This window comes from Colletotrichum siamense (genome assembly GCF_013390195.1).
Source record: "Colletotrichum siamense strain Cg363 chromosome Unknown KSG_Cg363_contig02, whole genome shotgun sequence".
NCBI classification, from domain to species: Eukaryota; Fungi; Ascomycota; class Sordariomycetes; order Glomerellales; family Glomerellaceae; genus Colletotrichum; species Colletotrichum siamense.
Genome location: NW_023501015.1, coordinates 4,497,925 through 4,552,412, shown reverse-complemented (window position 1 = coordinate 4,552,412; position 54,488 = coordinate 4,497,925). Strand labels below are relative to the sequence as shown.

At 50.1% G+C, this 54,488-nt stretch overlaps 13 protein-coding genes across 13 annotated transcripts; 5 read left to right on the top strand and 8 right to left on the bottom strand.

The window, feature by feature from the left end:
• Positions 1-11,510: 11,510 nt before the first annotated feature.
• CGCS363_v003165 (Neutral protease 2-like protein) lies at positions 11,511-13,191 on the bottom strand (the record flags this gene model as incomplete). Its single annotated transcript, XM_036635014.1, has 9 exons — positions 11,511-11,530; positions 11,592-11,606; positions 11,662-11,733; positions 11,842-11,888; positions 11,941-12,033; positions 12,090-12,227; positions 12,287-12,387; positions 12,570-12,910; positions 12,966-13,191. The coding sequence occupies 9 exons, from the start codon at positions 13,189-13,191 to the stop codon at positions 11,511-11,513; spliced, it is 1,053 nt and encodes a 350-aa protein (XP_036500206.1).
• Positions 13,192-15,567: 2,376 nt separating this feature from the next.
• On the bottom strand, positions 15,568-17,356 carry MNS1-1 (Mannosyl-oligosaccharide 1,2-alpha-mannosidase MNS1; the record flags this gene model as incomplete). The annotated part of the gene is made up of 2 exons (XM_036635013.1): positions 15,568-15,687; positions 15,758-17,356. The coding sequence occupies 2 exons, from the start codon at positions 17,354-17,356 to the stop codon at positions 15,568-15,570; spliced, it is 1,719 nt and encodes a 572-aa protein (XP_036500205.1).
• A 1,281-nt stretch (positions 17,357-18,637) lies between these two features.
• yetA-1 (Uncharacterized protein) lies at positions 18,638-21,205 on the bottom strand (the record flags this gene model as incomplete). Its single annotated transcript, XM_036635012.1, has 1 exon — positions 18,638-21,205. One exon carries the CDS (start codon positions 21,203-21,205, stop codon positions 18,638-18,640), a length of 2,568 nt encoding a protein of 855 aa, XP_036500204.1.
• An 808-nt stretch (positions 21,206-22,013) lies between these two features.
• CGCS363_v003162 (putative transporter) lies at positions 22,014-23,883 on the top strand (the record flags this gene model as incomplete). The annotated part of the gene is made up of 4 exons (XM_036635011.1): positions 22,014-22,319; positions 22,371-23,258; positions 23,326-23,352; positions 23,401-23,883. The coding sequence occupies 4 exons, from the start codon at positions 22,014-22,016 to the stop codon at positions 23,881-23,883; spliced, it is 1,704 nt and encodes a 567-aa protein (XP_036500203.1).
• Positions 23,884-24,029: 146 nt separating this feature from the next.
• CGCS363_v003161 (uncharacterized protein) lies at positions 24,030-24,987 on the bottom strand (the record flags this gene model as incomplete). The annotated part of the gene is made up of 2 exons (XM_036635010.1): positions 24,030-24,850; positions 24,912-24,987. The coding sequence occupies 2 exons, from the start codon at positions 24,985-24,987 to the stop codon at positions 24,030-24,032; spliced, it is 897 nt and encodes a 298-aa protein (XP_036500202.1).
• Positions 24,988-25,815: 828 nt separating this feature from the next.
• alt5-2 (Highly reducing polyketide synthase alt5) lies at positions 25,816-33,759 on the bottom strand (the record flags this gene model as incomplete). The annotated part of the gene is made up of 7 exons (XM_036635009.1): positions 25,816-26,628; positions 26,681-32,324; positions 32,376-32,917; positions 32,971-33,125; positions 33,176-33,289; positions 33,343-33,476; positions 33,536-33,759. The coding sequence occupies 7 exons, from the start codon at positions 33,757-33,759 to the stop codon at positions 25,816-25,818; spliced, it is 7,626 nt and encodes a 2,541-aa protein (XP_036500201.1).
• A 1,208-nt stretch (positions 33,760-34,967) lies between these two features.
• On the bottom strand, positions 34,968-36,657 carry alt4 (FAD-linked oxidoreductase alt4; the record flags this gene model as incomplete). Its single annotated transcript, XM_036635008.1, has 5 exons — positions 34,968-35,232; positions 35,299-35,696; positions 35,749-36,140; positions 36,198-36,465; positions 36,523-36,657. The coding sequence occupies 5 exons, from the start codon at positions 36,655-36,657 to the stop codon at positions 34,968-34,970; spliced, it is 1,458 nt and encodes a 485-aa protein (XP_036499299.1).
• A 935-nt stretch (positions 36,658-37,592) lies between these two features.
• Positions 37,593-39,291, top strand: alt3-0 (Cytochrome P450 monooxygenase alt3; the record flags this gene model as incomplete). The annotated part of the gene is made up of 4 exons (XM_036635007.1): positions 37,593-37,688; positions 37,742-38,252; positions 38,303-39,068; positions 39,117-39,291. 4 exons carry the CDS (start codon positions 37,593-37,595, stop codon positions 39,289-39,291), a joined length of 1,548 nt encoding a protein of 515 aa, XP_036499300.1.
• An 833-nt stretch (positions 39,292-40,124) lies between these two features.
• alt2 (Cytochrome P450 monooxygenase alt2) lies at positions 40,125-41,759 on the top strand (the record flags this gene model as incomplete). The annotated part of the gene is made up of 1 exon (XM_036635006.1): positions 40,125-41,759. One exon carries the CDS (start codon positions 40,125-40,127, stop codon positions 41,757-41,759), a length of 1,635 nt encoding a protein of 544 aa, XP_036499293.1.
• A 268-nt stretch (positions 41,760-42,027) lies between these two features.
• CGCS363_v003156 (uncharacterized protein) lies at positions 42,028-43,871 on the bottom strand (the record flags this gene model as incomplete). Its single annotated transcript, XM_036635005.1, has 2 exons — positions 42,028-43,291; positions 43,354-43,871. 2 exons carry the CDS (start codon positions 43,869-43,871, stop codon positions 42,028-42,030), a joined length of 1,782 nt encoding a protein of 593 aa, XP_036499294.1.
• A 2,666-nt stretch (positions 43,872-46,537) lies between these two features.
• On the bottom strand, positions 46,538-47,568 carry gaaC-2 (L-threo-3-deoxy-hexylosonate aldolase; the record flags this gene model as incomplete). Its single annotated transcript, XM_036635004.1, has 2 exons — positions 46,538-47,121; positions 47,217-47,568. The coding sequence occupies 2 exons, from the start codon at positions 47,566-47,568 to the stop codon at positions 46,538-46,540; spliced, it is 936 nt and encodes a 311-aa protein (XP_036499291.1).
• A 449-nt stretch (positions 47,569-48,017) lies between these two features.
• Positions 48,018-49,351, top strand: CGCS363_v003154 (Aspartate aminotransferase; the record flags this gene model as incomplete). Its single annotated transcript, XM_036635003.1, has 3 exons — positions 48,018-48,314; positions 48,373-49,180; positions 49,236-49,351. 3 exons carry the CDS (start codon positions 48,018-48,020, stop codon positions 49,349-49,351), a joined length of 1,221 nt encoding a protein of 406 aa, XP_036499292.1.
• Positions 49,352-50,067: 716 nt separating this feature from the next.
• CGCS363_v003153 (Uncharacterized protein) lies at positions 50,068-54,264 on the top strand (the record flags this gene model as incomplete). Its single annotated transcript, XM_036635002.1, has 7 exons — positions 50,068-50,136; positions 50,187-50,349; positions 50,403-50,494; positions 50,545-50,761; positions 50,817-51,288; positions 51,342-51,719; positions 51,771-54,264. The coding sequence occupies 7 exons, from the start codon at positions 50,068-50,070 to the stop codon at positions 54,262-54,264; spliced, it is 3,885 nt and encodes a 1,294-aa protein (XP_036499297.1).
• Between the last annotated feature and the right edge of the window lie 224 nt (positions 54,265-54,488).

Here is a 54,488-nt window from a genome sequence, read left to right as displayed (position 1 = left end):
TAGAATAATATATATTAGCTTTTAAAATTTTCCTTAATAAAATAAATATTAAAATATATTTAGTTCCCTAAGTATTAAGTAAAAGTAAAAGATATTAACTATATTAAAGATAAAGATAATAAATATAAAAAGATATTAGAAACTAAATAGAAGAAGTAGAGAAGAAATAAAAAATAAAAAAACAAAAAAAATAAAATAATAATAAAAAATATATTTAATTTATATTATTAAAGAGAATAGTTTTAAATAGAAAATCTTTTATTTAAATATTAAGGGGGGGAAATATTAAAGAGGAAAATATTAAAATATAAACTATTAAGAAGATAAATATTAAAGAGGATAACTTTAAGAATAAAAATATTAAGGAGGGAAATATTAAAGAGGGAAATATTAGGGAGGGAAATACTAGAGAGAGAAATACTAAAGAGGGAAATACTAAAGAGGGAAATATTAAAGAAGGAAATATTAAAAAGGGAAATATTAAGGAGGGAAATATTAGAGAGGGAAATATATATAAAGAAAATATTTATAATATAAATTTAATATAGGGAAATATTTATAAAGGTAATATAAAAGAGAGAGATATAAATTTATATTATATTAATAATAGGAATATTTAATAATAAAATATAAAAAACTAAAATATTAGCTATAATAGATTTTATATAAAAGATAACTATAGTATAAGATATTATATAATAAGGAGATATTAGAATTTTAATATCTTAAGTTATAAAGGAATAAGAATATTAATATAAGAACTTTTAGAAGGAAATATAAAATAAATAAGATAATCTAAAAAATATTAAATATATAAGTGTTTATTCTAGATAGGACTTTTATTTAAACTTATATTATAAGAATTTTAATAAAGGAGAAATAACTTTTATTAAAGATATATCTATTTAACTAGAGATAAGTTATAATCTAGCTATTATATTTTATAGTAATTAGGATATAATAACTAGATTATAATAGTTATATTATAATAATTAGATTATAATAATTAGATTATAATAGTTAAGTTATAATAACTTAATTAGTATATATATTAAGTCTAATAGGTGTTTATTTTTATTTACTTTTCTCTATATATAAGCTTCCTTATTAGGGCTAGTAATTTATTTTTAGCTATAAAATAGGTCTTAATAGGAATTATAATAAGTAGCTATACTCTTATTTATTTAATACTCTCTTTTAAGACTTTTAAGCTACTTCACTTCTCTTATTATATATTATTAGTTTTCTATATAATAAGATTAAATATAAGGGACTATTTTGCTCTCTATTACTAAGTAAGTTAATAGTCTATTTAACTATTTTATAAAAATATTATTATTTATACTTAGGAAAGATATAATATAACACTTAGTTAGTTTAATATCTTTTAATACTTAAGTACTTTATTAGTAGAGTTCTATTAGATTAGTAATCCTATATAATAGCTTATTATTAAAGTAATAAAGATTAATATATATATTTATAATCTTTACTAAGTAATTTAAAACTACTTTTTAGCTAATATATATAATATAGATAAGATTAGTTTTTTCTAGAAAAGGATTTTATTTTCTCTTCTTACTTCTTTTATTATATCTAAAGATTAAAAGGATAATACTTAAATCTTATTAAGGTTTACTATTAACGCTATAAATAATAACTCCTTTTAAATCTAAGTTATTAGTAAAAGTATAATACTTTATATTTTATATAGCTTTAATTTCTCTATATTTAACTTAGTATAGAGAAATAATAAAGAAGCTTAGTTTATAATTATAGTTATAATAAACTAGTTTAAAGCTTTTTATACTTATATTTAAGTTATAAAACTTAATAAGTTAATCTTTCTCTTTATAAATAACTTCTCTATATATATTACTATAATTAAACTTATATTACTACTATTTACTCTCTAAATTAAGTTTTTTTTACTTAATATAATATTAATCTTTTAATTTATAGATTAAAGTATTATTAATAACTTTAAGAGTTATTATAAGTATAATTACTTAGTTTAAATTACTACTATCTTTAAGAGGAATATTTATACTAATCCTATTAAAGAAATAGATCTCTAAATTACTTTTTATTAAGTAATAAACTATTTTTTTTATTTTTTTAAACTAAAGATAATTAGAATATCCTAAGTAAAATTAATATTTATAAATAGAGAACTATTATTTTAGAGCGTTTAATTAAGTAACTTTAGTAATCTAATATAGCTATTTATTTATATAATATTACTAATAAAACCTAATAAAATATTAAATAAGTTTCTATATCTAAAAAGTAAAAACTTCTTATTTAAAGAGCTTAAAATTATAAAAGAAAAACTTAAAGTTATAAAAATTAAATATTATAAATTTATTATACTTAATATACTTAATAAATATTTTAAAGAGTTAAATATATATATAGATAGTAAATAAGTTATTTTAGCTATTATATATTTTAAAGAAGTAGTTTATAATATTATTAACTTTTTAAACTTTATAGAGGAGAAAGATTATATTTTATAAGAAGATATAAATATTTTTAAAAAGCTTAAGTTAAGGTTACTTTAATATTAAAAAAAAAAAGTAACTTAAGTATAATTATTAAGTATAAAGGAACTATAATAAATATATAGATATAGAAAGAAGTAAGCTTTTTATAATAGTTATATTATAATAATTATATTATAATAATCTCTTATAATCTTAAAACTACTTAGTATTAAGAATATATTAATTATTATATCTTTTTTTCTATAATATATTAAAAATTCTACTTTATGCTTTTCTATAAATATTCCTTTTATTATTATTAAGTTTTATTTATTTACTCTATCTATTTAAGAGAAAAGAGAAATTAAATATTTAAAATATTACTTTATTATTAAATTAATTTTATACTTTAAAGTATTAATTTATAAATATTAGTATTTAGAGCTAGAGAGATATTAAAACTAGCTTATATTTATAGAAGTATTAAATTATATTTAGAACTTTTATATTAATAATATAGATCTAACTAATATTATACTAAATTTTAATAAGATTAAGAAGTTTAACTTAATTCTTTTTTATATTATTCTTAATCTTACTAAGGATATTTTAGATCTACTTCTATATTAGTATATAGAATAAAAATTACTAGCTATAAGTATAATTTATAATAAGATAACTTTTTAAAACTTATATATATTTAGTTTTAAGATTTTATTAATTTAAAAATCTCTTATTAGGTTTTATATTCTTATATATTATCTCTTAAATATCTTACTATTTTTATTTCTATACTTAGTATATTTTCTATAAAACCTTTTTTTTCTTTTTATTAATTATTATAATATTAAACTTCTAAAGGATTAAGAGAAAGAATATTTTTTTAAATATAAAGAAGTTTTATATTTATAGAAAAATTTTACTTAGCTTTATAATATTAGCTTTTTTAAAAATCTCTTATATTTTCTCTAGGAATTAATAGAAATATAATAGCTTTAGCTAAAATAAGTTAAGTATTATAAGCTATATTACTTAGAATTATTAGTAATTAATAATTAAAGTTTACTATAAAACTTTAATAAGAATATTTAGAAGAAAGAATTATAAAATATTTATATACTAAATAACTTTAAGGATAACTTTTATCTTATTCTAAAGATACTTATTTAGTATATCTTTTCTATCTTATTTATTAATCTTAAAATTAAAATTATTTATAAACTATATTAAAAAGTTTTATTTAGATTTTATTAGTTTATATAGAGGTATATCTTTTTAGCTTAGCTTATAATTATCTTTAATAATATATTTAAATTAATTATTATAAGAGTTAGTTTTAAACTTTAGATATTTATATAATATAAAGTAAAAGAAAATTAATAAGAGTTTATTTTAAACTAAATTAATATTTTATATAAGCTATTAAAAGATATTTATATTTTATACTTTAACTTTAGAATAGATCTTCTTAATATCTTAAGGTTAGCTTAGATTTTAGTATTAAGTAAAAATATTAACTATAGTAATATAATTAAAATAAGTAATATAAAGTAAGAGTTAAGTTAAGCTAAATAATAGCTACTTTTTATTCTATATTTCTATAAATATTTTTAAAATATCTTCTTCTAAGAGAACTTATATATTTTAATAAACTTAGACTTTTATTTATTAAATTATAGCTTCTTATTTTATTTTATTTAGGGAATCTTAATTTTAGTGTTCTTATATTATTATTTTCTTTATATATATTATTTTAGTATTTAGATATTATTTTAATTAATAAAACTTAGCTTTTATACTAATTATATTATAAATTTACTTTTATACTTTTATTATATAAGGATTAATAGAATAATCTTTAGTAGCTTTTTTTTTCTTACTAGCTTTAGATCTAATTAGGTAACTTATAAGAAAGATTATTATAATAATCTTATAGATTATTATAATAATATTATAGATTATTATAATAATATTATAGATTATTATAATAATATTATAGATTATTATAATAATATTATAGATATAAACTATAAATATATAGTAGTAATAATATTTCTTAAAATATATTATATAGTATAGATTAAAAATATTTTATAATAAGTATTTAGAGAGATATTTATCCTTACTTTAGATATATTTTGTTTTAATTATAGTGAGAAGAAAGATTAATTATAAATATAAAATTAATTTTATATAATATAGATATATAAACTATATTAATATATTATATAATTTTTAAGAAGTAAGTAGCTATTATTATAGTAATAAAAGTAAATTAGTTACTCTTATTACTTATTAGATATATATATATAACCTTTCTTTTTAATATCTACTACTTTATATATTCCTCTTTCTTCTTTTTTTATAATATATTATAATTATAATTTTATTTAGTTTATTTTATAAATAGTTATATAAGTTTTATTATTTCCCTTATTTTTACCTATTTAGAATCTAATTTCTTCTAGATATTTTAAATTTATAATACTCTTACTTACTATATTATTTAGCATAAGTGTTACTAAAAATACGCCTAAATAAACTACTTATAAGTATAACTATAAGACTACTACTATAGCTGCTAAAAAGACTAATAAGAAGCTTATTAGTATAGCTATTAAGAAGACTACTTATAAAATTCCTACTTATATTATAGGAAAGTATATACTTACTTACTACTATAAGCTTAGATATAAGTTAGATTATTATAATTTATTTTAGTTATTATAATACTAATATCCTTTAGATTATACTTTATAAGAAATTTATTAATATTAAGCTTCTTATAGTACTTTTATCCCTAAAACGCCCTTTTAGCACCTTATTAAAGAAATTATATATAATTAAGTTAACTAATTTAATCTATTTTATTAATAAGCTATAGCTATAGTAGCTCTTTAAGAAGCTACTAAAGTAACTTTAATAATTATATTTAAAAGTATATTTATTTATTTATTTTCTATTCTTTTACTAACTTATTTCTAATATCTCTATATATAGTAATTTATACTAAGAGAGTTATTATTAAACTTATAAATATTAACTTTATTAAAAAGATTTATATAATATCCTAAAGTATAAGATATTTATAGCTTAGTAATATTTAATAAAATACTAAATTTTATTCTTATTCTATTATTTTATTTTACTTATATTAATTTAGTTTATTCTAATAAAATTATATAAAAATAAAAAGATATTATATATACTTAATTCTATTTTATAATCTATAATACTTTAAAACTAAATCTTATTATTTTATCTAAATAAGTAAGTAAGATAATACTTTTTAAAAAGAGTAATAGAAAAGAATAAGATATTATAAAGAAAAGAAAAAGAACTATAGTAAAAGAGATTATACTAAAACTAAAAAAAAGAAAAGAACTAACTATAAAAACTTAATTTCTACTATTAGCTCTAATTATAAGAGTAATATAATTTCTAATAATACTCCTATATAGTTACTTTATTCTAATAATTAGCTTAAAGATATTAAACTTAGTAATATCTCTATTAGAAATCTTTATATTTCTAATACTACTAAAGAAAATACTTAATATAGTAATATTTTTATAAAAAATATTAAAGTTATTAATAACTTAAAGTAAAATATTATAGCTATTAATAATAATAATAGAAACTTTAAAACTTCTATTAATTATAAGAAAAAAATTTTTAGTAGTAATATAATAAATAATAATAATAGAAAAGAAGCTACTAAATATAGCTATAATTTTAAAAGTTTTAAATATTTTAAAATCTTTAATAAAAAAAGTTTTAATACTAAATTAGTAAATACTTTTAAAAAAGTAATAGAAGATACTATATATTAACTTAATACTAATAATTTAGTATTTTATAATATTTTTTAAGAGTAAATAGATAACTATTCTTAAATTAATAAGAATAAAATTAAGATTAAGATTTAATTAATAATAATAAGATAGGATAGTTATAAAACTATATAGTAAAGAATAGCTTAATTTAAATAGATTATTTTAAGAATTTAGTAATAAGAATATAATTATATTATATAAAAAGTACTTAAATATAGAAATAATTTTTATAAGATTATTATAATAATTATTATAATATAAACTTACTTATTTTAAAATAAATAACTTATATTACTAGTAAAATAAATTTTATATAATTAATAGAATAATTAATATAATACTTTATTATATCTATTAGAAAATATATACTTTTAACTTATAAGTATAAATAAAATCTCTACCTATACTTATATTAATATCTATTTATATATTTAGTAAACCTATCTACTTATATTCTAGGTATACTTATAACCTAACCTATTTAGATAGGTACCTGTGGGTATCTATAGTATAGGTAATTTGAAGCTTATTCTTAAGTCTTAGCAGAGAAAACTCTGCTCACGCCCTTGTCAATGAGATGTAGAATGATGTGTTCATCTGTTAGGAGGATCTGTCCAGCCCTGTCTCTGTAATTGTCACTGCTGCCACCGATCTGCATGCGGTCTCTTCTGGTAGGCTCGGCCACATTGCCGGTCATGGCAACATAGCCAGCCTGCAAAGCTTTGTTGATAGCGTGTTCGGCAATTGTATCGGCCGCACTCGCCAAATTGAGACCCTGTAGCCACTCTGGATGGTAGAAAATGTATTTGCGGCCACCAGGAAGGTAATAGACAGAGGGAGGCCCATCGTCCGCTTGTTGGCCGACCAGTACGAATGCCCACTTTCTGTTGCCCTGTGTGTCGTTATTCGTAGCAGCCCGACCGGCACTCGTGGTCGGCTGGGATGTGACATTGGTAATTTCCATGCCCACTCTGAATACCTTGCCGGCGACTAGCTTCTTGATGGGGACTTCCGCTGAGAATCCGTTGGCTTCCGGCTTTTGGGCCCTTGGGATAAAATACCCAAGACTGATTACCTGAGTGGCGTTGGGGTACATTTTCTTGTCTGGCTGTTTGCAGTCCCTCGCCGACAGTTCGATCTGGCATGGTAGAGAATCCCACGCGACACTAAGTCCTGTACGCGGGTTGATTTGTGCATGCTTCTTTGCCATCTTTTTGAGCTGCGTATTCTGGACCCATACCAGCTTCCGGTGCTCTCTGTCAGGGTACTCGTCGTTGAACTGTAATTTGGTAGCAGGCTGATAAGCCATGTTTGCGTTATCCATGTTTGGATTCTGAATCTGTGCGAAGCATTAGCAACTATGAAGACAAGGATTCCATATTGATGAGAAAGAGATATACCTTGGTTGAACCCGGGATTCCGATACGGTATGGTGTTGTGAATCGACTTGGTCAGCTGGATGTAGGGAAGGAGAGTAAAAATCGGACAGGTTCGGCTGGACCCAAAACTGAAAACCCTGATTCAAAACACGCGCCGTCGATACGAAAGTGTGTCGAAAAACCCAATCGTATTATTCTGGGTTAAAGTGTTTTCGGTAGGAAGGAGGTGTCTGGGAGAGGCGGCCACCGTTTGAGATGCCCTCGTAGAGCCCGGGCATCAGAGGTGGCTTTACGTAAGCGGTACGCTCACGTAATTGGGGGTCTGACGGGAACAGACAGAAGGCACGTGGGGATTTGAGTCGGCGGATGAGAGGAGCGACTGAGCGCAGACAAAGGTGAGACTACACAGTTGGCCTGATGTTTCTTTGAACCTTTGGAGAAGGAATGAAGTTCAGTTCCTGTAGTTTGATTTGCCGAGCGAGTTCTGTGCTTTTCGGAAAACCTCCAGTTACGCGCAGAATTCTCTACCGCATTCCCTGTCACTTTTTAACTCATCCGATTTTGTCCCTCGTCAACCGCCAAGCATCGTGATACCCCATGCGTGGACTTTGAAGTGTTTTTTCCTTCAAGTCAAGGATTAGATTTATCAAATAAATGCAGTGTGATCCCAGAAGAGCCATTCTCCTTCACTAAGACGAATCAGAGCCAGATTGCAGCGAGGTGGGTTCTTTCCTACCGCCTGGGTGGCAAGCCAGCTGTAGTCGTTGCAGAACTGACGCGAAAGCTTCTGGCAATGGGATCGAAGCACGTAAAGCTTTGGTGGCATCCTGCACAAGCCATTTTCAGGCCCGCTTCTCATCGATTTCGTCTATCACAATCTATCGGGCAAGCCTCGACCGGTACGCAAGAGCGGGAACTTGATGAGAAAGCATCAGATCTGTAATTAGAAGCCCAGTCATCAATGTGTGTGTGAGAATTAGGTTTCGCTGCCTTGTCTTTCGGCGGCTCTACTTTTATCTTGTTAGTCACTCGGTAGTTGGCAGTGAAGCAACGAGGATGCGAGGTACCAACTGGCGAAATATGTTATTTGAAGGACATGGTACTCAATCCGGTTGTCCTTGGACAATGTTCCCATAGATCGCGTTCCGCAATTGTTTGTGGCCTTGCAAGGCCAGACTTTTGGAGCATGTCGAATGGTCACCGTTTGCCGAAAGACAAGATTGACTGAATTTGAACATCAACTAATTTTCAGCTGTTCCTAGTGATTGCTTATTGGCAAAGAAGAGAATAAATGAGTTGCACTATTGGGTTTCAGCGGTTTTGGAGTCTGATTGTATTTTGATTCCTGAATACATGCAAGGAGGGAGGAAAAATTGCGGAGAGAGATCAGTCCTAGCTTTCATGCCACGTTAATCCATATGCCCGTTGCTCTTTCCTTGGACCGACTGCAGCTTCCAAATCTGTCATTGTCAGACGGCGATTCTGAACGAGAAACCACATCTCCTCTCTACTTTCCAAAACCGATTTGTTTCTCGTGAAATCAATTTATTTACGACTTCCTATTTAAACACCGTATATCGCCATCTCTCTAGACCTTCACATCCACGCCTATCTGCCCAACTTCACCAATTTTCGAGCTCCAGAACAGAGATACCTGTCCTCCTTCAGGGACATGGATCGCAGCCAGGGACGGAAAGGGAAGCCCGGCGCGGAAAAGGTCACCAAACGGGTCCTAGACGACATGGAGAAGGAGCTTAACCAAGCCATCAGCGAGTCCAAGACGAAGGTAAGTATCGTCTGCTAAGGTTCATGTGGAAGTTTAATTAACACTTTTTACAGAAAGGCCGCAAGTTGAAAAAGCTCCTAATGCTCAAGTCACGCGCGATGATCGCCAGACACCGCCCAATGGGCCCCGAGCCACCCTCGAGCAAGAAACAACTGGGCATTTCGTCCTTGTCCATGGGTCAGAAGCGTAATGTGGCATATCGGAGAGTTCTAAAGCTCACTACCAAGGACATGGTCGAGTGGTCTTGCGAGAAGGTCTTCGACGTCAATACATACATAACACTCTTTCAACTCAACAAGGCGGCCAGCACGCAGATTTGAACTACTTTCAACAACATTTCCAACATTTTCGGTTCTCCAAAACGAGCATCTCGACACAGCTCTCCCTTTCGACTGCCCACTACGTTCATCATTCTACATGTTTGCTCTCAATTTGGGCATATCCGACTTCAAACGATTGATGCCTCTGGGCTTTTGCGATCTGACTTTCTGCTGCACTTTGATTTCTGGTTTCGGCAATTTGGGTTTGTGTGTTTCTGGATTTCTTGGCTTGGAAGTTTGCGTTTATGGAACGGCACAAGGACGCTAGTTGATTTGGCGTGACGAAAGGTCACAACGAAACGCCTTTAATTCAAAAGTCTCTATAAACACAAAACCTTTTTTCGCATCACCACAAACAAATACCATATCTTCTAACTGTCTGATGCACCACGCCAGTAACCTCATATATCGGTGGTTACACAGCATTGCTCAACTGAGTCTAGACATACATGTCTTTCTCAGTTTCAAGACTCAGCGGTAGATATCGCTATTATGAGCATGTAAAAAAGGTGTATTTCTATAATATGTAAGAGTGAAAAAGAGTGCCAAAAGGTTTGAGATGACAAAGGCCTTCCGCCTCAGGACGGGTGTTCATATTTCTCTCGAAGCAAAACTTTCATTTCATGTTCTGTCATCCTAGATTTAGTGCGCTAAACTAGACAGACCACAACGTCCAAAATCAATATGCAGATCACCAATCATGCCCACCTTCATGGGCTACCATCAAGTCTGTGTCAGTCTTTGCGAACCGAAAAGCTGTAGGATGGAGGTTCAGCAGTCAGCGTAGATGGCTAGTTTCCAGGTCAGCTTTATGTCAGATACAAAGGACGGGAAGTGATTACATTGAGCAAAGAGCGCTACGAAGTAAATGAGTCAGCATGATCAGAGCAGCAGAGAGAGAGAGGGATGGGGAAAGATCTTGTCGGCATGCCGAATATTTTGCGCTGCGGTGAGAGAGCGAACGAAGTTATATCCGTAACCACCGTCTGATGATTCATCAGTCAAAATTGTCGAGAGCTTGGCAGCATATCTATCTGGCATGAACATGCAGTCGGAAGTTCCGGCGATCTGGGTAAGATGGGTCATCTCATGAAGATTACCTACGCGCATGTCAACAATGTTGTGGAAGGCCAGAAAGAGAGAGAGAGGTCATCAATGCATGGTAGATTCACAGACATGGCAATTCACAAGAGTCAACTTGAGGGCGCTTACATGTGAAGATTAAGAGCTGACACTTTAGATGAGGTGTTTCAATTCACCTGAGATTCTCATAATTTTCAGAGGACTCAGGAGGAACTGGTTTAGCTGACTGAATGTGACCTATCTTGAAAGAAACGTCCTCTTACAGATCTTTCATGTCCGTTTTTGTTTGACCTCTAAATTGATAAGACTTCAACGTACACTCTCAAAGGACAATCTGCTTGTCGTTCTTCTGGGGCGTTATTCTTCAGTGGTTGTCACTCAAATGCTTTCGTCACTTTAATGCTTAGATTCTTCCCTCAAAGTTGAAGCATCAATTTATGTTCTACCCTCCCGTGTTTACCCTCGAACTGACTCGGAGGCATTGGTGGAAGATACAGCATGATGCTACTACATACCCCTACATAGGTGACTAGCCATCTCCATTCTCCACTTCCTTGCTGCCTTGCAGCCTTTGATAATCGTTGAATTCCTCTTCCAGATTGGTCCCGAGGGCGAGCATTTTAGCAGCCAGCGTAAATAGCTAGTTCCATAAGTTAGCACCGTGTCATACAAAAAGCGAGGGTGCGATGCGGAAGGTTTACATTGGGCGAAGAGGGCTGTGTGAAATTGTTAGCATTAATTTAATAGGGAAGAAATAGGTTCAGGACTTACTGTAAGTGTCGGCGTGGTTGAGGTTCTGCGCTGCGGTGAGAGAGCGTACGAAGTTATATCCGTAACCGCCGTCTGATGTGTTGGTCAGTCAATGAGATATTCTAGGTTCAAGTACAAATTTGCAATGGGTTTCACGTAGTCAAAGACCTGAGCCACGAAGAACGAGAGAGAGTAACGCACAGTCAGAAGTGCCTCGGATCTGGGTAAGGTGAGTCATCTCGTGGAGGCTGTAGGAGTTTACGTCAGCGATGTCCTTCGTTCGAAGGCAGGGGATTGTACATGGTAGTTTGCCTGTCCTGGGCATGGCAAGTGCTAGAAGCCTCAGTCATTGTGAAGAAGAGAGGGCAGTTAACCATGTAGCTTTGGGACGGCCTGGGTTGATGGTCAGCATCTCCACCAACGCACATCGGGATCAAGGTGGAACCGACAGAGTGTAGGCGATGACACCGTTGGAGCAGGCAGGGTAAACGTCAGTGCAGTATTGGCGGGAAACACCAGAGGTGGTGCTGCCGCACTCGCTGGCGATTCTGGAGAAGACGGTGGCGACGGTGTTGCGAGTAGCGGTGCTGATGGTGTGTGCGTCAGCGATGAGAATGCTTCGAATCTTCTTCAGAACAAAACTCACGTGGAAGACTTGAAGTACTCAGTCATGCGAGCAGCAGGGCCAGAGGCAGCGGCCGAGGAGGCGGCGACGGCGAGGGATCGGCAACGGCTGATGGCGTTGACCTAGGAAAGACGATGTTAGCGAACTTCAATCAGAATACCCAGTGTGAGTCTAATTGATAAAAGAGAAAGTGAATGACAGGTATTTCTGCAGTTATTTGATGGACGACGGCAGACAGGAGGTAGGTAGCATATGTCCGACGCGAAGCTGGAGCGAGACGGAGATGACGCCGGGTGAGACCCACAGTAGCGGTGCGGCGGGTGCCGGTGCAGTCGGACTGAACGACCGTGCGCTTGGCCAAAAAGCGGGCGCGGACGGCAGCGGCCTCCTCGCCGTTGACAGCAGTGTGAACACTGTTGCTAGAGAAGGGGATGGTGCCGGCCAGCTCGGTGGAGTCGGCCTCGGCGTAAGAGAAGGCACCGGAGCTGACGATGTCAATCTCGCCAGCGGTGCTAAGGTCGTGAAGCTCGGCAGCATCGAACTCGACCTCGACGGACTCGCCGGCGCCGATGACCTGGAAAGCTTCCTCGGTCAAGCCGGAGGTGGCCATCAGGAGACGGACACCATCGAACTCAACCTTGTTGCCTAGGTGGAGGGAATTAGCACTCGGCTCCGTTCCGGTTAGGCACGACATAAATACCAGAAGCGAAAACCTCGACCTTCTCGACAGGGGCAGTGTCAAGAATAGTGCCGGTCTTGAAGAGCTTGAGGGCTGAGTCACCAGTGTTGGTGAGGACGGCCTTGACACCGGAGTTGCCGACGGTCTCGAGCTTGACGTCGAGGGGAGAGGTGTCGCGCTTGGCCATGTCGACAGACACGGCGCTGGCGAGCGTGGCCAGGAGGGAAACTCCGAGAGAGAACTTCATTGTGGAGACAGGAACCAAGAGGCAAGATCAGAGACTGTGAGGAGGTATGAGTTGATGGTGAGACAGGAGAAGAGCCGTGGACTCGCCGCTTCGATACCGGCCGCTTTATACTAAAGACCCTCCTCTCAGTCGATGCTGATGTTGACATGTATCTCATAGACCTGGTAACAGACATGCGTATTGAAGGGCCTCGATGCTTGAGCTAGCGAGAAAAAGGAAGACGAAGCAGCGCCCAGTCTGCCTAGACGGCCTTAGGATGAAAACATGGAAGGTAGGTTGGACAGGGCAGACCGTTGCCAAGGGGTAGCTAATATCAAGACGGATGGTCGTTAAGGTTTGCTGCAGCTGCTGATCACATTGGGACGACAAGATCTCAACCTTGCAGATAACACCTCGAGTATGAGTATTGCCCATCGCAGCCCCGCACGGAATGCCCCCGGAGCCTCTGCCGAAGGGGTCATGCTATCGTGGGCCGTTCTAAGGTAGTCACACGAACAGGACGAACAAGTCTGGTATCTTTATTAATATCACGCAAACGCATTGACAATGTCGTCTTACCCGTACTCGAGAAGACCTGTTGTACATTAGGCAAACAGTTCCTACCAAAAGAAAGCCTCGGTCATTAGGAAAGGCATGAAATCACCATGTCGCCACGAATTGGGGGCTTCGGGCGGCACTGTTCAGGACCCTGTACGGGCCATGCCGCCGGAGAAGGATAGACTTTTGCGCTCAGTCGAGACCGCAGAGACCAGGGGTTTATCACATTTCGGCAGTCCAGCCATGTTTCTACGACCCAATGGTAGTATCAAGCAAGTTTAAGCGAACCTAGCGATCATTGATGCCGAGAATCGATGCAAAGCATCAGCTGCCAATGAGACATTGCCAATTGTTGGATGCCAAGGGGTTGCCAAGTGCACAAGACGGAGACTAGCTCAAGGATGGAAGGAGGTAAATAAGCATGAAACGCCTCTCGCCTTCGCCAGCTTCAATCCATTTTCCTTGGTCAAGTTGGCGAAGAGGAGTGTCGGGTTGTTTGCATCTTGAGAAGCATGGTTCGTAAAGTGGTCTGAGTGATAAGGCAGTGAGGGCATCGCGTGTCGTCGAAAGATAGGAAAGCTATGGCTAAGCGAGATCGCGTCAGCGTTGCATTGGGCCTGAGAGGTTGGTAGCCAAAATAGGGAGCTGTGAGCCGAATGGCCAAGGTGGGAAAGGACTTAGCCGGAAAGGTATCAGCTTGTCTGCAGCATTTGACCAGGGCCCAAATCCGGTGAAAGCCTCATGTTGTCACCGTTGATATCTCGGCCCAAGGCGAACACGATGATATTCAGACCACCAAAGCTCGAGCAGCCCACAATGTTGATTTTCCCACCACTCGAGCTGAAATGACAAAACGACCTTCCTTCTTCAGCACGGCTATCGAGCTGCGAGAAAGCGGAGGGGCAGGCATACCAAGGCAAGTTAGTCTCTCGGCATCGCAGTACGTATCCGATTGAGATAGTGCACCTCATTTCTTATTGTCTCTTGGCAATAAATGCCTCCACACGGAATTGTCCTCTCCCCGCAGTAACTTCCCTTGCCCAGGCCGCCAAGCTCAACAACACCAAGACTTTCCAAGACTCTTGGATGCTTAACGCCTGGACAAGAGTTTTCGTTGCCGCGTTTCCGTATTCTTCGTGACGTCGAGACTCGCTCTTGGGCTTTGCGCATCGGCACAAATATCAAAAGAAGCAGGTCTTTCTAGTCGTTGTCTTGTGCTTCCAACAGCTCTGACTATTTTGATCGCGTGGTGTGACGCGATATCGTGATATGGTTGAATCCTGCCAATTGATGAACTGATTACTGAGATAAGTAAGCGCCGAAATTCCTGTACGTAGACGTGGGCAAATGCTGGGTTGCAAACTAGTATTGGTGTCAGCCACTCGCAGGAAATAGTGTGCACATTTTCTGGTTCAACTCAACGACCTTCCTAAATCGATCATTCTAGAATCTCTATGATCAACGATGCCTGGAAGCAATACATTATCGCTCGCTTCTGCGATGTCATGTTTGAGACGGATCCCATGATTACCTGTGCAGAAACAAGGCTTTGACCGGACGATTCCAGCCGAGCGTTAGGATCTGTAGATGGTTCAGAACTTATTAGTACACATCACGTTGGGAAAAGACTCGTCTACATGAATGCCCCAAAATTGTTGCTTTGATTCGAGGGTGACTGGGAGCACGCCTACGCAGCTACGAAATGATTTTACAGTATATGCCATCTTAACCCGCAAGCCCATCATAACCCCAAACGCCTGCTGAACCCGTTGCCCGCTTATCATCGATGATGCGAAAAATATCGCCCAGGTCAACTTTTTATCCAAACTCTTCTTTGCCCTACTTCGGGATTCTAAAAGGGTGTGCCTCTGTGTTGAACACAAAATCGTCCAAGCTTATCAGCTCGTGAGGCGAGAAAATGAGATAGAAATATTTTAATGTCTCCGCAAGCCAGAAGCTCTAAAAAGATGATCAGCATCATACCAGAGATTTCAAGGTAGCTAAATCGCTTTGGAAGAATGAGACAAACCTCCATGGAATCTATCTTGTGAGTTTTGTCGGGGGGGACTGTCACATCCGCAATCGCTGAGTTGGCGTGTTCCGTCCCAGTCGCTTTGATGATAGACTGGAACATACGCCATGCAATATCTTGCAAGTCTTGCTTTCCGGTCATCCTGTAGAGGAGGAACACGCTCTCAATGGCCTCGGGTCGCAGAATGTACCTGGGATCGCGAGCATTCCTGAATCCCTTTTTCAACCTCTTGTCGCCATCTTGCTCCCACTTCTTCTCATCCCACGGGCATTTCTCTTTCACCGAGAAACACCCAATGAGACCGAAGATTTCTGGCATGATGCCTGTCGGCATCGCGTCATAGGCCCAGGCACATCCACGAGCAACACGATCCCCCAGGTCGACGTGATCATCGATGGAGAAGAGCTTTCCGCCCAGACCCAGCATTCCGCCAACAAAGCAGGACAAATGCTGACCGTCAGCAACATGGTCAATCTTGTCGGAGTGCACAGAAACCTCCCCTGCGAAAAGTATGTTGGCGTCCTCCGATTCTGGCATCATCGGCCGGAAGAGGATGTGCTGTTCCACAATCGTCATGGCACCGATGTACATCTTCTCGTATGCTTTGTCCAAGCCGCCCATGAGAGCGTACATTTTCGGCAAATACTCATACAGAGAATCCGCAAGTGCGCCCAGAGAAAATCCGTCAGAGTCGACGCGTTCGTTCTGGAAGTCGATCATCTTCGGCCACATCCCGGGAAGCTTCGACTTGAACTGAGTGCGTTCGAGGAAGCGAGTGATGCGGTTTACTGCATCAAAGTACTTCATATCTCCCGTAAGCTGCGACAATCGAGTAAACTCGAGAGAAAGGGAACAGGGAGAAGCCGATGGATCGTGAGTACCCGCAAGTTGAGTTCCCTTAGTGGCGTCTTCGAAATTCAGCCAGAATCCCGGGATGCGATTGGGCGTATCAAAGCCCATGTACAGCATATCCCCGAGTTCCTTGGCCTTTTCCAAGAGAGCAATCTCCCCACTCAAGTCGTACGCACTAAGAAGGCCGCCCAAATGACGGATCGTGGTTTCGAACATATTCGCGCTCTTCTCCGCCGTCTTCGCCCAATCCATTTGGACCGCAACTTCAGCCGCAGCGTAGAACTCCTCTTTGAAGCCCATGATCCACAAAGTGTCTAGCGAGTCCACGAGTGTCGCCGCCCATCCTCCAAATGTATCTTTGGCTCCCGCAGTCACCGGTTCGAGCTCGTCCCGCGTCCACGCATAACGCTTATAGCTATCGTAGCTCTTCTTGAAGACGTCTCGGACGGCCTTCTGACGCTTCGGTGCCTCTGGGTGTGGGTTCGCGACGCCGAAATCATTTTGAATTCGGGGAAGCTTGAGCGGGTTGCCTGTCGGTAGACGCGCCAAGGGGGTCGACACGGGATGGAATTGTCGGGCGGCCGTCCAGTTGAACGAGCTCGGTCTGAACTGAATATTGTGCTGCACTGGTCTTGGCGCTTTCTTGGGCGCAGATAGCCAGTATGGGTTATAGATGAGTAGAATTAGGATGAATGTGGTCGCGACGACGAGAAGCAGCCGCGGCGGCCGGCGAGGAAGGATCATGGCGCTGTCGGATGGCACTTTGGACCAGGTGAACAGCTTTGAGATGAGATGTCCATCTCGGAACAGCGACCGAACGGGAACATCGGTAGAAATGTAGTCGGCCAAAGTTGGCGCATCTGTCAGAAGACAGGGATATGTGAAAGCTTGAGGGTATCATGCGAGAGAGCATTGAAGGTAGCATCTATTATTGGCTCATTGGCGAGTGCGGAGCAGTGATTGTTCGGTGCGACGGGCGCTAAAAGCCTGGCGGCGGGCAAATGGGCGGCTGCCGATTGAGTGCGACTAACATATTTATCAGTATTTTGCTAGCAAATATGTTATGCTCAGCTTCCCTCGACCCCAGCGTCAGTTAACTTAATTTCGACGCCGCCCCCTTGCGCCCTCCCCTGCATTCAACATCCTCAGCCCAAGTTGAACCAACACACTGTTTGTGCAGTGCGTAGAAAGTTCCACAATAGTGAAAACAAGGCCACTTGTTCACCTTGGCAAGAAGCACATCTGTTGGTTTGTTCCGAGAGCTGGAATCCTGCGATCCTGATCTGTTACGCCGGTTGGCGGGTTCCAGCAAGGCTCAACGGGTGATCAAGAACGCAAAGGATCATGGGCCTGCGCAATAAACCACCTGTTCTTCAGATGAGAGGGATTGGTCCGTAAGCGCGCGTCAGTCTCAGTCGAGCCTGTCAATCGGACTCGGTTTCTGGCCGATGAAGAGACTTTTGTCTTCGCAATGGATTACGCAGATCGATGCCATGGGTGATCCCGAACATGTGGTGTTGCAAGATGGTAGTACGCCGAGGGGTGCGGCGCAAGCAGCCGGTTTGTTGTTTGTTAAGACGAAACCTTACAAAGAGGTTTGGCCGATCTTGTTTCGGATACGAACTCAAATTCAGTGCAGTCTCCTCATGCCTCGACTGTCAAAACTCCTTACTGGTTCCCGGTGGTGGTGCACAGATCACTTCGGAGTTGCCCGCACTCTGGTTCTTCCAGATGAAGAAATCGGTTCGCGCATCGCGCAAAGTCAAGATGAGCTGAACACCAGTTCACCAGGAATTGCACATGATTTGGAGGATTTGTATGCAAACCCCACACACCTTCTTTTCAACAACGTTTAATCTTGTTCTGCGGTAAATAAGTCACTAAGTACGAAATTCGCAAGATGCAGGTCACATCGGCATAAGGTTGAGGAAAATGTTATTCGCGTTTGTAAGTAAAGCCAATTCAATAGACCGTTTTTTCCAATGTGGAATTTCGAGGCTTCCTGAAGGCTGAAGTTGGTTTGACCTATTCGTCTGTGATGAGAGCCAAATTTTGAATACCCGACAGACCATAGAGCGCTGCGATGTTTGTAGATACCCAGGGTGCCTCATCAGTGGGTTCAAGGACGTACGCCTCATCAATACGAGTGCTCGTCCAAGGCACATTGGGTACAAAGTCGCGAAATGAATCTCCATTTTCGAATTCTTCCAGTGCACGCTTGACTAGGTCAGGTCTACTCAATTCTCTGGCTGCAAAGGCCGTTAAGCGAGAATGGCCTTGACGAAGTTGAAGTTGCCCCCAACCAGATTGTCCAAATTGAGCCTCCTGTTCACTTGCGCTGGCGCTAAAGAAAGCACAGTAGTCCAGCCACGCTGCTCTGAAGCCAGAAGCTTTGGCTTGCTCAGGGAATAGTTGGAAGATCTCTGCAGCGACCTCAAACAATCCAAACATGGCGCTCAAATGGCTTACTTTCACAACTCCTCTGTTTTCAGGATCAACCAATGGAGGAGTGATGTTTCCGGTTGCGGGGTCGTACGTCACGTTGCCAGTGACAAAACCGTTCGTCAGTCTACCAATACCTTCGATAGACGCAAAGAGCTTCTTCTTGGCTTCGATCCATCTTGGTCCGAGACGCTCATACTCGATGAGCCAAGATGCAGCCAGCGCTGCCCAATCCGTGCCGAGACTGATTTCAACACCATGTGGATCTGGCTTATAGGTTTCCCGATCTTTGCGAACTTTACGATAAGGATCCAAGGTCAGGAAGTTTTGACCCGTCTCTAGCGTCTCCTCAAGAAGCTCCCCAACACGTTCGTCACCGCCGGAAAGGAAGTAGAAGAAGCGGCGATAAAGCGCGTTGGATATCCGAGCCTGTTTGCAGCTATCGCTCCAATGTTGTACGCCATGTCGTGTCCCAAGGCCTCTGTACGGCCCTGAATGATACACGTCTACCTCTCCAGTATGGCGCGTGAGGGCCTCTGCCATATTGAACACGTCCGGTCGTCCGGACCTCAGAAAGAACAGCCATAACCATAGGTCCGGCGAAAGTTCTGAATTATCCCACGCATATCCACCAACATCGTAACGCCACGTATGGCGATCAGCATCATACGTGTGCATGATGTCTCCGTGGTCCCAGAAGCCGTACCATCGACGCTGTTTGACCTGCTCTTTATAAAATTCGAACAGAAAATCGAGTCTTTCATCAATGTCAACCAAACTCTTGGCCGCTGGATGAGATCTTGGAGACCAGTATTTGCCAAAGGCCCCGCTTGCATGAATGGCTTCTGGGTCAGCGAACAGTTTTGGGGGATCCCGGATATATCTGGCTAAATCTGCAAAATCGTTTGCTTCTGGTGTTGACTCGGTCGCGAAGAAGAAAAGATCGTTCGTACGGGAAACTCCAAACGGCGATCCAAGCTCCGGCTCCCAGTCCTCATAAGTGATCTTCAGCGCGTCAAGCTGGTCGTCAAAACCCTCTTGTCCCAAACCGTCATGGTAGGGACGCAGGTCCATTGGCCCGGCTTTCGGGTCGTAAAGCCAGAGTGTCAACTCGGCTGTATCTTGAGAAGATCCAAGACCGCGCACATCGATTGCAGTTGGGTACCGCTCCCAGAAATGTCTCGATCCAACCGCGAGCCCGCCCCTACTGGCACCACCGACGTAGACCAAGCCTCCTGCCTTTGTCCCGCTGGCTGTCTTGATCCATGGATGGCCTTCCTTCAGGCGCTTCTCAAGTGTGAAGCCGTCTGAGGAAAGCTGGTGCAGGCTGTAATCGTTCCAAGTAGGAATCCATCGGAGAGAAGCCTGCGGCAGCTCAGGATTCCATGAATCAGGGGGTGGAAGAGGTTTCCCCTGGACTTGGGCGAGTCTCGCATCCTTCCCTGGGTCTTTCCATAGCCCCGTAATACCTTGGGCGCTTTCGCAAAGTGTACCTCCTGACGCGCCGGCAAAACGAACGTGACGGTCGAAAGGGGCCTCGCGTGCGAGGGGAACTTTCAGTCGGATCCCGATGCCTCTGATGAAGTCGTTATTGTTCCCGTCATACGTGATCGTGTGAACAACTCGAATAGCTTCCGATCCAGAGTATAGATAGAATCGCAGTTTGAAGGGGATCCAGTCCGGGTGTGAAGCCGTCTTGGCCGAAGTGCTTCGTGAAACTTCGGAGTGCACTCCGCTTACAGCTATGACAGCACGAACGGGCCCAGCCTGTTCTAGCTCTACTTTGTCGATCGCGCAGTTGAACTGATGATATAGAATGGACGGATTCGGGGTTTCGGGATCACTGATTCCAGTTTGAGAAAGCAGAACGAGGTGGCCGTCGGTCCCCACGGTGTCGCCTTTGGCGTTGATGATGTCCTTGATTATTGTGGTGCCCGACTTTGGGAAAGCAGCTGTGATCTTTCCAGTCGATATTTTGATGCTCTCGGAAGTTTCGTTGACGTCAATCGCAGCAGGATGGCTAGTCGCGTGGGAGTCATCGCGTTCGGCTTTAACATCATAAGCGCCCTCTACCACAGTCGTCTTTGGTATGGCATGGCTAGTCCATTTGGTCGTCCCGTCAGGCCAATAAGCGATCGGCCAAGTTTGCATGGAAATCGACCTGCCACTTTCTGAAGTGCACGAAAACACGGCATTCTTGGCATTGCAAGCACCTGCACGCCAAGGCACAGCGAAGGTGACCCCTGAGGCTGTCGGCGGTGTCTGTCCGAGCCACCGGACTCTGGTTTTTTGGGATGATGCCATCGCGAATTTCGGCAATGAGAGGGTTTGCCGGAAAGCCCTGTGCGGACAGCTATCTCCGACTGGCTGCAAGGTTCCGAATTGGGAAACTGCCAAATCGAGTGCCCGGCGGGATTCAGAAGCCAGCAGACGGGTTGCGGATAGCTCCGAGTCGCCAAGCCTTTTGACCGCGAGGAAGAAAGGAAATCCACGGTTAATATGCAGAAGCAAGGTAGAATTGATGTTGTCATCCGGAGGATTATGGCGCGTTTGAGAGGGGTTTCGTCGGCTAAAGTCCAGCCCGGGCCGAGCAGGGCATGCAGCCGGAGCGGGGCCGGACAAAGTGGAGCTCACCGATAGCTCTTATCGCTCCGGCCTAGCCCCCGGCTCCCGGGGTCCGGAACGGCCAATGACTGGCTAGACGTCATATGGCGTGCTATTGTGTGATCAACCCGACCGTTCAGTTGCACAATTTAGCGTGCCATCGACCCATTTGCCTAAAGTTAAAAGCTTTTATGGTTAACATCTCGTGGGGTCTTTCATCATTTCGGTAGCCAATGCCCCGAGACTGGCAGCGAATGTCGGAGCCTGACCGGTCGATTTCCAGTTCAAAAAAGGATGCAAGATCTGCTGGAAGTCTTTCAACAGGAATACGGTTTTATTCTCTTGCCATGAAAATATGGTGTCCATTGGCATTGATTCGAAAAAGGAGCCAGACGTCGTTTCGACGGGCATTCCTGATCTAAAGGTCCCGACGGATGACCTCGCGGAACCGCCTGTTCAACAAGAAACCTACACAAGTTGGGGATTTGTTCGTAACAAAAGACAAAAAGTCGACCCGGACGCTATTGCTACTGTGCGTAGTGTCTTTGACAACCCGGATCTAGCCCAGTTCTACCACCCCAAACCAGAATACGAGAATTATCGTGCTTTTGACCCAAATGAAAGATGGACGCACAGAGAAGAGCAAGCTGTTCGCCGCAAGGTACTCAAAACCGTACACCAAAATATTCGTCTTCTTCTCTAACAATAAAAGGTCGATATACGCATCTTCATCTGGGTTTTGGTCATGTTCTTCGCCCTCAACATCGATCGTGGAAACCTTGGACTCGCCACAGCAGACGGCCTCGTTGACGACCTTGGCATCAACACGAACGACTACAACAACGCGCAAAACATGTATCGCGTCGGATTCCTGATTGCCGAGCTGCCTTCACAAATGATTGGAAAGAAAATTGGCACAGACCGCTGGATCCCGACGCAAATCATCCTTTGGAGTATTGCATCCGGCGGCCAGTTCTTCATGACCAACCGCGCCACATTCTTCGCCTGCCGATTCTTCATCGGCTTAGCCATGGGAGGCTACATCCCAGATGCACTCTTGTATCTTTCATACTTCTACAAGAACAGCGAGATGCCTATGAGGCTGGCCATCTTCTGGTTCGTCAACTCAATGTCCTCGGTCATTGCCTCCTTTATCGCCTACGGTGTCTTCAACCTTCGAGGCGTCGGAGGTCGTGAGGGCTGGCGATGGTTATTTCTCATTGAGGCTATAATCAGTGTCACGATTGGTTTCTTGAGCTTTCTGTTTATGGTACCCGGACCTACCCAAACAAAGAGCTGGTGGAAACCGACCGGGTATTTTACCGAGCGCGAAGAAAAGATCATTGTAAACCGTGTCCTGAGAGACGATCCCTCGAAAGCCGACATGCATAACAGAGAGGGAATTACGCCTGCTATGCTATGGAAGAGTCTGAAGGATTATGACTTGTGGCCGATCTATGCCATCGGAATTTTGTTCCAGATGCCCGGGGACCCTCCCGGCCAGTATCTGAACCTTTCTCTCAAAGCTATCGGTTACGATCGTTTTACTACTACCCTTCTCAATATCCCAGTAACAGTCGCCGCTAGCTGCACCATGTTGGTAAGTCCTGTCAATCCCACACACTTTACTGTCTCTTGTATCGTGACTAAGACAATATTTACAACAGGGCATCACCTTCCTGACGGAATATTTCGTAAGTACACTCCCATTTTTCCAGTTTCTACTTAGCTAACATCACCAGCACCAAATATCTCTCTTCGGTCTGATCTCGCAACTCTGGTCTTTGCCGTTCTTGGTTGTCATCTATACCTCAGCACAACGTCTCTCAAATTGGTCTCTTTACGCCGTATTATTCATGCTGCTCGCCTCCCCTTCGGTACATGCAGCTCAGGTGAGCTGGTGTTCTCGCATTAGTAACTCTGTCCGCACACGGGCAGTCAGCGCCGCGGTCTACAACATCATGGTGCAGCTCTCAGGCATAGCATCCTCAAATATCTACCGCAAGGATGACAATCCTCCGTGGTACCCAAGAGGCAACCAAAATCTTATTGCTATCAATGTCGCGGTAATTGTCTTGTATGTGCTGACAAAAGCATACTATGTTTGGAGGAACAAACAGAAGGAGAGACAATGGAACGCGATGTCAATTGAGGAGCAGCAGCAATATCTCATCGACAACGCCGATCGGGGAAACAAGCGATTAGATTTCAGATTTGATTGCTAAAAACGTTCAGCGACATGTGCTGTCATTAACAGAATATACACTGTATGTGTGCATGGTGGTTCTCTACCTGCCAAGACCAATCTAAAGCCAAATCCAATGCCCATGACAGGTAGATATCATTACTGAATATTTACACAACACAATCATTACAAGTTCAAAGATCTCAGATGAGTCTGGATAGTCTTCAGGGCGTTCTCAAACACATCCAACGCCCACTTTGGCTTTGTCAAATAGACACCAGCCGCTACAGCACCAACTCCAAACACCCAAGGCAACGTCTTTCGCAGACCCACGAAGATCGCCAGCTTGAAGAAGCGGTTCTGCCTCGTCCTCACACGATCAAGGTGCTCCTGTCTCTTGTTCGCCACGGGGAACGCAACTCCCTCTGGAACGTCTTTGCCAAGAAAACTGCACAGTGGCTCCCAGCCCTCCTTGAGGTTGAACTCCAATAACCTCTCTTTCGGCACCGCAGCACGCACCTCAGCGTAGTGCCTTTTGTACCTCTCCTTGGCGATAGCTCTCATCTCGCTGACGTTGCGTACCCCGTAGAATCCGAGAAGGATCTTTCTCAGGGTCTGTCCACCTGCCAATCCCCAGCGGGGGCCGAGGTAGTCAATGATGAGATCCGCGCGCCACCCCCACGTCGTCTTGAAGATGGCCTCATCCATACTCTGGAACCAGCTGTCCACGTCCCGCTCGACAAGGATGACCTTCGCTTCAGGGTATGCCTGGATGAGCTGCACGGCAAAGAAGGAGCCCATGTCGGTGACCGCTTCGTATTTACCGAAGAGCGAATCCCAGCTTTCGCGGGGAAAGGGCGCGCCGGTGTAAGTTGGCAGGGTGGGGAAGGTCGAGTCTGCGGCGGCGGAGAAGAGAGTCCACTCGCGGGGGGAGGAGATGGCCTGGATGCCGTGGTGAACACCATCGTAGCCCAGGATCGTGAGGGCCTGCGTGATGGATGCAGAACCTGCCGTGATTGTCAGCCAAGGTAGTTTGAGTGCTACGTGGAAACGAAATCTTGGACCTACCCGTCCTTGTCATGCCCAGGGAGAGCACCTTCATCTCTTTCGGCTGCGGAGACGGCGCATCAGATTTGGTTGCCATGATCGGCAAGGGCTTGATGTGACGTTTGCGAAAACCTTCGAACGCAAGAGACTGACTGGAATGGCTCGGAATAGCGGCACACTCGGGCGCTTTAAGGGACTGCGGTTTACGACGAGCCAAATGGGGGACGAGTGCCGGTGGGATTTTGAATCATTTCAATTAGAATTCCATGGGAAATTCCCGAAACCGCTATCTTTCAGCACGATCGAGGGTTGAGCACGTGGACAAGTGAAAGGTGATGGCTTCGAGTTGCAGGGGAAGCTCAGAGCCGGGAGCCCTTGTCTTGCAGCTACGAGTCATGTTCGATTGTTCGTGAACCTCTCACTCCAGACCCTGGATTGTGGAGTTTTCTGATAGAACCCCATTTTCAAGGACACCCCTGACTCTATGGTTCCCTGCAATTCCTGGAGGTGAGAGTTCATCGGGAGGTGGGAGACAGCGAGGAAACACCAAAGTTGAGATGGAAGCATCTACAAACGTCGGGAGCCTCCGACATTTACGAATGACACGATTCATGAGAAATGTTACTATGGCGAAAGTAGCTACGTCGAAGAGTGCTATCACGACCGACCTGAACAATCACCTATCCAGGTTCATGACAGCTAACATTCACCAGGAGGTCACTGTGAAATAGGTCGCTTTGAGAGTCTGTCTCAACTCACACTTGTTTCATCTCAAAGAAAAGATTTTTCTTGTGACTTATTCTTGAAATAAAAACACGCACTTGAAAACTAACACAAGACATAGTAACAAAGCAAGACGCTACCGAATGCGGAAGAAAACCCAGTTCTAAGCCCCAAACTCCCATCTCATGCAAATCTCAACAATTTATGAAGACTCCTGAACCAGGAGCTTGCTCTTGCCCGCCAAATCCGCAGCAAGCTGTCTCATGGGGATATTCGCCATGATATCAAACACACTAACCTCCACCGCCACCTCCTTCGCAATCCAGTTGCGCACCTCAACAGCGACCAGACTGTCAACACCGTAAGCGCTCAGGGGCTTGCCGGCATCGACATCATCCTCGGGCATCATCATCAACTTGGCCAAGCGCTGCACCAGCGCAGAAGTAATCAGGTGCACAGCCTCGTCGTCCACCTTTCCGCAGCGCGAGAGCTCGTCACGCAGGGAGATGGCAGCCCCGCCGGCAGCACCAGCACCAGCAGCCGTCTTGCGAAGGCCGGCGAAGCGCTGGTCCTGGATCCAGTACCAGGCGTCGTCATGTTCGTTGAAGGGCAGACCGCACATGACCTGGGGCGGGTGGGCGTCGGTGCCCTCCAAGGCGGTCGCCATGAGGCCGTGGAGGTCGCTCTTGTGCATGACCTTGAGACCCATGGCCTTGACGTGGTCGACGTACTCGTCGTGCTCAGCGACGAAGCCTACACTGAGGAGATAGCCGATGTCGATTGTCATGGCGCGCAGTCCCAGGCTGCGGCGGTAGGAGGCGAAGTAGTCCTGAAAGATGTTGCCGCAGCCGTAGTTGCCCTGTCCGCGGTGACCCATGACACCGGCCAGAGAGCTGAGCATGACGAAGAAGTCGAGGTCACGAGGAAGCAGCTCGTGGAGGTTCCAGGTGCCGTGGACCTTGGGGCCGACGGTGGTTCGGACATGGTTCGCCGTCATCTTGTCGAAGAGGGTATCCTGCGACTGTGTTAGTCAACTATGACGATACGAAGAGTTGAGGTGTACTTACACGAAGGACCATGGCACCGGTAACGCATCCCTTGATTTCAGGAACGTTCTTAGACTTGAGGTCGTCCAGAACCTGCTGAAGAGCAGCCTTGTTTCCAACATCGCAGTCGTAAGCGTAAGTGTTGGCTTTGTAGGTGCGCTGGAGCTCAGAAGCGAAGGCCTTGTTCTCCTCACTGCTGGCAGCAGAACGAGAGAGAAGGACCAAATGCTTGGCACCCTTCTCGGCCAACCAGCGGCCAATCTCCTTGCAAATACCACCAACACCGGAGACGACGTAGGTAGCATCAGCTTGGATGTCAACGCGAGGAGTGCGAGGCACAGCAGGAACCTTGTCCGCATCGTCAACGCGCACAACGACCTTGCCCATGTGCTTACCCGCCTGCATGTAGCGGAAAGCCTTCTCAACCTCAGCCATGGTGAAGAGCTGGATAGGGGCAATGGGCTTGACGGAGCCGTTGTGGATGAGCTTGGCAGTGTCCTTCCAGAGTGCAACGGCACGGGGCGTGGGGTTGTTCTCGAAGTCGAGGAGGTTGACACCAATGTAGCTCTTGTTGTCGAGGAAGGGCTTCATGTCGAGGCCGGTGTTGGCGAAGAGGTCGGCCTTACCAATCTCGAGGAAACGTCCAAACTTGGCAAGGCAGTGCCAGGAGAGACGAAGAGCCTCACCAGCGAGGGAGTTGAGGACAACATCCACACCCTGGTTGTTAGTGGCGCGCATGATGGCCTTAGCGAAGCTGGTGTCACGACTGCTGAAGATGTGGTCCTCAGGGATGCCGTACTGCTCCATAATGAGTTGCTTTTTTTCCTCGGGGCCGACGGTTGCGAAGATCTCGGCTCCCTTCTGCTGGGCAATCATGATCGCAGCCTGACCGACACCTCCGGCGGCGGCGTGGATCAGGATCTTCTCGCCCTTGCAGAGCGCACCAGCAGTGACGAGAGAGTAGTAGGCAGTCAGGAAGATGAGGGGCATGGAAGCAGCCTCTTCGAAGCTCATGTGCTCAGGGACGGGGATAGCACCCTTGGCAGGGAAGCGAACGTAAGTGGCGAAAGTGTCGCAGGAAGCCGTCATGACACGGTCACCAGCCTTGAAGTCGGCGACAGCAGATCCGACGCGGGTGACAATACCAGAGGCATCGACACCGAGCTTGTTCTCAGCAAGGTTGCCGAGGGCAACGAGAACATCCTTGAAGTTGAGACCGACGGCCTTGACCTCGATCTCGATCCAGTCTTCAGGCATGGGCTGGTAGTAAGTCTCGTCCTCCTCCCATCGGAAGGTATCAAGGAGACCAGGGGTCTTGATGGTAAGCTTAAGAGGACGTCCACAGCCCTTGAAAGAAACCAGCTCAGGCTGTCCCTTGGCCTCATACTTGCGCAGGGAGCCATCAACCTCAAGAGTTCTTTCGACGCGGGGAACGTAGACGAAGCTCTCACGAGCGGCGTACTCGCCGTCGAAACCGTCGCCTCGGGCATGCTCGAAGGCAACCTTGAAAACGTTCTTGGCAGCGTTCTCGACGGTGATCTTATCAGCAGTCTCAAGATCGAGGGTAGCAAGGCGGACACCGGCGTCTTCGTTGCGAATGGCTCTGGCGAGACCGACCATCAGAGACTTCATCGGGTCGGGACAGTCCATGGCTGCACCACCGGTGATCCAGAGAGTTCCGGCAGAGCTCAAGATGACTTGGCGAAGCTTCTCCCAGTTCTCATCGGTGAGAGTGGCAAGAATGGGTCTCTCCCACTCAGCGAGGGACAGGCAGTACTTTCCGGAGACTTGCTCCTCGGAGATGGTGTTCCACTGGGCAATCGAGATGTTCTGGCCGGCACTGGCGAATTGAGACTGTATCGCTCCGGCAAGTTTGTCAGAGCTCTCGGAGCCAGTGCTGATGACAACGAACTCAGAAGGACCAGCGACCTCCTTGGCAGGCTTGGTGGAGATGATCAGGGAGACAGGCTCCTTGGAAGCCTCACGGTCACCGCGGATGTCAACATCAACACCGGAGAATCCAGCCAGCTTGAGAGCGGTCTGCCACTCGTCAACATCAAGAAGAGGACCTCCCTTGCGGTGGTCCTCCTCTCCAAGCCACCATCCTGGCAAAGGACCCATGATGAAGCCGGAGAAAATGCGCTTGATGGTAACCTCAGACAAAACGAGGCGACCACCAGGCTTCAGCAAAGACTTGCAGTGATCAAGAGTCTCCTGGATGCTCTTGGTGGCGTGGAGAACGTTGGCGCAGACAATGAGGTCGTATGTCTCATGGGTGAAACCCTGCTCGGTGGGCTCGTTCTCGATGTTCAGGGTAGTGAACTCCATGATAGAGGCATCGGTAGAGAAACGGTCAGCAGCCTTGGCGAGGAAACCAGGAGAGATATCCGTGAAAGTGTACTTGGACGCCTTGGAAGATCCGTCGGCATTGCGAAGACGCTCGAGGACGTGGTATGTAGTACCACCAGTGCCGGCACCGATCTCCAGGATCTTCAGTCCAGGGCTCTTGTCGGCGATGAGACCAACGTACTCGGCAACGTTGGTGTTGAAGCTGGTACCGAAGGCGCCGCGATAGAACGTATAGAGTAGGTCGCCCTCAGTCATGACCTGGAGGGGCTCGACCTCGTGGGAGAAGATGCGACCCAAGTTCTGACCAATGCGGTCCACCATCTGGACAGTAATGTCACCACTGTCAGAGAGGACGATTCTCTTTCGGCAAGCTTCCATCTCAGCTTCAACCTCAGTCTCATTCTCGGACAGGGGAGGGAATTGCTTGATGGTGTCGTGCATCCATTCAACGTAGAGCTTCCAGAATCCGTCCTGGGGAACGTGTGCCTTGCCCTCTTCGCTCTCCAGCCATGCGAGGCAGCGGTAGATGTAGACCAAGCAGACATATTCAAGCTTATCAAGCACAGAGTCGTCGTCCTTGCTCTTGAGCGTGCGCTTGTAGACAAGCTCCTTGATCTGAGCAGGCTCAAGGAGGTCAGCATCCTCATGCCAGTACTGGCCAAAACAAGAAGCCCTGGTCTCCTGGGACTGAGAAGCCTCTCCCTCACCAACCGACGCCAAAGAGACGCCGTCCATGATGATCATGGGCTCCGCCTGGTCCTCGGAGATGGTAATGGAAGACTTCCAGGTGGTGTAGCTGGTCTTCTGGGCGGTGGAGCAACCATGCAACTTGGTTCCGGGTACGGAAGAAAGCTTGGCGGACACGAAGATGCGGTCGAAGGAGAAAGGAACAACGGCCTCGCTGAGGGACTGATCCTCTCCGCTGATGGAAGGGAACAGCAGGTGAAGGACGGAGTCGAGAGTAGCCGGGTGGACAACGGAAGGGTACTCGAAGCCCTTGGGCATGACGGCCTTGGTGTCAGGAACGCTGATAACACCGTAGCTGGAGTTGGGACCGGCGAACAGCTCGGTCATGTTGCGGAAAGTCGGACCGTACTGCATTCCAATGGTCTCGACGGTGTCGTAGAGGAAGCTGCGGGCAGGCTTCTGGCATATCTCCTTGGCGTCGGCGAAGGACTTGGCGTAGCGCTCGTTCTCAAGGGCCAGCTCACGCTGCATAGCGGGAGACAGTGAAGACTTGTAAGTGACAGAGACCAGACCGCGGGCGTGGACCGTCCACTCCTTGATCTCCTCGGACCAAGAGGAGACGGCGAACTCGTTGAGAGTGGCGGAAGGACCAGCCTTGGTTCCAGTGCGTCGGGGGTGCAGCTGAATCATGACCTCGATACCCTTGTCGGTGTCAGGCACTCTGAGAGCAGTGTCGATGGCAACATCGCGGAGTTCGTATCCAAAGACCTCCTCCTCGGCGTGCTCCTCAGCAAGCTGGCGAGCTGCCTCAATGGCCATGACCACGATACCAGCACCAGGGTACAAAATGTCACCCTGGACCTTGTGCTCGCGGATCCAGGGGTTCTCATTGCAACGAAGGAAGTTGCGCCAAGTAGGATCGGGGGTACCGGGGATGCGGTAGCCCAGAAGATCGGTGCGGGGCTTCTCCCTGAGTCTGTACTCGCGGCTGAGGTAAGACTCATCCCAGAAGGCACGTGTGTGGTTCCAAGCATAAGGAGGAAGATCGACCAGCATGTTGGGGCTGTCGCTGATTTCGTTGACTCTGTTGACATCCACGACACATCCCTTGGCCCAGAGCTGACCAGCGGCTTCCAGGGCAGCCTGGACACCATCAAACTTGCGTCTGAGAACAGTGGCGTAGGACAAGTCAGAGAAGCGATCCTCGGTAGCGAAGGTGTCGAGGAGGTAGCTTCTCAAAGCAGAGTGAGGACCAAGCTCGACGAAGACGCTGGCGAAAGCTGATCTGTCGTGAGACTTGGTCTTGCCCTGGGTGTGGTGCAACAGCGAGCGAACGGCGCCGACGAAGTTGACCGGGGAGACCAGGTTGTCCACCCAGTAAGAAGGCTTCATCTGCTCAGGCTCAACGACCTCGCCCGTAACGGAAGAGAAGAGAGGAATATCAGAGGAGCTGTGAGGAATGCCGGCGAGAGCAGACTCGTAGGCTTGTCTGGCAGCTTCCATGTGGAAAGAGTGGTAGGCAACGTCGATGCCCAGACGTGTGCAAGGAATCTGAGCCTCTTTAAGGACCTCCTGAAGTTCGTTGATGGCAGTGCCATCACCAGACACAGTGCACGACTTGGGACTGTTGAAGCATCCCACGATAGCCTTGCCATTCTTGAGAGACTCGAGATGCTCGGTGATGCTCTCGGCACCAGCAGAAACAGCCAACATGCCACCCTCCTGGGAGACAGTCCTGGAAACCTGACCTCTCAACCAGGCAATCTTGACGGCGGCCTCATGGTCGATGTAGCCAGCGCAGTACGCAGCAGCGATCTCACCACTGGAATGACCAACGACAGCAACAGGCAAAACTCCCCAAGATTTCATGAGGTCAACAAGCGCAACCTGCAAAGCAGTGCAGGCGGGCTGGCTGTAGTCAGCGAAGCGCAGATTGCACTCGGCCTCGGGGCGACTGAGCTCCTCAGTCAGGTTCCATGTGCATCCGAGAGCCTTCAGTGCGGTTTCGGAGCGGAGCATGCTGTCGCGGAACACCTTGTAGACGGACAGACCCTTGCCCATCTTGAAGTACTGGGCACCTTGGCCGGTGAAGACAAAGGCGACACGGGGAACAGTGGAGTTTGAAGAGCGGATGACGGCGGGGATGGTGTCCAAGTTCTCCTGTAGAGTGGCAACGTCGGAGGCAATGGCGAAAGACTTCCACGGCAGAGCGGTTCTCTTGGAAGCCATGGTGTAAGCGAGGTCGTTCATGTAAGTAGATGAAGTCGCGGTCTTGGTCTCGAGATATTCACTGAGACGCTCGACGTTGCGCTTGACACCCTCTTGGTCGTTGGAAGAAAGGACAATGAGCTTGGAAGTGGGCTCTGTCTCGCTGGCGGTGCTTCCGGTACCGTCGTCAGAGGTGGAAGACTTGGGGAGGAGAGGGCGAGAGACGGTGGCGTGACGTCCGGGGAGGCCATGGCGGAAGAGGTAAGAAGCAGCGTCCTCGAGAATAACGTGAGCGTTGGCACCTCCAAATCCGAAGGAGTTGATGCTAGCTCTACGAGGGCCAGTGCTGGGCCAGACAGTCAGAGTCTGGGGGATCTTGACCTTATCAGGAAGCTCGATCTGGGGGTTAAGTTCCTCGAACCTGTGACTTTGGTTAGATTGCGTCCGAGTTCCTTTGTTATCGGAGACTTACCAAAGGTTCTGGGGAATGAGACCCCTCTCGATGGCGAGAGCGGCCTTGATGACACCGGCGACACCAGCAGCACCCTCCAAGTGACCGATGTTGGTCTTGACTGAGCCCACATAGAGCTCAGACTTGCGACCGGGCTGGTCGCCGATGGTGTTGAGGATGGCGCGCGCCTCCAACGGGTCACCTGCCTGGGTACCGGTGCCGTGGGCCTCGACATAGCCCGTCTCCGCCGGGTCAACGCCAGCGTTGCGATACGCCGTGCGGATAAGAGCTTGCTGAGCCTCGCTGTTGGGCAGAGAGATACCAGGTGTCCTGCCATCCTCGTTGGCTGCCGACGCCAACACGACGGCACGGACGGTGTCGCCGTCGCGGAGGGCGGCGTCGAGGGGCTTCAGAATGGTGACGCCGAAACCCTCACCACGGGCGAAACCGTTGGCGTTGGCGTCCCACATCTTGGACTTTCCCTCGGGGGAGAGAATCTTGGCGGCACCGAGGAGAATGGACATGTCCGGGCCGAACATGAGGTTGGCGCCGGCGACGACACTCTGTGGTAAAGGTGTTAGTGAAGAAATGATACACAATCTTGACATCATCTTACCATTTCCGCCTCTCCGGTACGAATACTCTGGCAAGCCAGGTGGAAGGCTGTCAAACTTGACGAACAAGCAGTGTCGATAGTCATAGAAGGTCCTCTCAGGTTGTAGAACCATGACAGGCGATTTGAGGCAAGGGAGGAAGACAGTCCAGTAGCGTCTAAGCTATGTCAGTCATCGTCGTTCAAGTAAAGGATATAATTGTCTCACGGTAGATCGATGGTCCCTCGTTATCACGGGCTTGCAGGTTAGGGAAGTCACCGGTAAAGGTACCGATGTAGCATGAAGTTTGTGTTCCTGAGACATCTTCCAGTCTCAGTCCAGCTGCGAAGATGTCAGCGCAAGATCATATGTATCGAGTCTTTTGCTCGGAATACCATTCTCAAAGCCTTCGTAGGTGGCTTCCAAAAGCATGCGATGTGTGGGGTCCATGGCCTTGGCCTCTTTGGGTGTGACGGAGAAGAATGGGGCGTCAAAGACTTTGAAGTCTTGCTTGAGGAAGTGGGCGTGCCTGGCAAAAGCGATGAGTATAGTGTCGCGTGACCTGCATTGCTGACGGAAGCCACTCACCTGGGCTGGATGCTGCCCAGCCTCTCGGGGTCGGGGTGGTAGAAGCCGTCGACATTGTAGCGGTCCTTGGGGATCTCGGAGCGTGCAGAGCGCGCATCGACGAGCATCTGCCAGAACTTCTCCGGGTCAGAAGCATCGCCAGGAGCTCTCAGGCCAATACCGATGATGGCAATCGGCTGGCTGGTGGGGTCGGCCTGACCAGTGGCCTCTTGGATGAAAGGCATGATGAATGGTTGGTTGTGAGGGAAAGAGAAAGACTATTACAAACGAAGACGGCTATTGGGTATCTTTGGGGGTGTTGGGAAGGGCAGCGTGAGAGGCAAGGTGGCTAGAGAAGGTCCAAAGACGAGGAACCAGATTTCGAAGGGAATTTGGGCAAAGATATCTTCTCATCGACATCTCTGCGTGCTCAACTCGGAGCTTTCCGCGCGATTGATCCATCAGATCCAGAGTGTCAAAGATCTTAACCCCCATGTCCTGATAACGGCTCAAGTTTCCAAAACGCGACATCTTGTCCAGAGATCCGTCTCCCGATACTCCATCAGAATGAATGGATTCACGCAGCAATCCAATACGAGCAGATTTTCCAAGCACGTTCTACGAAAATGAGCAGCTCTCCTATGGGGGCCTTACCTCGTAGCGGTGACAGACCGACACACCGGAGTAACTCCCGGACTCTTTGCGATACCCGTTCCACAGCCCGATCGGCCAGGGTCCTGCCAAGGGCGGTTCAAATCCGGGGGACGTTTGAGAATGGATCGTCTCCATTGTGGAAAAGTCGACTGCCAAAGTGGTTGAGGGGCCCTAGTTGTGCCGTTGAACTGGGGCTATTACGGATGGGTCTGCGAGGTTCTTGATATTGCTTGCGGGGCCGTGATACACAGCAATGACTCGGGACCTTAACACACCCCCTACTATTGCTGGAACGATTGGCGAAGACCCGACACCATGGTAATAAGACATTCTGGTTCTCGTGAGCACGTGGGGGATTTCTGTCGTTGTCCTCCAGTAGCGATGTTCATGGAGGCTGCATTGCCGCCGGCATTGTTGTCTCGTTTGTGACGCGTCTCTCGTCGGCTCCCGCCCGCTGCTGTGTTTGCTCGCGGGGGAGATCGGGACATGGCACCCCTGGTGGTGGAGAGGCAGCTTCCAGTCCGATTTCGCAATTCTCGAAAACACCGAGGCCGTCTGTGGATGTTGGGAATGGATTTGCTGTAGCATTTGACGTTGAATTGCGAGTGAGTTGGAGAGACTATGTTCAGAAAGTTAGACCCTCCAAACACTGCCAAATAGCGAAAGAATCAAAGGGAATTGTGTAGTCTTTGTGACGTTTGCAATTTACATAAGGCGAATAATATCTATGCCATGTGGTATTCAAAACTCTATTCAATTGCCAAAGAAACTCAATCTCTGAACTTCTGAACGGAATGCATTATTCCACCAATGGCTGGTACCAGCGAAACACATTATCGGGATCGTAAATCATCTTCAACGCTCGCAACTTCTCCAACCTCCAAGGCTCGTAACCGTACAACGCCTCTGCGGGATCCTTCATCGTAGAAGTCGTGTTGCCATAGTTGACATATTGCTGTAATCGGCCGTATCCAGAAGTGGCGATGAATTCCTTCTTCCACTTGTCGAGATGAGCTTCGAATGGTGCTCTGTTCTCCAGTTTGATCGGGGTAGCCATCAACATCCTATTCAGAGCACTGTCAGCTTTTTCTGTCTTTTTAAGGACGATCACCGGTACAGTTGCAACTCACAAGAAATGGTTCGACCCCCAGCGCCAGGGGAAAGCTGTCGCCTCATCCGGTAGCTCCCTGACCTTCTGGTGCGGCAGACACTCAAACATGGCTCCGAAGAAGCCCTTCCCAGCCCACTCCTCGTTCATAGACTTGACGCTCTCGAAGAAGGCCTTGGTAGTCTTGAGATCGAACTTCTCGACGCAGGCTGCGCCCATCATCTTGTTTGGGGCCAGAGACCACACTTCGGGCTTGCTGAGGACCTTGTTCTGTCCTTTGTATGTCGTCCAAGGGAGGTCTGCCCAATCGGTCGTGACCTTGCCGCTGTTCAGCACCGGATCGAGCTTCTCGAATCGGGCAACCCAGGGATCTGCCTCGGCTTCATTTCCGGACCAGACGAGGTTGACGAGAATGTGATGCTACGACAAAGGATTAGCAAAGATTCAAAAGTGGTGTCAGACGGATTCTCACTTTTCTGCCGCCATCAGACTGCCGAATCCACAAGATGAAGATGGCCAGCTCGGCTGGCATCTCCTCATGAACACTGTTCAGCGTCTCGAAGACATCGTCGCACTGGTCGACAGTGTACTCCAGATCCCAGGTGTAGTGAATACCCTTATTCGCCTGCGGGTAAACGCGGAACGTTGCCTCCAACGCAATACCAAAGTTGTGACCGGCGCCGCGGATGGCCCAGAACAAATCGGGATTTGTCTCTGCTGAGACCCTCACAACGCTGCCATCGGCGAGAACTAGCTTGCAAGACACCATATTGTCGTGCAAGAAACCGTACTTGCCCTGGAGCCGACCCAGTCCGGCCCCAAAAGCTACGCCAATGACTCCCGTTGTCGGGCAAGATCCCACGTCTTTGCGGCTTTAGCGATATTGAACAACCTTCAATCGAGACAAGCGAGACTACTCACTGACTTCCATCCCAACAGACTGGAGGAACTTGACGAAATCGTCCGTGATCACACCACCCCCGACCGTGACTTGTCGATTCTCGGCATCGAAGCTGAGCTTGTTCAACGATCGCATGTCGATCAGGATGCCGTTTTTGAGATGTCGCATCGTCGTCGTGACGGCATGGTGTCCGGAGCGCGGGGCAAAGGGAACGCCCTTGCTTTTCGCGTACTTGACGATCTCGATCACATCGTCGTCACAACCTGGTGAGATGGACGCCAGGTAGGTCTTGAATGCTCACGTTAGCCGTTCTTCTCGATCAAAAGACGGAGCTTTTCGTCTTACCGGCCGCTCATAGTCAGTGAACCGCAAGTTGGACTTGTTGAATCCGTCAGATTCAGGCCAGTGGAGGACCGCTTCAGCACTAAGCTTCGGCACCAGCTCTAGCTGGATACTCTCTCTGTCTGCCGCGGTGGTCATCTTTGACTTTGTCTTGGCGTTCACGAAGTGCCAGAGTGGTGATGAAGCTATCGAGAACCGCACTCCGCCCAACACCGCGCTGAAGGAGCTTCAGAGACCGACCTCAGCGACGTCACATGTCTCCTACCCTGAGCTCCCCACCGCGTTCCGCAACATGTTAGCTATCGTGAACAGCTACCCTGAGCTTGCAGACCCCACAGCCAAACGTCCCCTGTCTGGGGACAAGGGTCCCTTGAGGCGGAGTCCTCAACGCAGAATAACTCCCCAGAGGTATCAGCTTGAGCGCCCTCATGAAGATCTCAGACTGCACGTGTCATCTACAGCCAATGAGCTTCTTGGTCCTTCACGAACGGTGGCTCGGTACTTGAACAGCCAAGCACGGGGTTGGTGAGCTTGTTTTCCAAACAAGCATTGACTCGTGCACCGCGGGACGGGTCTCTTCAGGGATTGCCGGTAGAATAAGCTTTTCTCGTGCAGCTAAACACCCCATATTTGGATCAAATCGGCCGGCATTCAGGGGTATGGTGATGGCAGTCAGGGGCTCCCCGGTCACCGATCCGCGTATGCAACGCCGGGTTGGCGAACTTTTGGGAGGGACTCGTTATCGTGTTCCTTCTCGAACCCATCTATGCGGGGCGCCAGGAACGTGCCGTGATTTCGTCACGTCATTGGCAGATGGTCTTCGGATTTGATTATGATCCTTGCTGGGGGCCAGCTGTCTGTGCTCCACGTTGTCTTGAAGAATGCCATGGGGCGTGTCATTACGGGGAGAGCTCCGAAGAACTGCCAGCTTGGCCCACGCATTCCATGGGAGGAGATTGGGAACCGAGTTTCTGTAGCTATCTGGCTTTCTCAACTTGCCATTGAAGCTGAGCTCGTCGACACTGAGATCGAGAAGTCGTCACTCTTGGCCAACCCGGCGACTGTAAGCCATCATGGTGAAGATAGAGATTCCCGAGCAGCTTGCTGCTCATCTGAGCAGACTCCCAGCTTTGACGTTCACCAACATCTTCCTCAGCTTCTGGAGTCTTGTAAGTCATCCTCCTGCAAATACCATCACCAAATATCTGACTTCTCTTTCCAGATCTTCTGCTACGTCGCGTGCAGGTCCTTCTACTACCTCTACCTCAGCCCCCTCCGCCACTACCCTGGCCCCAAGCTCTGGGCCATCTCCCGCCTGCCATGGAACTACGTCAACATGAAGGGCCGCATCACCTGGAAGATCCGCGAGCTGCACGAGCAGTACGGCCCCGTGGTGCGCATCGCGCCCGACGAGCTGTCGTACACCTCCGGCGCGGCGTGGAAGAAGATCTACGGCCAGCGCAGCCCCGAGTTCCCCAAGGCGCTCGACGGCCGCGGCATCGCGCCCGCGAAGCTCAACGGCCACAAGACGCTCATGACGGAGACCCAGGAGCGGCACGCGAGGCTGCGCAGGGCGATCAACCCGGCCTTCTCGGAGAAGGCGCTGCGCGAGCAGGAGTACTACTTCCAGAACCACTCGGATAACATGGTGAGGCAGCTCATGAAGAGGTGCAAGGAGGGGCCGGTGGATATGTCGACCTGGTTCAACTTGCTTGCATTCGACATCGTCTCTGGTGAGTTGAAATCTCATGAACAGAGCCGATAGGATACTGATCCATGACAGACCTCGCCTTCGGCATTCCCGCAGGAGCCCTCGACAACGCCGACCAGCCCTGGATCCGCGCCATCATGGGCCGCGCGACCGCGTACGTCTGGATCCAGCTCGCCGTGCAGTACGGCTTCTTCGACTTCCTCACCTGGGTGACCCCGCGCCGCGTCACGGAAGCGCGCAAGAAGCATCTCGCCATGACGGAGGCCAAGGTGCGCCAGCGCATCGCGGCCAAGAACCCCGGCAAGGACTTCATGTCGTACATCCTGCATAACGACGACGACGGCGTCAAGCTGTCCAACTTTGAGCTCGTCATGCTCGCGGGCACCTTCATCGTCGCCGGCAGCGGCACCACCGCCGGCGGCATGTCTGGGCTGACGTACTTTCTGCTGCACAACCCGGACAAGCTGGCGAAGCTCAAGGATGAGGTTAGGGGCGCGTTTAAGACAAGGGAGGAGATTACGATGGTCTCGGCGCAGAACTGTAAGTACCTCCGCGCGTGTATCAACGAGGCGATGAGGTTGTATCCTCCCACGCCCGGCTCGCTCCCGCGCTGGGTGCCGGGTGAGGGGGAGGTGATCGAGGGGAAATGGGTTCCGGGCGGCTATGCGGTTGCGGTGAACCAGTTCGCCGCCGGGCATTCGAAGCACAACTTCCACCGTCCTGGTGACTTTGTGCCCGAGAGATGGCTTGAGCTGCCGCCCGGCTCCGAGTTTGCCAACGATGATAGGGCAGCTGTTCAACCGTTTTCTTACGGGCAGCGTATTTGCATTGGAAAGCCGTAAGTCTACATCACTCACAACTTAGACTATGAACTGACAGCATCCAGGATGGCGTATGCCGAGATGAGCCTCGCGTACGCCAAGATGATGTGGTACTTTGACCTCGAGGCCAACGATTTGTCGGAAGACTGGTGGACGCCGCAGGGAACGTACATTATGTGGGAGAAGCTGCCGCTGTGGGTTAAGCTGCGTCCTAGAGAGGGCATCGAGCAGGCTGCTTAGACGGATCTTGCGTGATGTAGACCAGCTTGATGGTATCTGATGCTTGATGAAGCCCACGTGCCAGAGTAAACATGAAATCATTCGATGAAGTGCCCCTAATCTCTTTGAGTTTTCTGCCTGTCCAACGACGGGAAGTCTATCTTTGCCTTGTTCCCGTTAACTCTGCAAAACGTGGCAAACCATCCGACGAACCATTCGCGGGCCTTCATGAACACCCTAGAAATTTTCTTGACAAACACGACCATGATGCCACAACGTGCCGGCATCGATCGACCTGCCGGTTGCCTTCAAATTGCTCTTGTCTCATTGGCCGCGCCCATCTCCTTCGACCTCCCGAGTCAGGGTCCTTGTCCAGGGGTTCAACATCCAGAGAACCCCTGACCCCTGACCCCTGATGCTTGTCAACTTCCCAGCAGCGTGGTCCTGCCGAGTCATGGAAGACACATCCAAGGATACCCATCCCCAGACCACGGGTCGTCAGCCCCCCGCGTCGGGATGGACCCGATGGAGACTGTCTTTTCATGATTCCCTTGCCCCTTTCGGACCTGCAAGCTCTTTAGCCAATGCCAAGCCTCGTCGAAAGCACGTTGCTCGGGGCTCACGAGGGGCAGTGACGTAGGTCCATTGACCAATAAACAACTCGACAGATGAGCCGTCGTGGGGTCATCCCGCCAGAGGCCGGAGCTCACCGAAGCTCGCGATGATGGCCAAACTCTGCATACACTCAGACTTTGATGGTGTTTTCACTCCCGATGCGAAGATGAGCTTCTTACAGTAACCTCACCACCAGAACACCATCGTCACGAGACATCCTCACCAACATCTCGCAAACCATGGCGCCGCCAAACCCCCTCGTCGACGCCGCCTTCACCCTGACCACCCGCTTCACCAACCTCTCCCCCTACCTCCTCCTCCCCATCATCCTCACCACGATCCTCATCCTCAACTCCGCCCTCCGCTCCCTCCTCCTCGCCCAGAAAGCCCGTCGCCTGTCCTGCAAACCACCGCCCCTCGAACCGACCACCCTCCCGCTCGGCATCGACACCGTCCTCGCCTCCCTCCGCGCGGACCGCGAGCAGCGCACGCCCGACCACGTCGCCGCCCGCTTCGCCGCCCTCGGCGTCCACACCTTCCGCATCGCCCTCCTCGGCACCACCAACCTCGTCACCGCCGACCCGCGCAATGTCCAGGCCCTGCTCGCCACCCAGTTCGCCGACTTCGGCATGGGCGCCGCCCGCAGCACGAACCTCAAGGCCGTCCTCGGCCGCAGCATCTTCGCCGCCGACGGGCCCGCCTGGCGCTCCGCGAGGGAGATGATGCGCCCGCTCTTCAGCCGCGACAACGTCTCCCGCCTGGACCTGCTCGAGGCGCATGTCCAGACGCTCTTCCGCTGCATCGAGCGCGGCGGCCTCTCCGAAAGATGGACAGCCCCCGTCAGCCTCGCCTCCCTCCTCCCCTCTCTCACCCTCGACTCCGCGACGGAGCTCTTCCTCGGCCAGAGCACCTGCACCCTCGCCGCCCGCCTGCGCCACGACCACGCCCACCCGGGGATGGCCTTCCACCACGCCTTCGAGCGCATGCTGGCCCTCCTCGGCGTGCGCATGCGCCTGCGCAGCTTCTACTGGGCCTACGGCACCGCCGAGCTGCGCTCCTGCGTGAAGACGCTGCACGCCTTCGTCGACGACGCCATCGCCGCCTCCGACGACGCCCAGAAACGGGGGGAATCCCTCGCGCGCTACGACTTCCTCACCGTCCTCCGCGAGCGCTGCGACGGCGACGATATGGAGGTCCGCGAGCAGGTCCTCGGCCTCCTCGCCGCGGGCCGCGATACCACGGCGAGTCTGATGAGTTGGGTGTGGTACTGCCTGCTCCGCTCCCCGCGCGTCTTCGCCAAGCTCCGCGCCGAGGTCCTCTCCACGTTTGGCACCTATTCGGAAGACCCAGCGGAGAGGGTGACCTTTGCAACCCTGAAACAGTGCACATATTTGCAACATGTCCTCTCGGAGACGCTGCGCCTGCACTCCGTCGTGCCCTTCAACTCGCGCCGCGCCCTCGTCGACACGACGCTCCCCTGCGGCGGCGGGGCGGACGGCACATCCCCCGTGTTCGTCGCGAAAGGCACGGAGGTCAACTTCAGCACGCACGTGCTGCACCGCCGGAAGGACCTGTGGGGCCCCGACGCGGACGAGTTCGTGCCGGAGCGGTGGGAGGCGAAGAGGGGCGCCGCGGGGGCTGCGTGGCATTTCGCGCCGTTTAATGGCGGGCCAAGGATCTGCATCGGGCAGCAGCTCGCGCTGACGGAGGCGGGGTATGTGGTTGTGAGGATGCTGCAGCGGTATGAGGGTGTGGAAGGCCTGGACGTGGATCTGGCGAGGGATTGGCATAATTTCACGGTGGTGTGTAGTCCGGGGAGTATGGTTGATAGGAATGAGGCGGTATTGTGTCGGTTGAAGGTTGCGAAGGAGTGAGGGTTTGGATCATAGTCAGTGTAAGTTGTAAGTGGATGGTGGTTCCATCCGTTCATGATGAGGATGTAGATGAAGATTAATGAAGGAGTTCCTGTACTCGCCTATCTCTATCAAGTATGCACCAGATGCTTCAAGCGAATGATCAAGTCTTCCAATGCCGGTGTAAGTCCTTCTCCCCGAGTCCAAGCGAGTGGTGTCACGAGGAGGATCAATGGGTATCATGAATGAAAGCCAGAATGTTCCGAGTCTAATCACCCGAAAAAATATCTCAGACGCTCTCCCTCGGAGTCACCGGCGACGCCCCCATCACGCTCGCACCATCATCATCTAGGTCTTTGCTATGCACGCTGCTGGCCGAGCTGCTCTTGTCCACGCTGATGCCCGCCCCATGAACCCCCGTCACCACATCCCTCCCCTCCCGCAGCTCCCAGCTCCCGTGCCTCTCGTGCGGGACGCCGCGCTTGGAGACAGACAGATCGGGATCGCTGGCCATCTTCTCCGCCGCCTTGAACCCGCCAAGGCTGGCTGCGGGTTGGTGGCCGTCTTTGTTGTCCTCCTTGTCCCTGCCCACCCGCCGGATCCGGAAGCCGGCCAAGACGAACGCCGCGACCACGAGGCCGAGAACGGCGAGCACGATCGCTCCGCCGATTATTCCTGCGACGTATGGCTTTCTCACGACCGCGCGGATTGCTGCGCCAATCGTGGGCGCCTCGGTGCTCCGCACGCTGCAGAAGGGCTGCGAGGACGCACACATGCTGCACCAGGTCGCCACGTCGACGCCGAACTTGAGCATCTCCTGCTTGAAGTAGCTAAACGTCACGCGCGGCTCGGCGGCGGGCGAGCCGAAGAGGGCGTACTCCTCGAAGGGGGTGCTCGGGTCGGCGTTCCTGCGGTACAGGAACCGCACGTAGAGGTTGCTGTCCTTGGGGTAGGAGTCGGGGCGGCCGGGCTCGTCGCCGATGAGCTCGAAGACCATGGCGGCGCCGGGCTCGGGGACGTTCCAGAAGGGGCTGGAGAGCGACGTGTTGCCCTGCTGGAGCTGGGCGAGGGAGAAGAAGGACAGGAACGGCTCTTGGGAGCTGAAGAGCAGCGTCAGCTTGCGCGAGTAGCCGCCAAAGTTGCCGTTGGCTTTGAGCGCGTCCACGACCTGCTTGGCGAACGACATGCCGGCCACCGCCCGGATCATGTCGCCCTTGGCCAGGCCGGAAGGCTTCTGGTCCGAGTAGAGGGCTATCTGCTGCTGTCTGCTGTAGACCTGGAGGAACTGGCTGTCCTTGACGTAGGCGTCCATCAGGGCGTCGTAGACAGCCTCTTCGTGCGAGTAGCGGTAGCGGATGTAGTCCCAGATGTTGTAGGCGTCCCAGAAGTTGGCGTTCGCGAGGGAGTAGACGCCGTCGTTGAGGGGCGGGGTGGTGAAGAAGGACTGGTACTTGGCTTTGGTAGAGTTGTAGAGCTTGAGCATGTCTGGGTCGCGCGTCATGTCGACCTGCGTTGAGACCTGCCACTGCGTGCACTCTGTGTTGCCTCGGAGGCTTTGGGTAGGGTTCAATGTTAGTCTGAAGGAGTGCGCTTCGGAGCACAGTCAGCCACTCACCCAATTGACCTCTGGTCCAAATACCCAGCAGTCTGGATGACAGGATACTGGTAGCCGCCTAGAGGGTACTCGGTATAATTGTCCGAGGTTGTCGAAAACGAGATGTTTGATCCGCCAGTGTCTACCGAGAATGTGTGACTGATGGGCGGGTAGAGCGCCTGCATGAATGCCTGCGCGCCGGCAACAACGTGCGCATCAGGGACCGAGAGGATATGGAGCTGGGCGTGGTCGACAACATTGGGGGCAATGTTTCGGATTGGGGCGCGGGAGGTGACCCGGCTCTCGGACGAGTTGGTGGGAGTGATGCCAGAGAGATAGCGAGTCCTGAATGCGTTTCCTTGCGCATACAGCTGCTGGGCTCCTCTAGGAGTCAAGACGTCGGAGAGCTGGCTGCGCAGAGGGGTGCGCTCGCCGTGCATCATGAGGGCGACCGAAGCCCATACTGTGGGATTGGAGGATTGAGCTGTTGCCGTCGCCAAGAGGGCCGCCGCGAAGACGATCACCGACGAGGTGTACATCGTGAAGCCAAGATTTGGATGATCGCGAAAGCCTGCGATCAAGACTACCGACTTGAACAGACGATTGAGAGCGCAACGGACATTTGTGACAACGAGGAGGCAAGCTCTGAGCGGACGGGGCTGGAGGGCAGCATGGTGTATAAATGAGGACTACCCAGAACAGCTTGTGCTGGCGCCCGAGGACCCGAGGAACAAAGAATGCTCAACTTGCATGCAGCTTTGCGGCGGCAGGCTAAGACGGTGAGGGAGATCTGGGCTGACATGTTCCTAGACGGGTCGCAAGCCTTCACCTTCACCTCCGCCAATGGTTCGCAGAGTACCATCGGGACGCTTATCCTGATGGACGAAGTAGTTGGTACAATGACGTGCTCGTTAGCCAGCACCATCGTCCGAGTCATGGTACCAGTTGATGTTGGTCGCGATATCGAGAGCCTGGTTCGCAAAGCTGCCGTCCTGACAGAGCTTGGCTGCTGGTTGGCGATGGGATGGAGGGGCACCATCCCGAATGGCGTGGGAGGTGCATCGACAGTCTAAAGTGTTTGCAGCTGGTGGGGTGGAGAACGTGGCAGATGATTGACAGTCCAGGGTGAAGTAAGCAGTCGAGGTAGCACGACAGCAGTCTACCTTAGCTGGGTGAGGGTGCAATGAGGTGCCTCTGATGATAAGGCGCAAGATGGAGGGTTGGTGATGAAGCGGAGGAGAGACCATTGGACGGGCCAAGTGGGCGGAAGAAAGAGACACCAGATGCAGATGCAGCCGATGCGGGGTTGGTGGACGGCTTCGTTATCACCAGCTTCAGCCAATGAAATGACCCGACTGACACTATGTCGCTCAATGGCGAACGCCGCAATCGGCTTCAGCTGCCGCAAGGAGCTCTGTCACGGCCGTTGTGCATGCGCCAGTGCCGATCAGGCGGGGGAGGCGCCATTGGATCAACGAGAGTACGTAGATTCTGTGAGACTGACTGTGTGACTTGAGCTGGATGAATACTGAAAAGCAGGATGCAATGAAGCCAGACTTGACAGGACAGCTTCATGTTCCCAAATCCAGCTAACAAGTAGGAACATGTCGGAGAAAAGATAAACAACTGGGAACAGCCAGCAACCTCACCCTAAGGAACCCAAGATGGCCGCTTCCCACGACTTCAGCGTTGAGTTAGCACCGTCAGCCACCCCTGGTCGGTCTTGTCCAATGGGCTTACACCAAACGGCTCACATGCCACCTCGACAGGGAGCGGATAAGGATGGTCTTGGTGTGCCAGCCCAGTACTACGCAGTAAGCTTAAGCAGCCTAGCGCACCCTAGCCGGGCGTCTTACGGTATTGGAGCAAGAGGACGCATCGAGATGAGATCTGCGGTGAGACATTTTGGCTTCAGAGGCTGGAGCTGGTTAGAATCGAGGCAAGATCGAGCAGGCACAAACTTGGTGTCGCCGGAGCCGGGAAGGCGGAGCTTTTGAAGCGACGTGACTTTATCACACCGATGTCGATACATCACATTGTCTCCCCGTGTTGTAGTAAGATGAAATAATATTCATTCAGATTATAAACCAAGCCTATTGGTCCTAATTTTCGTGATGCTTTTGGTCTTACAGCAAGCTGAAGGATGTGGCTGGCTGAGGACTTCAAAATTGCCTCTTAGCTGGCATGCAAGGGGCATTTGAGAGAGAATAAAAAGAGCAGAAATGGCCATGGCCCCTCAAATATCATCAAAGATATTCGGTACAGGTAGATGAATGCCATGGCTTCCCATATCTACACTATTCAGGTCAAAAACAAATGGCAGCGCTGTCGCTTCTCGCTCTCGGCCAGGCCCGCTCACTGAACCGCCTAAGGAGGGGGCTACTCAAGTGTACCAGTTGTCGCCGCCTATCGAGGCTCAGGCCGACGGCTCTAGCACGGCAAACTTCAAGATAGAAGGCACTTTCTTCGCTGTTCAAGGGAGCAGGGCCAGTGGAAACACCTCCAGCATCAGCACACAGGAATCCCGAAAAATACACCTGGGCCCGGGAGGGTCCGTTTTCGGGATCAAGATGGAGGATGGCGCCGTGGTCTGGGACGACACTTCCACGAAAGGTCAGACGACGGAGGTGAAGGACGGTTTTGAGTTCTGGACCGACAGCTCAATTCGCAATGATGCGAAAGGTGAGGAAGGTCCCTTGTGTGTCGACCATGTTGAGTCGCTGTGCCTTACTAACGTTACACAGATGACATCTTTATCGGGGTCGGTCTCGTTGATCCCCACGACTCGGAGCAGGTCGCACCATTTGACGTATTCCATCCCGAGTCGTCGAGCAAGTATATAATCTTGCCGCGGATGAAGATAGTCTTGACCGCGTCGCATCATGAGCACGGAGAACATGTGGACACCACAACTTCTACCTATGCCGGCGTTGATTTCAGCGATTGCCAGGTGCCCAAAGCCTATCTCACTTTCGACGCTGGAGGGCACTTGGTCGATGATCATGACAGAAGCAAACAAAACGGGGTCGGAATACTGCCCTACGGTTCTGAAATTGATGCCATCCACGTTGAAAAGATAGGGGGATGAACAGAAAGCAATGCAATTGGAATCGTACCATGGCCTTCAGTTTTATGTTTTGTTAGGGATTGTGTGCAATTTTTGCTAGGTGGTTGCAATTAAATCAATTTTACTGCTTAACTAAACTCACAGCGAAGTCTCCAACTCAACCAAACCCTTCAGCACCGCATCCTTCTCCCCCTCAAACTTTGCGCTCGCAACCATGCCGAGCGGCCGTCTACTCCTGCCACCACCATATCCGAAATACCTGTCCAAAGCCGCCTTCAACCCCGCGACGCCCAGCTGCACCAGCACCCAGTCCGCCTGGCTCAGCTTGGTCTGCAGCTCCTGCGCCTGCTTCAGCTCGCCCGCGTCGTACAGCTCCAGCAGGCGCAGGTGCACCTTGGGTACGAAGTTGGCGGCCGCCGCGATGACGCCGTTGGAGCCGGCGACCAGGCCGTGCAGGAAGAAGTCCGACTTGCCCGCGAACGCGGCGAACGGCTGCGGGATCTTGGCGTCGTGCGCGACGCGGTGCAGCTTGCCCAGGTTGCCGCACGTCAGCTTGCACCCGACGATCTTGTCGTTGGACGCCGCCAGGGATGCGATCAGGTCCGAGTCGAGGTCGATGCCGGACGTGACGGCGGGGAAGTTGTAGAGCAGGATCGGGATGGGGGAGGCCGTCGCGACGTCGTCGAAGAATTTCTGGATGACGGGCTTCTGCATCGCTCCGGCTGGATGCCGAGTCAGCAGACTGCAACGTTTATCATGCATGCGCGCATATCTGAGGCACACGCAACGGATCAGCTTCCGATGGATGCAAACTTACTCCAGTAGCTGGGCGACAGCACCAGGGCGTAATCGGCGCCGGACTCCTTGGCCTCGCTGCACAGCTGGATGGTCTCCCGGGTGCTCTGGGCGCCGCAGCCGGCGATGATGACGGCGTCGGGGCGGCCGTGCTGCTTGAGCACCGCCGCCGCGGTCGCGATGACCTGCTGCCTCTCCGAGTGGAGCAGATGCGGCGCCTCGCCGTTGGAGCCCTGGATCACGAGCCCGGCCACCCCCGACTTGGAGAGCCGCTCAATGTGCGTCTTGAGCGCGTCTACGTCGAGCGTCTCGTCCTCGTGGAAGAAGGCCACGACGGGGGCGTAGATGCCGCGGGGAGGACAACGGGGCGCCATTTTGTTTTGGGTTATGTGATTTCAGACGTGTGATTTTGGGTGTATTGAGTGAGCTACCACACAGCGATTCTTCCATCCCCCAAACACGACACGACACACACCAGGGACAGCTGCTCTTATTTCTCCCGCCGCCTGCTCCATCCATTGCTCCATCACTTGATAGCGCGGACTTCACTCCTGTTGCCCTCGGAGCATTTGATAATTATCTCGTGGCGCAGTCCATGAAAGTGGACAACGAACCCCGCGGGCCCCTCATCCGAAATGGCCCAGCGCCGGTGCCGGCCCTCACTGACCGGCTTTCGTCTCCGAATCGGCTGGGGTCCCGAAAATGGGAAGGCCTGCTATCACAACCGCCATCCCTCGATCGTGATTGACGTTCATTTGGGCCGTGCTTGTGCCTCTTGTTCCATCGTAACGACACTTCCATCGCAGTAAGAACTATAGTGACAATGGGCTCAATCAAGCAGACTTCGGCGTTCGAGAGATCGCAATTCATCCCGCCCGACGCCATCTTCGACGTGACCAGACGCTACCTCGCCGACACAGACCCCAACAAGGTGAACCTCGGCCAGGGCACATATCGCGACGAGAATGGCCAGCCCTGGATCTTGCCCTCAGTAAGAGCGGCTGAGGCAGCCCTCGGAGAGCCAGGACACGAGTACCTCCCCATCGCAGGATTCAAGCCGTTCCGCGACGAGGCCGTCAAGCTCGTCTTCGGCCCTACCAAGGCCTACGCAGAGAACAGGGTAAAATCACACAACCACTTACACCGTCTTCTCAGCTTGACTAACCACCATCAAACAGGTCGCATCATGCCAATCCCTCTCAGGCACCGGCGCCCTCCTCCTCGCCGGCCTCGCGCTCAAGAAGGCCGACACGGGCATCAAGACAATCTACATCACCGACCCGACCTGGTCCAACCACGACCTGCTCTTCGCTTCCATGGGCTTCGCCGTGAAATCGCTGCCCTACTACAAGGACCGCGCCTTCGACTTTGACGGCTACATCGCCACCCTCCGCGCCGCCGAGCCCGGCTCCGCCGTCATCCTGCACGCCTGCGCGCACAACCCGACCGGCTGCGACCCGTCCCAGGAGCAGTGGAAGCAGATCGCCGCCGTCATCATCGAGCGCGGCGTGTTCCCGGTGTTCGACTCGGCGTACCTCGGCTTCAACTCGGGCAGCGTCGACGAGGACGCCTGGGCGATCCGATACTTTGTCGACGAGCTCGGGCTCGAGGCGGCCGTGTGCATGTCCTTTGCGAAGTCGATGGGCCTGTACGGCGAGCGCATCGGCGCCGTGACCTTTGTCGCGAATTCCGCAGAGACTACCAGGACGGTGAACTCGATCCTGGAGAACGTGCAGCGCGCGACGGTGTCGAACCCGCCGGCCTTCGGCGCGCGCATCGCGGCCAAGGTGCTGGGGACCCCCGAGATCAGGGAGCAGTGGGCTAAAGATTTGATCACAATGTCGGGCCGCATCCGCGCGATGAGGAAGAAGGTGTATGATGAGCTGGTGCGGCTGCAGACGCCGGGCGACTGGTCGCATATTGTCAAGCAGAGCGGCATGTTTGGGTACACGGGCATCAGCAAGGCCCAGGTGCAGCATCTTGAAGGTGAGATTTCCATAGTTCATGAAGTGGTAAAGCAGTTTGCTGACAATTGGAACAGAAAAATATCACGTTTACATGGCCGATACATCACGAATCTCGATTGCTGGGCTGAACGAAAAGAATGTCGAGTACTTTGCAAAGGTGCTGGATGACACCGTTAGGAGCGTCGCATGAATTACATAGAATATCAATCTGAAGACTTTTCACTCAATTTTCATGAGAATCATCTCCATCATTCACCATGAAGTCAACACACCTCTCCCGAAATGACCATACGACCAATTGAGAAGCATCCAAAGTAATCCCTCCGGGCAAGGTTGATGCCGACAACCACACGCCGGACGCCGAGCGGAGCTCCACCTACCCAAAGCGCCCTCGGACACCCCTCCCGAAGCTGATAAGGCCCGCTACCCCGCCACCCACACCAACCGCCCTTCAGGGCCTCTCGGAGGGGTAGCGTTTCCCCATTTCCCCCATCACTCCAGAGTCTCTTATCGCGATTCAGATGAGGCGGGAGGAGCTCTCTCTTTCACACTCCGCCTCCACAACCCCTCCCCTCTGCTTGTGATGGGATTTGCGGAGCACGCCTTGCCCGGGGAGAAGTCCATGGTCGCCGAAGAGCCCACCGATGGAGCTCCGAGGGTAGTCTGGCTGCGAGCCTCGGAGGATTGCCTCTTTGGGCGCGCTGTAGATACCGCACTTCAGTTGAGGGGGGCTGGTATAATCATCGCGACGTCCTGCTTCGATTGAGATAATCTCATCTCGATATCGCCATTTCCATCTCTTCAAAGCCCGTTTCAGAGTCTGTCCTCTCAAGACATCGTCGACACCCTCGTTTACACTACAATCACGCACCACCACCTACCACAAACTCACAGATCAAGGGCAAGATGGGTTCTCTTCCAGGTCCAATTGAGGGTATCAGGATATCCATCGACCGCGGTGGCACCTTCACCGATGTAAGTCTCGTCTGCTCTTCGCAGCACCCAGCCAACGCTGATAATTCTAGTGTGTCGCCTCCGTCCCCGGTCAAGATGACATCCTCGTCAAGCTGCTTTCCGTCGATCCCGCCAACTACCCCGATGCCCCCGCTGAAGCCATCAGGAGAGTGCTGGAGAAGGCGACGGGCAAGGAGTATCCTAAAGGAAAGAAGATTTCGCTGAGAGGCGTTGGTAGGTTCGGCTTCGAAATATTCTGTCAGGGAGCGGTAACTGACGCGGTGCAGAATCTATCAAGATGGGCACGACGGTCGCAACAAATGCGCTCCTCGAGAGGAAAGGAGAGCGCACAGTTTTCGCAGTCACCAAGGGTCTCAGAGTGAGTACACCCACCCAAAACACTCGTCTTCAATGCTAACGTGTAAGTAGGATCTGCTTCACATTGGCAACCAATCAAGACCGAAACTCTTCGATCTCGCCATCCGCAAACCCGACGTCCTGTACTCCAAGGTCATTGAGATTCCAGAGCGAGTGACCCTCGAGGCTTGGTCAGAGAGCAACAAGCCCGAGACCATCGACATCGACTCAGACCCCGCCCTCGTCAAGGGCGTCACCGGCGAGGCCGTCCGCGTTCTCGAACCCCTAGGTTAGCAATGACATATCCCAACACTCCAAACCCTTGCCTGACGATTTCATCACAGACCTCGAGGCGTCAAGGAAATCCCTCCAGGAAGCCTACGACGAAGGCTATCGCTCCATCGCCGTCTGCCTCATGCATAGCTACACCTTCCGCGACCACGAGGCCGCGATAGCCCAGCTCGCCGCCGACATTGGCTTCACCCACATCTCCCCCAGCGCCGAGCTCTCCCCCGTCGTCAAGATCGTGCCGCGCGGCAACTCTTCCACGGCGGACGCCTACCTCACGCCCGAGATCAAGCGGTATATCGCTGGCTTCGAGGCTGGCTTCGAGGACCTGGGCACCAGTGGGTGCCGCTGCGAGTTCATGCAGAGCGACGGCGGTCTTGTCGAGTTCTCGGGCCTGTCTGGTTTGAGGGCGATCTTGTCGGGCCCTGCTGGTGGTGTCGTTGGATACGCGAGGACGTGCTACGATGAGCTTGACAAGACTCCCGTTATTGGGTTTGATATGGGCGGTACGAGTACCGACGTCTCGAGGTATGTCACCGACACATCTGTTGATAAAAAGCAAATTCTAATGGGAAATCTAGATATGCGGGCGAGCTTGAACAAGTATTCGAGACGACAACCGCAGGTGTCATGGTCCAGACGCCACAGCTGGACATCAACACCGTTGCAGCGGGCGGCGGCAGTATCCTGAGCTGGCAAAGTGGCATGTTCAAGGTCGGCCCTGAGAGCGCCTCAGCACACCCCGGTCCGGCTTGCTATCGCAAAGGCGGTCCCCTTACCGTCACGGACGCAAACCTCGTCCTCGGCCGTCTGCGTCCCGAGTTCTTCCCCAAGATCTTTGGTCCCAATGAAGACCTGCCCCTGGATGTTGATGCCAGCAGGCGTCTGTTCGAGGAGCTCACCGCCAGCATCAACAAAGATGAGAACACGAGCCTCAGTGTGGAGGAAGTTGCCGCAGGGTAAGCAATACTTCATTCCCCCTATTGCAAAGTTATATTAACATCCCCCAGCTTCCTTGACGTCGCCAACGAGTCTATGTGCCGCCCAATCCGCACCCTGACAGAGGCAAAGGGCTACGACGCCGGCCTCCACAACCTCGCCTCCTTCGGCGGCGCCGGCGGCCAGCACGCCTGCGACATCGCCAAAACCCTGGGCATCTCCCGCGTCCTCGTCCACAAGTACTCCTCCGTCCTCTCCGCCTACGGCATGGCCCTCGCCGACGTCGTCCACGAGGAGCGCTCCCCCTGCGCCCTGACCTACTCCGAGGCCAATCTCCCCGTCTTCGCCGCCGAGCTCGACAAGCTCGTCGCCAAGGCCTCCGACATGCTCCTCATGCAGCGCATCCCCGAGGCCCGCATCGACGCCGAGCGCTACCTCAACATGCGCTTCCACGGCAGCGACACCCCACTCATGATCCAGGAGACCGCCGCCGGCGGCTACCTCGAGGCCTTTAAGGCCGCCCACCAGAAGCAGTTCGGCTTCCTCCCCGTCGGTAGAGACGTCATCATCGACGACTACCGCGTCCGCGCCATCGGCCGCACAACCGTCAAGCTGCCCACCCCCTGGCCGGCCGAGCTCGCCGCGCAGAAGGCCGTCCCGGCGCCCGCGGCCAAGACCACGAAGAAGGTCTACTTCAAGGGGCTCGGATGGGCTGACACGCCGGTGTACGGCCTTGCCACGCTGGCGCCGCACTCGCGCGTCACCGGCCCCGCGCTCATCATGGACGACAAGCAGACCATCGTCGTCATCCCCGACGCCGCGGCGACGGTGCTCTCGGAGAACGTCGTCATCGACGTCAAGGTCGGGACCAAGGAGACCATGTCTGCGACGACGGTCGACCCGATCCAGCTGTCCATCTTCGGCCACCGCTTCATGGGCGTCGCCGAGCAGATGGGCCGCGCGCTGCAGAAGACGAGCGTCAGCACCAACATCAAGGAGCGGCTCGACTTCTCGTGCACCGTCTTCTCGCCCGAGGGCGGGCTGGTCGCCAACGCGCCGCACGTGCCCGCTATGATTGGCAGCATGGCCTTTGCCGTCAAGTGGCAGATTGACCACTGGGCGGGCAACCTAAAGCCGGGCGACGTCATCCTGTCGAACGCCCCCGTCTGCGGAGGCACCCATCTGCCCGACCTGACGGTCATCACCCCCATCTTCGACGCCGAGGGCAAGAAGATCATCTTCTGGACCGCCTCGAGAGGCCACCACGCCGACGTCGGCGGCATCCTCCCGGGTTCCATGCCGCCCAACTCCAAGGAGCTTTGGGAGGAGGGCGCCGTCATCAAGGCGTTCAAGGTCGTCGAGGGCGGCGTATTCAAGGAGAAGGAGCTCACCGACCTCCTCATGGCACCGGCCCACTCCCCAGGCTGCCAGGGAACCAGATGCCTCCGCGACAACATCTCCGACATCAAGGCCCAGGCCGCGGCAAACCACCGCGGAAGCCAGCTGATTCACTCCCTAATCGAGGACTACGGCATCGACGTCGTCCAGTTCTACATGGAAGAAATCCAGGGCGCCGCGGAGCGCGCCGTCCGCGACATGCTCAAGACGATCCACGCCCGCACCGACGGCACGCCCCTTTCCGCGATCGACTACATGGACGACGGCACGCCGATCCAGCTCAAGGTGACCATCGACCCGGCGACGGGCGGCGCCGTCTTCGACTTCGACGGCACCGGCCCCGAGGCGTACGGCAACTGGAACGCGCCCATCGCCATCTGCAACTCGGCCATCATCTTCGCGCTGCGCTGCATGGTCGACGCCGAGATCCCGCTCAACCAGGGCGCCATCCGGCCCATCGACGTGCAGGTCCCCGAGGCCTCGCTGCTGCGCCCGACCGAGCACGCCGCCGTGTGCGCCGGCAACGTGCTCACCTCCCAGCGCGTCGTCGACGTCATCTTCAAGGCCTTCGGCGCCGCCGCCGCCAGCCAGGGCTGCATGAACAACCTCACCTTCGGCACCGACGACCCAGAGACCGGGTTCGGGTACTACGAGACCATCTGCGGCGGCGCCGGCGGCGGCCCGACATGGGACGGCGTCAGCGGCGTGCACACCAACATGACCAACACGCGCATCACGGACCCGGAGTCGCTCGAGCGGCGGTACCCCGTCATCCTGCGCCGGTTCTGTCTTCGGGAGGGCAGCGGCGGTAAGGGTGCCCACCCGGGTGGTGACGGGATCATCAGGGATATCGAGTTCGGCATCCCCATCAAGGCGAGCATCCTCAGCGAGAGGCGGTCGTTTGCGCCGTACGGGCTGAGGGGCGGTGAGGACGGCCAGCGGGGACGTAATGTGTGGATCAAGAAGAGCGGAAGGGTCGTGAACCTGGGCGGTAAGAACACCGCCATGATGGAGGCGGGCGACCGCATCGTTGTCATGTCGCCTGGCGGTGGCGGCTGGGGCAGGCCCGAGGATCGGGTCCAGGGGGAGCAGAAGCAGGTGAATGGGTTTGTGGGCGTGGCGAACGGGACGGTTGATATGATTCAGAGCATGGGAGAGTCTGCCTAAAAGGGGCGGTATGCAGCGAGTAAATCACCATTTGTTTTTTGGAGTTGGTAAAGGGATAATTGGTCTATGGTAGCATATTTGAAATCTATGATATTATTTTACTTTTCGTCCAGTGGCTTACATTACGTATGAGGGAACCAATTAAGCCTCCATACTCGTCTCATCCGACTCCATGTATGACTATCGCTCTGTCTGGATGTCTTGAGCCGTTTGTGGTTCTTCTC